The sequence below is a fragment of the Elephas maximus genome, chromosome 4, assembly GCF_024166365.1.
Source record: "Elephas maximus indicus isolate mEleMax1 chromosome 4, mEleMax1 primary haplotype, whole genome shotgun sequence".
NCBI classification, from domain to species: Eukaryota; Metazoa; Chordata; class Mammalia; order Proboscidea; family Elephantidae; genus Elephas; species Elephas maximus.
Window position 1 is genome coordinate 45661166 of NC_064822.1, and position 72089 is coordinate 45733254.

General features: G+C 42.9%; 1 protein-coding gene and 1 non-coding gene across 3 annotated transcripts; both read right to left on the reverse strand.

Annotated features, from left to right (window-relative positions):
• Positions 1–20883: 20883 nt before the first annotated feature.
• Positions 20884–51968, reverse strand: ECHDC3 (enoyl-CoA hydratase domain containing 3). 2 transcript variants are annotated; one of them, XM_049885088.1, is made up of 6 exons: positions 51614–51968; positions 50072–50107; positions 46728–46849; positions 45145–45242; positions 38837–39037; positions 20884–25749 (listed from the first exon to the last, which is right to left on the reverse strand). In XM_049885088.1, the coding sequence occupies exons 1-6, from the start codon at positions 51781–51783 to the stop codon at positions 25438–25440; spliced, it is 939 nt and encodes a 312-aa protein (XP_049741045.1). In that variant the 5' UTR covers positions 51784–51968; the 3' UTR covers positions 20884–25437. The 2 variants fall into 2 exon arrangements, with proteins under 2 accessions (XP_049741045.1, XP_049741046.1); XM_049885089.1 differs by lacking the exon at positions 50072–50107 and having other exon boundaries at positions 20885–25749.
• On the reverse strand, positions 42361–42431 carry TRNAG-UCC (transfer RNA glycine (anticodon UCC)). Its single transcript has one exon. It is a non-coding gene; the product is annotated as a tRNA-Gly (tRNA).
• Positions 51969–72089: the final 20121 nt, after the last annotated feature.

The window sequence follows — 72089 nt, forward strand, 5'->3', positions numbered from 1 at the left end:
CTTCATCCTTTCTTCTTTGTGTCTTCATTCTCTCTTCCATTCCTCATTAGGAATTCTTTCTTCTTGGCTTTGATTCTCTTCCTGGTCCTCTTACTGACTCTAAAGAGCTCTCCATGTAAAGGAGGGAGTTGGTGAACTAAGATAAAAAGCCTTCTCCTACTTACAGAGAGCTCGTTCATTCATTCATTCCACAAATAGTTGTGGAGCACCTGCTATAGGCCAACCTTGTCCTTACAACTAGGGATACAGAGATGAACAAGAAAGATAAAGTCCCTGCTCTCATGCAGCTTATATTCTGGTGTGAGAAAATAGGGAGGGAGGAAGGGGAAAGGAAGGAAGAAAAGAGAGAAAAGAAAATCAAAGTTTTAAGTGCTATGAAGAGAATTAAAATAAGATAATGAGGTGGAGTGACCAGATGACTTTAGATTGGGTGGTTAGGGAAGGGCTGTCTTAGATTAAATATCTAAGCTTTGAATGTCAAGAAATCATTAATGATAAACTAACATCAGAAGGAAGAGTACTCTGGGGAGAGGGAGTATGTGCTCAGGGAATATAAATTTATCTTAAGATCAGACCAAACAAAATATAATTAGCGGTATAATTTTGTGCCCTCTTCCCCCCTCTAATTTATGCTATTTCTTTATCTCAGTCAACATGGACTAAGGAGCCCTGGTAGCGCAGTGGTTAAGTGCTTGGCTGCTAACTGAAAGGTCAGTGGTTCAATCCCACAAGTGGCTCCAAGGGAGAGAGACATGGCAATCGGCTTCCGTAAAGATTACAGCCTTGGAAACCCTGTGGGTCAGTTCTACTCTATCCTTTAGGGTCACTAGGTGTCAGAATTGACTCAATGGCAATGAGTTTTGATTTGGTTAACAGGGGCTATTCAGAGTTAACTGTGGAGAAAAATAGCTTAGCAGCGAACAGATGTTAAGAGATGCAAACAGATGATGAGGGACATTAAGCTGATTAATGGAATAGGCCATTCTGACTGAATTTCTTTCCTAGGCAATTAGCTTGCCACCTGTCATGGATCAAATTGTGTCCTCTCAAAATACGCGTTGGAATCCTAACCTCTATACCTATGGATGTAATCCTGTTTAGAAATGGGGCTTTCTTTGTTGTGTTAATGAGGTCATATCCGTGTGGGGCGTGTCCTAAATGTAATCACTTCTGAGTTATAAAAACAGCAGATTAGGCACACAGCACATACTAAAGAAAACAGATGCCATGTGAGGATGGTTTATGAGCCAACGAACCAAGGAACGCCTAGGGGTTCCAGCAAGGAAGAAATCTACACAGCCAGGCTCTGGTTTGGACTTCTAGCCTCTAGAACTGTGACAAAATGAATCTTGATTCTTTAAAACCACCCTCTTGTGGTATTTCTGTTATAGCAGCCCTAGAAAACTAAGATACCACCTTTCCTAGGCAGGAATTCTACCTCATTCTGTTCTCAGGCTAGGAAAGAAGAAAATCAAACCAAACCAATTCAACCCAAACCCAAAACATCCCACCTTACCCCAAACAGAAATAATTTCTATTACTCACCGATTCCACCGGTAATATACTGTCAGAGTAAAACATCATTATATTCTGCACTAATTGGAGCAAAAGATCAGAGAAGCAGACAGGCTTTGGAAAGAATATTCAAAGAACTGCATCCTTCCTCCATGATTATTTAGAGCAGCCTTGCAATCAAACACTAAAAATGTATCCCCTATAACTTGTATTACCAACTCACCTTACCTCTAGCCAGTACCGAGATAGTGTAGTAAAACGAGTGAAGATGCTTGACCCCCACCCTCCCAACCCATTCAAGTGTTGGAAAAGTAGCTAATGAAGTCTTGGTGGCTCAAGGATTTAGTGTAGTATTAAAAAAAAAAAAAAAAACTCTATTTTTCATGGCTTGGAATTAATGTGTCATTTAAGCCAAATGTTTAAAATTTTACTTTTTTCATTTATAGTAGGCCAATTAAAATGTTTGTTGAGTGAATAAATGAATATGTATGAAAACGATACCACTGACCCTATAGTAGATAACATCTGTGCCTTAATTTTTTTTCATTCTAGTAACTATTGAGGTTGTTGTTGTAAGCTGCTGTTGAGTTGGCCCCTGACTCACGGGGACCCCAAGCACAACAGGATTGGACCATTGTGATCCATGGGGCTTTCACTGGCTGATTTTTCAGAAGTAGATCACCAGGCCTTTCTTTCTAGTCTGTCTTAGCCTGGAAGCTCCCCTGAAACCTGTTCAGTATCATAGCAACATGCAAGCCTCTACTGACAGACAGTGGTACACTGGTCAGGAATCATACCCAGGTCTCCTGCGTGGAAGGTGAGAATTCTACCACTGAACTACCAACGCCCTACCAAGGCTCGTCATATATCAAGTGGCTGCGTATCAGCTATACCCTGATCCAAAAGTCCAATGATCAAGGCCTCACAAGAACGACAGTGGGTGGTAGGCATGTTTGCCTTCATGAGTCCTTTGCTCCATAAAAAAAATTAAAAAGTATACTTTGGCTGCATTCTTTTGGTTTTAAAAGAAATGGACATTAACACATTTTTGTGAACCCGTAAAAGTATCATGAGCCTAAGGCTTTGGGCCTTCTATGCCTAATGGATAAGTTGGCCCTGACAAAGGCTAGACCTCTGTTTCTGGAGTCTGAATCACTACTAACTATGAAATTTAGAATAATTACTTAACATCCTGAGCTACAAAAATGAAATGAATGCAGATGTAACAATATAGAGAAACTCCTCTTTCTTAGTAAGAGACTTGTTTTATTGTTTATTTGATTCGTTTCTTGGGGTGGAATGTGCTTGAGGACTAACAAAATCATTTTCATTCTTTGCTCTGTGAGATGTGCAGGATGAGCTAAGGAGCTGGAGACAATACAGTTCATTTTCCCCCAGAGGCTGGAGGCCTGGTAAAGGAATTTGGAGAGTCAACAACAGAAATATTAAAGGGAGAATCTCATTAAGAATCTTTTCTTCTTCTGTGCCTGAGAACATCTTTAGTAATATATCCTCTCTTTAAAGCTTTCCGGGAGTTGGGTCTATTTTGGGAAAGCCTCCAGGTGCTGAGTTCTGCTCCAAGGTAGACTTGGTCTGAGAACAGGAGAGACCAGCCATGTCTGAGTCAAAGCTCTAAGCCCAGTGCCTGAAAGCTATCATTAAAGGCTGCCTTTTAATATTAACAGCCCAAGGCAAGATTGAAAGCATGTTTCTGGCCTGATTTATACAATCTACACAATATTTCAGGAGCCCTAACTGCTCCACTGCTAACTGAAGGGTTGGCAGTTGGAACCCACCCAGCAGCTCCTCGGGAGAAAGATTTGGTGATCTGCTTCTGAAAAGATTACAGCCAAGAAAACTGGGGCAGTTCTACTCTGAAATATGAAGTCACTGTTGTTGTTATTAGGTGCAGTCAAGTCGGTAGCGACTCAGCAACCCCATGTACGACAGAACCAAACACTCCCCAGTCCTGTGCCATCCTCACAATCTTTGCTATGCTTGAGCCCATTGTTGCAACCACTATGTCAGTCCATCTCATCGAGGATCTTCCTCCTTTTCAGTGACTCTCTAGTTCTCCAAGCATGATGTCTTTCTCCAGGGACTGATCCCTCCTGATAACGTGTTGAAAGTATGTGAGACAAAGTCTCGCCATCCTTGTTCCTAAGGAGCATTCTGGCTGTACTTCTTCCAAGACAGATTTGTTCGTTATTCTGGCAGTCCATGATATATTCAATATTCTTTGCCAACACCGTAATTCAAAGGTGTCAATTCTTCTCTGATTTTCCTTATTCATTGTCCAGGATATGGGTCACTGTGAGTCCAAAATCGACTTGACTCTATTTAACAAATAGAATACTTAACTAATGAACTGACTGGCCCAGAAGATTATCTACAGAAGTGGTTATCGAAGGGGAGAAAGTTTGCCCCACTCCCCCCTCTACCCGAGGGACAGTCAATGTCTGGAGACATTTTGGTAGTCACAGCTGGGGGTGGGGGTACTGCTGGCGTCTGGTGGATAGAGGCCCGGGATGCTGCTAAACATCTTAGAGAGCACAGGACAGCCTCCCACAATAAAAATTATCTCGCCCAAGATACTACGGTTGAGCAACCCTGATCTAGAGCCTTTCCTCTAAAGATTAACCCAAAGCTCAGAGAGCAGTATTTACCCCATGCTAAGTGCTACAGCTGCTAACCAAAGGGTTGGCAGTTCGAACCCACCAGGCGCTCCTTGGAAACTCTATGGGTCAGCTCTACTCTATCCTATAGGGTCGCTACGAGTTGGAATCCACTTGACGGCACTGGCTTTGGTTTTGATTTTTTTGGTTTAAGGTCGGCAGTTCGAAACCACCTGGCACTCCTGGGAAGCTCTATGGGGCAGTTCCACTCTGTCCTATAGGGTCGCTATGAGTCGGAATGGACTGGACAGCAATGGGCTTTTTTTGATGGGATGGGACCAGCCGGCTCTGTTGTTAAAATAAATAAATAAAAACAAAAGCAAACAATTGTATTTATGAGCTTCTTCCTTTCCACTGATTCACATGAGGTGAAATCTGACTTTACTATACAATCTGCTGAATAAGTTACTTTTATTCTCAGGACTGAAAAACAAATTTAATTTTCTAGTCAAAGGAACCTAGCCGCGACTCAAGCAGCCAAGATTTCTATCTGGGAACGAACAACCATCGCCCTCTGCTGGAGTATTTTATAACTGCTTTCCTAAGCATTCAAAAAGAGAAATGGAGTCAAAGCTGTGAGAGCCTGTAATCCATGGGACTGCCTTGTTTTTCCAGGTCTCGCAAGTTTTCCACCTTTGACAGGGTGCATTCTTACCACTTTTCCATGACATTTTATTAACAGAAAATATTTCAGTGTTTTTTTCTCTGACAGGTTCCGGCTTTTGCAGGTTTTAGCGTAGTAGTCCCTGGCTTACAACCGGGTTCGGTTCTGATGACTCTGTTGTAAGTTGGTTCTGACATAAGTCGAACACCTCATTTTTTAAAACATTTTCATTATTATTGCTTTTTATTATCAATGTCTTTTTTTATTGTACTTTTAGATGAAGAATTACAGAACAAACTAGCTTTTCCTTAAACAATTAGTACACGTATTGTTTTGTGACTTTGGTTGCCAACCCCACGACATGTCGACACTCTTCCTTCTCGACCTTGGCTTCCCTATTACCAGCTTTCCTGCCTCCTCCTGGCTTCTAGGCCTTGCCCCTGGGCTGGTGTGCCCCTTTAGTCTCATTTTGTTTTATGGGCCTATCTAATCCTTGGCTGCAGGGTGAACCTCAGGAGTGATTTCCTTACTGAGTTAAAAGGGTGTCTGGGGCCATATTCTCCGGGTTTCTCCAGTCTCTGTTGGGCCAGTAAGTCTGGTCTTTTTGTGTGAGTTAGGATTTTGTTCTACATTTTTCTCCAGCTCTGCCTGGGACCCTCTATTTGTGATCTCTGTCAGAGCAGTCAGAGCAATGTTCAGTGCACAGTTTCAGATAGGCAGGAGGGAGGGAGGAGCTTTGGATGTGTGGAGCTCAGTGGGTTTGGGAAAGAACAGAAAGAGGAGAGAGAATCAGAAGCAATAATAATAATAATAAAGCTGAGGTGGCCTGCTGTTGGAGTGGTGCAGACCCAGAGAATTTGTGTGCTGGTGGCTTCCTAGCCAGGCAGTGAGGCACAGCTAGTCAAGAAGGGACAGATACAGCACAGGCAGCTCAATGAGTGGGAGAAAGGAAAACAGAGAGAGATAGGAAACTAGATTTAAAAAAGGGGGGAGAGAGAAAGGCATACATGAGGCTAGATGGTTGGGAGAAAGGAAAGGAAGGAATGTAGAGAGAGACAAGAAACACAAAAAAAGATATCAGGTGGTTGAGAGGAAGGAAAGGAAGGGAGGTAGAGAGAGACAAGAAACCAAGAAAAAAAGAAAAAAGTAAAGGGAAAAAAATGCCCCAAGGAAGCCCTCCAGAAGTGGGTCCCCAGGCAAGAAGTACTGCACAGCCTATCGAGAAGGAGCAGAGATGGCACATGTTGCCAAATGTTTAGGAGAAGGGTAAGGAAGGGAGATAGAAAGAGACAAGAAACTGAGGAAAAAAAGAAGAAAGTAAGTAAAGGGGGAAAAATGTCCCAAGGGAGACCACTGGAAGCGTGTTCCCACCTGAGTGGCACTGCACAGCCTGTCTGGCAGGAGTGGAGATGGCACACAGCTCCAGGTATTCATGAGACAGGAGAAGAAGGAAAGTAGAGAAAGACAAGAAAGTGTTAAATGAAGAAAAACAAAAAGGAAAGAAGAAAAAGAGAAAAAAAATTAAGTAAAAAGAAAAAAGAAATGCCCCCAAGGACCCCACAAGTGTGGTGGCACAGACTGGGGAAGCAATTCCACAACCAAGCAGTGATTCACAGCCTGTCAATAAGAAGCAGAGATGGCACACAGAGCCAGGTGTTCGAGAGAAAGTAAGGGAAGAAGGTGAGACAGAGAGAAGAAACCAAAAGAAGCCAAAAACAACAACAACAAGAAGAAATGGCACTGAAGGAGACAGCTGGTGTGGGTAGGGTGAATTCAAGTGGCACGGAACCACTGCCCCCCACCCCCAGCTGAGTGACCACGGAGGCAGAACAGGGGAATGCATTGTGGGGGGTGGGAAATCGTGTATCACTGGTTACTTGGTGCTCTGTCTCGTGCTGGGAGCTCTGTGAAGCTGCCTTTCCACCCTTCCTGTCCACCAATCTAGGTGGCTGAGGAGTCCAAGATGGCGAATCCGTGCCACGTTAGCTAATAGGGACCTCCACTTCATCTCTCCTTGCTCTCTGTTCTCTGTCAGTTTCTTATTCCATTGGGTGCTTGGTTGATTTCTTTACATCTTCATTTGACACTTAGGGTTCCAGGAGTGACATTTGTCTCTGTTTTATTTAGTTTTTTGGGTCTTTGCTATGGAGGGATGGCATGGTACTTCTGTGTATAGTGCTATGTTCATGCTTAGAGCTGTTGTCAATATCTTTATGAAGCCGATCTTTATTCGTCTTTGGGGGTTGGAAACATTACATATAAACTTATACTTAAATATATACATACATACTTAAAAAATACACAAATTATAGAAATTTACTCCGATGATGAAGAAGAGTTGAATGATGTAATTTTGTCAGTTGCAGTAATAACTTCACTTGTGGAATGTGCTGGATAATCTGGATTATCCCTGGGAATGGGGCTGGCATTTCTAGTCAGATAATTAGTGAGAATTGTTTGTATGGTACTTTTCTTTGTTTTCTTCATATATTTCACAGTAACATCTCACTGCTTCTTGAATCTGCCTAACAACTTTAGCGAGGCGATTATCTTTTGTGTCCGTGTTTTCAAGCAACTGAAGCCCCTGATTTAGTTCAGAAAACTAAATCTATAGGGCAGTGTTTCAAACAGTAAATCATAAAATTGCAAGTGAACATCTGAGAATGATAACATCAGCAATTTACAAGCTGCAACATTGTATGTAGTACACATTACTAACCATAAAAAAAAAATCATAAGTTGTACAAAAAAAGAGATCAGTTCCTTATAACTCAAATGTATTGTAAATTGAGGACTACTTGTAATTGCAGGTTCTTCTAACTTAACGAGTGTCTGGGGACACTGACTTTTTTCTTTGAACATGTGATAGCCTAAAATGGAGTATATTGGTTTATATCACAAATTTCTTTCTTATATAATGCTCGAAAAGTTTAGATATTATTAAAAGTTCTTCTTTCTTCTCTATAAGCACAGAATTAATTCATGAAATGGTATCAAACCTTAATGATAGAAATAACAGAAGAAGATACTAGTACGCTATTTAAAAAATTTTTTTTTAATTGTGGTAAAATATATGTAACAAAACATTTGCCATTTTAACCATTTTTAAGTGTACAATTCAGTGACATTAATTACATTCACCATGTTGTGGAACCATTACCACTATCCATTTGCAACCCCGCAATGTGTCAACACTCTCCCCTTTTCCACCCCAGGTTGCCTGTTTGCATTTATCCAGTTCTCCTGCCCTTCCTGCCTTCTTGTCTTTGCTTTTGGGCTGATGTGTCCATTAGTTTCATATACATGATTGAACTATGAAGCACGTCCCTCAAGTGTGTTATTGTTAGCATTGTAAACCTGTCAAATCTTTGGCTGATGGGGGAACCTCAGGAGTGACTTCAGTACTGAGTTCAAAGGGTGTCCGGGGTTCATGATCTCAGAGTTTCTCCAGCCTCTGTCAGATCAACAAGCCTAGGCTTTTTTTTTTTTTTTTTTAATTTGGTTCCACTTTTTTTTTTTAGTGCTAATATAAATGATGCCCTGGCTCAAAGTATTTCATAAAGTTTTTTTTTTTTTTTTTCAGTTTCTAATTCTTTCTTGAGAGTGCAAAGCATTGTCATTTTTAAAGGGTGTTGACTTACGTTACCAAATTTCTCTTCCAAACAATTGTGCATTCCCACCAGGAGCACATCACTGCACCCTTTTCACTGCCTTTTGTCAGCATTGATTACCTTTGATTCAACCTCATTGGGTCCGTGTTTGTCCAACTCCTTTCCCGTAGCCTCTCCGGACACTTTTCCATAAGATCAGTCACATCAGGTGATCTATGAATTCCGGTTTATTTCTTGGAGACATCCCTTCTGAGGCCTCTGCCTTTCTTCTATCTGGACTGGTTAGTCTCCAGGCCTCTTGCACAGTTGTTACCCAGGGACATGCTTTTGCTATCACCCTTAGAATTTCCTTTGCTTGTCTCCTGAGTTGGTATATTAGCCTGGGTTTCTCCCAGAAAGCAGAGCCAGAGACAAAGGCTTACATGCAGGTAGTCTATTGCGGAAAGTGATCCCAGGAAACAGGAGAAGGAAAGTGGAGCAGAAGGCGGGAAAGGTAATACAACGATGTGTTATTGAGTTGGTTGCCACCATGAGCAAATAGGGAGCCTGGGTGGTGCAAACAGTTAGCATGCTTAGCTGCTAATTGAAAGATTGGAGGTTCAAGTCCACCCAGAGGTATCTCAGAAGAAAGGCCTGGGAATCTACTTCTGAAAAATCAGCCATTGACAACTGTATGAATCACACCATAGGGTTTTCAAGGCTGTAACCTTTCAAAAGCAGATTGCCAGGCCTGTATTCCTAGACACCTCTAGGTGGTTTCAATTTGCCAACCTTTCAGCTAGTAGTTGAGTGCTTCACCATTTGTGCCACTCAGGGACTCTCTGTTAAGATTGCAGCCAAGAAAACTCTATGGAGCAGTCCTATTCCATACATGTGTGGTTAGCATGAGTTGGAATTGACTTGTCAGCAACAGGTTTATTCGTGCCTTAGTTTCCCAATAAAAATACATAACTAATGCCTGCCTTTTCTCTGACAAGACCATGGTAAAGATCGAAGAAAACTATAAATTGGAAAAAGTTAATAACACTGGTACAATTTGACATAATTGTGATTATTATAGTCATTTTAATAGAGTTTCAGCTTCATTGTTTTTCTTAAAGGCCTAAAGTATTTTAAAATTCATGCTAAATAAAATAAATTCTCATTCAGGTTTTTGAGACCTCGCTGAAAAAAGAAACAAACAACAACAGAAAGAAAGAAAGAAAGAAAAAAAAAACAGAACAGAAATTTCACACATTGTGAAGAATGTAGCCAATGTCACTGAACAATTTGTGCAGATTGAGTAAACTTTCACTGAAAATACAAAAAAAGTATTATTAAAACAAAACAAAATCAACCCTACAAAGCACAGTTCTAGTCTGACACACATGAGGTTGCCATAAGTCAGAAGCAACTAAACGGCAACTGGTTATGGGCAACAGGGGCTCCATTCTGATGTGACTTTAGAAGGAGAGTTGTAGAATACCTGAGGGATTGCAGAAGGGAGCTCTTATTCACCTGCTCCCATTCCCTAATGGCCTAGGGTTGCGTTTTGGGCCTAATTCCCTTGTACTTCCATGGTAACCATGTATGGGCAAAGCTTCACAGACATTCCATACTCCAGTGTCAGAGGTCCAGCAAAGGCTAGGTGCTGTTAGGTTACACTTGTACAAAGCAATGGTGAGCATAAAAGGTGGCCTGAGAAGAGAGGATACATAGCAAGGGAGGTTATCTGTCACAGATGCATTCTGCCTTCTGTATTTCATGCCTTTTTTTTTTTTTCTTTGTTTATGCTTTTGTTCTGGTGGAACTATTTTCTAGTAATTTCATCGTGTTCAAAAGATGGTACAAGGGCAGAAGGTGCCGTGATGACAGCCCTTGATATGTGTGCCTCCTGAGTCACCCTACTGTCAACCAGACAGGTGGATTGCGCTCTATGACTACTGCATTGTTATCTTCCTGGATTCTCTCTTCACTGACCTGGAGATTCCTTGTGCTTCTTTGCTGTGTTGGATTCCCTGTTTTCCATACCTCATCTGGGCGCCTTTTGGGATTACTCTGTTTTGGGTGGGCATCCTTCAGTAGCTTCCTAAAAAACAGTGCATGGGAAGTAGTTGTTTATAGAACTTGCCTGCCCGAAAATGTCCTTATTTTATTCTCATACTTGATGAAAAGGCTGGGAATAATTTTACTTTCCTGAAGGCATTACTCTACGTTAATTTTAGCATTGTTGCTGGGAAGTCCAAAGCCAAAATTCTTTTTTTTTTTTTTTTGGTGCTGATGTTTTCTTTGTTCCTCTTACTCTTCTGTGCTGAATTCCTTTCGTTTGTGGATTTTTTTTTTTTTTTGTAGATTTCTTGTTTACTGAGAATTTATGTTTTTCTTCTTTATTTTGATGAGTAGGTTTATTAACTTTCTTTGTAGTTATCTTGAATTTTACCCTTATCTTCCTAGGTTTGAATGATTCTATCTTTACTTGGTATCGCCTTGCCTTCCTCTCCAATAGAGAGTTCTATACCTACACCATTTATTCTGTCTTTTATTGTTCTGATGTTGTCATTCACAGATTAACCTCTCTGGTTCCCTGTTGTAAATCTTGCGGTTTTGAATAGTCCTTAAGAGTTCTTTACTTAGGTTGGTATCTGGGTGGTGTGATCTCATATCCTAGATTCAGGCTGTCATCTGATGTTGTTTGCTCTCAAACTGAAGGGTTCCCTTTAATAATTCTTGGAAGTTTGGTTTGGTTTTTACATATTCCCTTAATTTCTGTTTTTCTGGAAATGTCCTGATTTCACCAGTATATTTGAATGAGCGTTTTGCAGGATATATTATTCTTGGTTGGCAATTTTTTACTTTCAAGGTTTTATATATGTCATTCCATTGCCTTTTTGCCTGCATGGTTTCTGCCAAGTAATCAGAGCTTAATCTTATTGCTTCCCCTCTGTATGTAACTTTTCGTTTTTCTTGAGCTGCTCTCAGGATTCTTTCTTTGTTTTTGGTTTTAGTAAGCGTGATTATGATATGCCTTGGTGATTTTCTTTTGGGGTCTATCCTATATGGGGTTCGCTGAGCTTCTTGGATGATCAGCTTTCCATCTTTTGTGATACTGGGGAAGATTTCTGTCAGTAATTCGTCGATGATTCTCTCTGTTTTCTCCCCTGTTCTGGAACTCTGATCACTCACAGGTTTTTGCTTTTGATTGTATCCTACATCATTCTTAGGGTTTCTTCATTTTTCTTTTTTCTAATTTTTCCTCAAACGAAGTGGTATTCAAGTATTTGTCTTCAAATTTTGCTTATCTTGTCTTCCATTGTTTCAAACCTGTTCCTCAGACCTTCTATGACATAATTCATTTCTGAAATCTCGTTGTTTATCTCTTGGATTTCTAATTGCTGTTTTTGTATTACTTCTAGCTGTGAATTTATTTTGACATTTTGTTCCTGTGTTATTTTCCTGAATTCTTCCATTGTGTTGTCTGTATAGTCCATGAATTTGTCTGCCTTTTCCATGAATTTGTCTATTTTTTTCCTCATTTTTGTCTGCCTTTTGCTTCAACTCTCGAATAGCTCTGAATATTAGAGATTTGAATTCCATATCAGGTAGTTCCAGTGCCTTTTCTTCTACTGGAAAGTCATCTGGTGTTTTATTTTGGATGGCTACTGGAACCACCCTGTCCTGATTTTTCATATGTTTTGATTGTCTGCTGTCTTTGGGATGTTCAGCAGTTTTTTTTCTTCATTTATTGATTGTAGATTTGGTTTGTTTCCTCTTGCTTTTTTGTTTTATTTGGTACGTCTGAGCAGATGGGCTGCGCATTCTTTGTTGTTTTCTCATCTGTGGGCGTGATACTTTTCACTTCCTTGTCCAATGGGCAGGGCCAGTACCTCAGCTATTGTGCAGCAGGGCAGGTCCAGCTGAAGGGGAGGGTCTGGGATGGGTTGTTTGCGGCACGTACTGGGGCTGACAGGGTGGGCCAGGGGTCAGTGCTGGGCAGGTTCTGGTAGGTCGTGCCTGTGTTACTTGGGGTTGCAATGTTCAGTGCATGGTGCAGGTAGGCAGAAGGGAGGGGGAAGGTTGTGATATGTGGAGCTAAGGTGGGTATGGGAAAGAAGAGACAGTGGAGAAAGAAATGGGAGCCAAAAAAAAAAAAAATGATGAGGGAGACTGCTGTTGGAGTGGAGAGATGAGAGAGAAATGAAGAAAACAAAAAGGAAAAATGAAAAAGAGAAAAATAAATAAATAAAAATTTAGAAAAGTAAAAGAAGAGCCTCCAGGGATTCCATTGGCAGCAGAGGAAGTGGCTCCCAGGCCTTGGGCACAGCCTGTCTAGAAGGGGCAGAGATGGCACACAGTGCCAGATATTCAGGAGACAGGAAAGGAAGGTAAGTAGAGAGAGAGGAGAAAGTGAGAAATGAAAAAAGGCAAAAAAAAAAAAAAAAAAAAGCCCCCAGGGATCCCACCAGTGCAGCTGTGCAGACCAGGCAAGAGGCTCCCGAGCTGTGCACTACAGCCTGACTAGAAGAGGCAGAGATGGCACAGAACACAAGGTACTCAGAAGGCAGGAAAAGAAGGAAAGTAGAGAGAGATGAGCAATTGAGAAATGAAGAAAAACAAAAGGTAAAAAGAGAAAGAAAGAAAAAGAATAAAGAAATGCCCACAGGAATTCCACTGGCAACTGGGGAAATGGCTCCCAGGCCTTGGAGGACAGCCCATCTAGAAGGGGCAGAGATGGCACACAGCACCAGGTATTTAGAAGCCAGGAAAATAAGGTATGTAGAGAGAGATGAGAAACAGAGAAACGAAGAAAAACAAAAAGGAAAAAATAAAAAGAAAATAAACAATAAGGCATCAGGGGTCCCACCAGTGTGGCAGTGAGGACCAGGGGAGCAGTTCGCCAGCCAAAGCAGCACTTCACAACCTGTCAGGAATTAGCAAAGATGGCACACAGAGCAAGGTGTTTGAGAGAAAGTGGGGGGAGGGAGGAGGAGATGAGAGGCAGGGAAGAAACCAAAAGAAGCTGAAAAAAGCAACACCAGCAAAAAAGAAATGGCACTGAAGGAGCCAGCTAGTGTGGGCGGGGCAAATCTGTGAGGCATGGAGCTGGCACCTCCCATGCCATGGTTGCTCAGCCAATTGGGAAGAGGCAGAGGCCAAGCAGGGGGAAGAAAGGTGGGGGGTGGGAAAGCATGTATCACTGGTTACTGGGTGCTCTGTCTCCTGCTGGGAGCTTCATGAAGCTGCCTTTCTGTACTCCCTGTCTGCTGATCTCCAACAGGATTCCAAGATGGTGAATCCGTGCTGCATTAGCTGATAGGGAACCTCCACTCATATCTCTCCTTGCTCTCTGTTCTCTGTCAGTTTCTCATTTCATTCAGTGCTTCATGAGTTCTTTATCTGTTCATTTGACACTTAAGGTTCCATGATTGATGTTGGCCTCCGTTTTACTTAGTTTTTTGGACCTTTGCTGTGGAGGGACGGTGAGGTGCTTCTGTCTATAGCACCATGTTGGCTCCATCTCCAAAATTCTGATTCTTGATCTTTTGAAGTGAAGTCTTTTTTTGTCTCTCTCACCAAAAGCTTGGAGTATCTTTTCTTTGTTCCTGTGTTCTCAAGTCTCATAATGATGTGACCTTGATATGGGTTAATTATTACACATGGTGCTGGGCCTTTCAGTCTGGAAACTTCTGTCTTTCAGTTTTGGGTAATTTTCTTGAATTATTTCATTAATGATTTCTTCCCATCTCTTATCTCTGTTCTTTTTTTCTGGAATTCACATTATTCAGTGAGTAGTTCTCTTGATATGGTTCTTTAAAATGCTTTTTCTTCCTTTTCTCCTCTCTCTATGTTTCTTCTTTGTTTTCCAGGAGAGGTTCCTCAACTTGAATCTAATTCTTCTATTGAGTTTATGCTCTAAAGCTCTTTTTTTTTTTGTTCTTGTATGTTTCTTTCATATATGTCATTTATATATACAAACACATATATATTTGTATATGTGTATACACACACAAATGTGTGCGTGTGTTTATATCTCAGTGTGTTCTTGTTTCATGGATGCAATTTCTTGTTTTATATCTCTGAGACTACTACAATGATAATTGTTTAAAAAAATGTTTTCTTCTCCCTGTGTAGTTTCTGTTTCTTCCTAATTGCTTTGCTTGCTTTGATATCTATCTTCTATATTAGAGATCCTCAAATGGCTGGTAATCTTTGGTAAACTGGTCATAGTTAAGACTGGAAAGCGCTGAGTCACTGAGTTGAACATTTTGACTTTGAACTTCACAATAGGGTGACTTGTTTGGACCATTTGTGAGGAACCCCTGTTGACAGTATCTTTATGTCTTTCCTCATAAACTATTCATATTTCTCAGAGAGTACCCTCCAAATTTGCTCTCCATAAAATAAAAAATATTTTTATTGTACTTTGAGTGGGGTTTTGGGAGGGAGTAAAATTAGATGTCTGTTTCTAATCTACTTTACCTGGACTCCTTTCCTCTTCAAGGCTGACTCCAACTACCTCCTGGGTTTCTCCCTCCACCCGCACCATGTTAATCACCCAGCTACCATATCTCTGTATCTCTGAAGTTGAGAAAGCTGATCTTTAAGGGTTCTGGTTAAAGAGATAGGTGATATGAAAAAATAACAAGCATGGGCAAGTAATGAAACACCAAATAATTCTTGGTGTTTCATTCCCATGAAATAATTTTCCCAGAAGAACATGGGAGGGTTTTAGTCTATAAATACTCTTACATTATGAGAAATTTTGCACATTTTCTATTGTTTAATAGAATGACCTCAAATTCTGTAAGATTAAAGGGCTCATTTTAGAAAATAGTTTTTAATGCTCCTTTATTATACTGAAATGAAATTCAAAGATAATTATAACTTATGGTCACATATACTTTTCAAAAAATCAATATAATGCCTGCACTGGATGCCATGGTGCACCACCCAGATCCTCCTTTGAGACCAAGGCACCTGCTTCTCCAGATGCCCGAAATATTGACTGCTGGTGGCTCACAGGCAGTCCCTGGGTGTTGCAAACGTTTAATGTACTTGCTGCTAACCAAGAGGTTGGTGGTTAGAGTTCATCCAGAGGCACATCAGAAGAAAGGCCTGGTGATCTACTTCTGAAAAATCAACCATTGAAAACCTTATGGAGTAAAAAAGGACAGAAAGGAGGAAAGCCCTATGGAGCATTGTTCTACTCTGACACACAGGGTGTTGCTGTGAGTAGGAATTGACTCAACCACAACTGGTAGTGGCTTACAACTGAGTCCCTATCTGAGAACTGCTTTCAGCTTAAAGGCACTGCCTTGTGCAAGGTTATATATCCCCTTCCCCAACATTCACATTCAATCAGGTGCCCAAAGGCCTTGTCTGGGACAATCCTGCTTTCCTCACTCTCTTACAGGTGTTGGTCCTAAGAACATTCCTCAATAAAGCTTTGACACACAAGTCTCCAACTCTACAGCCCATTCACCAGGGAACCTGTTGTTGTTAACTGCCTTTGAGTCAGCCCCTGACTTATGGTGACCCTATGCACAATGAAACGAAGTGCTACCTGGTTCTGTGCCATCCCCATGATCGGTTGTGGATGGGATAGTTGTGATTCATTGGATTTTTATTGGCCTAAGACAATGCTCTAAGTGTGCTATAAAGGACAAATAAAGTACTGTAGAACACTGTATAATGTATGATATAATATACAATAAAATAATATGTATCAATATATACTGTATTTTTATGCAAATAATGCATGTGTTCTACATTTGTTTGCCAACTGAGCCTTCCCCCCATCCCCAGGAGGTATTTTTGCTTATACCTTGTAGGGGAGAGCTGGGTTCTAGGATGCATGTGTTATTCGCATAAAAATATGGTAAATGATTTCACGTGGCTACGTAGGAAGACAAAGTAGTCAGATGCTTGTACCTGTTTGTAGAATCACTGTGAATGTGACTGCTACAAATGCAGACTAATTAGATGTGCTGTGTGATTCAAATGCCATAAGCACATTGTTTTGGGGGACTTGATTTCCCAAAATGGTGAATAACTCTGTGATAATCTAAACAAAACAAACCAAAAAAAGAATGAACTTCTTTTAATTACATAGTAGCCGAATTCCTGGGAACACTCAGTGTACGGTATAGCTGTGTAAATGTATGTTGTGTTTATTGGTAAAACTGAGTTACTTTCTAGGCTTAGATCATTATAAGCAGGTATTTCACCTATACAAATGTGCAGTGGGAATTTAGAAAGTCCTGTGGAATAGGGGACACTTCTCTGATTTTTAAAACTGTCTCAAGCTTTATGAGAGGTCTAACATCCCTGGCCCCTGACCACTAAGTGCCAGTAGTGCCTCCCATTCTGTTTCACCATGAAAAATGCTCCAACAAACTCCCAAACTTGCCTCTAGGGTTAGTATTCTCCCAGTGTGAACTCCTGTTGTAATATCTGCTAGAAAATGAGGATGCCTATCTCTCTGTGCCCTGACTGGGGTAGGTAAAGCTATAATTGGATGCCATTGATGTGAAACACCTTTGGTATAAAAGAAAGAAGCAATGTCCTGAAGGGAGAGAAGCAGTGACTATATTAGGTCCATGGCTATTGACTATGGACAAATCTTTTTTTTTTTTTTAAAACCATTCTTAATACAGTGTGGGTAGGGGTGTGTCCCATATTTCTGCACAAAACTTCAAAATAGTTCAACAATTAAGATAGGCCTCTACTGAATGCTTTGATCAAAGATTCTACAGAAGAACCCTGATCAAAAGGGGGGAAATGCCAAACAGAATTTCAAATTCTCAAGGAATTCAGTCCTCTCTGGATCCATGGGGGCTGAATGAACCCCCAAAACTATTACCCTGAAATAATCTTTAAACTTTAAACCAAAAATATCCCCTGAAATCTTAAAACCAAACAATATTCCTAGACATAACTAGGAATGGTTTTGGTTTACTGGGTTTGAAGGCTTAGGACCATAGTCTCAGGGGACAACTGGGTCAACTGGCATAATATTGTTCATAAAGATACTATTCTATATCCTAGTTTGGTGAGTAGCATCTGGGGTCTTAAAAGCTTGCAAGCAGCATCTAAGATACAATCATTCGTCTGTATTGGTCTGGAGCAAAAGAGAAAGAAGAAAACCAAAGACTCAGAGAAGAAACTAGTCTACAGGACAAACAACTCACAAGAACCATGGCCTCATCTATCCTTAGACGAGAACTAGATAGTGTCCGGCTACCACTAACAACCATTGTGACCAGGGACACAATAGATGGGCCCGGACAGAAAGGGAGAAAAATGTACAACAAATCTGAGATTCTTAAAAAAGGCCAAACTTACTAAGCCAGTAGAGTCTAGAGGATCCCCCAAGACTATTGCCCTGAGATATCCTTTAAACTTGGAACTTAACGCACTCCTAGAGGTTACCTTTCAGCCAAATAATAGATTGGTTCATAAAATAAACAATATCACCAATGAGTACTGTGCTCCTTTAAATAATCATCTATATGAGACCAAATGGTCAATATTTACTCTAAAGCAAAGATAAGAAGGTAAGGCGGAGGGGCGGGGTGGAAGCTAGGTTAATGGAAACAGAACAACCAGAATGGAAATAATGAGAATGCTGATACATTGTGAAAGATGTAGCCAATGTCACTAGGAATTATTAAATAGGAACTTAATTTGCTATGGAACTTTCATGAAAAATACAATTAGAAAAACAAAACAATAGTTCAGCTTAACTAGTATAGAATGTCTGCCTTGAGCATCATTCTCTTTTAAGAACTATCTGTATGGGATCAAACTGACAACAACATCTTGAAAGATTAGACAGGAAACTTAGGGGACAGTGAGTCTATGTTAATGGTGAGGGACGATTGGGAAAAGAAGGGTGAGAATGATTGTACAACTTGAAGAATGTAATCAATGTCACCAGATTGTACATGTAGAAATTGTTGAATTGGTGTATGTTCTGCTATGTATATTCTCAACAACAAAAGAAATAAAATAAAAACAAAAAAGACAAAAATAAATAAATAAAGATGACCTCACATAGGTCTGAGAAACCAGTGTGGATAATATCTGATCATTACTTAAAGTTTTCTTGAATAGAAAATATTTTATGTTGAAAAAAAAAAAAAAGAAACAAGATCTTTGCTGAAAACTCTTATTTCTTAAGAGTACGGACTCTTACTAAATGGGCACCTCCTGTCTGGAGGCAAGATGAGAAGGCAGAAAGGGAGCTGGTTGAATGGACACAAGAAATCTGGGGTAGAAAGGAGGAGTGTGCTATCACATTATAGAGAGAGCAACTAGGGTCACAGAACAACGTGTGTATAAATTTTTGTATGAGAAACTAACTAGAGCTGTAAACTTTCACTTAAAGTACTACAAAAAAGAGAGAGAGAGAGCAAGAATATGGACTCTTTAACTCATTGACTTACAAAACAAACCTTATTTGGGTCTCTGGTAGGGGAAGACCCTGCAGCCCCTTGGCCAGAATTGCTCCCAAAACAATGATGTCATTTTAAAGCTTCATGGTCCAAACAGGCATCCCTTTGGGGAACTGTTATCAGGGAGAGATTTGCTTACTCTTGAGCTATACTTTAGGAACCGTTAAGCCTCAGTACCCTCTCATAAAAATAAAACAGATAAAAATTTCATCTGGGATTCATTTCAAAATAGTACAGGGGACAGGGAGGAGGGGGTTGTGGTGTAGATAAAACAAGATCAGCCATGAATTAATAATTATGGCAGTTGGGTAATGAGGATATGGTGGTTTATTATGGTTTCTCACTGGGTACTTTTACATATGTTTGAAATTGTTCATCACAAAAAGAGTTTCTAAAGCTGTGCCATTCTAGATTAGATTCATGTATCTGGTGGCAGGAAGGAGGAGGAGGAGGGCATACTAAAGTGACAGAAACTTCAGAAACCTCCTCCAAATGCCTTCATATACCATTTTTGTTTTAAGATGGTGCATTTGAAGGGGAGAAATAAAACAGCCCCATTAAGGAAATGGAACACCCTCGGCCAATACCTACCAGCTTCAGACTTTTCCAAGTCAGACTTGTCATCGATTGTAAGAACCTGGCTTCCCTAAGTCAGTCAGTCCTGGTGATTATTTCACCAACAAGTTCCCTGTAATTTATTTGAAAAAGAAAAAGAGAGAATCAAACCTGAAATACATCTTTAGAAGAATGGGGAGGCATGATGCCATAGATGAGAGACTCATTAAAGCTAGGCCATTTGTCTACACTTTCCGAGACTGCCCTGGGGCGCCTGTCAGGGCAGGCGTATTTAAGTGGGATTATCCGAGCTTTTTGCTGCTGCAGAGATGGATGGCTTCTAAGTGGATCCTCTTCTCCTCACAGCGACCAGGCATGATACTGAGTAAAATAATGGTCAGAAAGAACTTCACCAGGCCCCTAATGAGAAGCTGTTGACAGAAAAATTGCTCCAACATTCATCAAAAAGCCAATAAATGTCAAGGAGGGGACTAGAGATGTGGCAGCTCATAAATTCCTTTTCCTGGGGCCTCGAGAGGGGAGTTTTGGGTAAAACACACCTGCTCTGCCTTTTTCCTAATGTTGCTAAATAAACTTGTAGGGAGCCTAGATCCCCACCACCTGGCTCCTTGTTGCTGTGACGCTAGAAGGTATGCCACCAACATTTCAAACACCAGCATGGTCACCCATGATGGACAGGTTTCAGCTGACCTTCCAGACTAAGACAGACTAGGTAGAAAGGCCTGGTGATCTACTTATGAAAATGGATCTTATAGATTATAGAATATTCAGTATAGAATATTGCCTGATACAATGCTGGAAGATGAGCCCATTAGGTTGGAAGGTACTCAAAATACACAGTGGCTGTAACAATGGGCATTGGCTGTACCAATGATTGTGAAGATGGCACAGGACCAGGCAACCTTTTGTTCTGTTGTACATGGGGTTGCCATGAGTCGGAGCTGACTCAACGACAGCTAACAACAAGAAGCCCAGAATGCTTATTGGGTGGCTTACCATGAGAGTTTTGTAGGGATGTCAAGTGGGACGCTGTTCCAGCTTCTAGACAAAGAATCCTGGTTTTGGTATCAATACTGGCTTGGTGTGTATGTTTTTAATCATTTATACCTTGCCCGTGAGATGTCACAATTTTGAAGCTAACATATGAGATTCCCTCCAGCTTAGAGAGGCAAAACTTTATGTGGGTGATCCCATTGGCTCACCAGTGAACAATAAAATTGATTTCCCCCTTGATTCCTATAATAATTATTGTCAATAGTATCCATTTCGCAATCAATCCTATGGCTTCATTCTAACATGTCTTCAATTTCTAAATCTTGTTTTCACTTTTTTGTTAAAGAAGAAAGTTTATTGAGTGCCTAATATGTATCAGCTTCTTGACTTAGTTTGGGTTCCCCCAAAAGCAGACACTGAATCAAGCGCTTGTGTGAAGGTTGTTTATTTGGAATATGATCCCAGGAAGCATGAAAAGTTGATGTCATTAAAAAAAAAAAAAAGAGTGACTGAACTGTTCTAGATTTAAAAAGACTAAAGGATTTTAAAAAGAGACTTAACCAAATGTAATGTATGAGCCTTGATTGGTTGATGGGACTGTTCTACTCTGTCATATAGGGTAACTATGAGTTGGAATTGACTTGATGGCACAAAACAACAACAATAAAATCACCACGTAGGGGTTCCTGAGTGATGCAAATGGTTAATGCATTTGGCTGCTAACCAAAAGGTTGGAGGTTGGTTCAAGTTCACTCAGAAGCACCTCAGAAGAAAGGCCTAGAGAACTACTTCTGGAAAATCAGCCACTGAAAACCCTATGGAGCACAGTTCTACGCTGACACACATGGGGTTGCAACGAGTCGGCATTGACTCCAGGACAACTGGAAAAATCACCATGTAATCCCAAAGTCATCAGCATAAAATCAGTCACGGGGCTGGTGTTCTGTCATTCACTTCTTTTGTTTATATCCTCCAGGGGTCACGCAGGACGTGAAGAAATGAACAACCACCTCACTTACTTTATAGCTCCTGAACCTGCTGGGAGATAGCCTGCTGGGCTGAGCTCAGTCACCTCAGATCTCTGAAAAGTAAATGGCACACAGGGAAAGATGAATATACTAGGCCTTCCAAAAGCAATCATCATGTGTAAAATTTTCACTCAATACCCTGGTGGAAGGAAACAGAGATACAAATAAACCAAAAATTTATATTTGCCTTGGGGATGAATTCTATGACATCTGAGAGAGGGTAGCAGATTTTCCTTCTAGATTACTTTCTGCACAGGCTACCATTAAAATTTATAGCTAGTCCCTGAGTGCATATTGGCTCATAGGCTGGGAAGCCAGCCTAGAGGCCTGAGAACTTCATGGTTTCAGGGTATAGTACATGCTGAAACAGAAATTGGAAAGTTAACTTTTAATTTTCATTTGCCAAATGTGTGAAGTTTATTTTGTTTCTCAAAAAGCTCAAAGAATTTCAATCACCTTCTCCCCTGCACTGTGTGATCTGGCAACTATTAGGGAGTGACTTCCACAGGAGGCCACCCGGAGGGGACGTACAGTGTATGCCCCACTGACCGCATTCTCTCCCAGCCAACCCTGACAGCCAGTTCTTCACAACCCAGTTCAGAAACTTCAGTCAGACATTTGTTCTCTTGGTGGTAAAAGCTCCATTAGTGTTCTGCCAATAATCAAACCTGATGCCCCTTGTACACTAGCAAAACTCTGTAGCGAGAAATGCTTAGTTCCGTTCTTTGTTTTGGACAGCTGCCATGGAGTAGAAAAGTCATTTCTTCAGGCTTGCTGATCCCAGGCTAGCCTCACAGCAGTGCAGGGCCTTCCTATGAGGCAGCGTGGCCAATGGAAAGAAGTTCTATGCCTTCATTTTCAGGGAGTCAGGGTTTGAAATCCTCATTCTACATAGTCTTAGTAGTTTGACCTTGGGCAATATGTAGAACGTGAGTCTCAACTACTCATCTGTAAAATGGAGATAATAACAGTACCTATGCCACTGGGGGCTCTTAGGAGGATTAAATGAGAATGTACACAGGGTGCCTGGCCCATACTAAGTGTCCTGTAAATGGTAGCTCTAATTATTTTCCTATTCATGAGTAGCACTCTAAGTAACGAGTTCCTCCTTTTCAAGAATATACTCTTCTCTACCTTTCCAAACTCTGGGAGAGAAAAAAAAAATTCCAACCTCGATACCAAAAAAAAAAAAAAAGCCAAGCCCAGTGCCATTGAGTCAATTCCAACTCATAGTGACCCTATAGGACAGAGTAGAACTGCCCCATAGAGTTTCCAAGGAGCGCCTGGCAGATTCGAACTGCCATCCCTTTGGTTAGCAGCCATAGCACTTAACCACTACGCCACCAGGGTTTCCCCAACCTCAATAGAAACCTGTAAAAACACTACGAGACATTCATACTATGAGTCACTTGCCCTAGAATCTGAATGAAGAATACAGGTTAGGTCTATATGGTTGGTTCTCTTTATCTTCAGGGTGGACACTAATCACATCCATGGGCACATTCTTCTTTTTGTTGAAAAAAATTTCCTTAAAAAAAAGTAGCCTTATGGTCTGACTGAGACTAGAAGGACCCCGGTGGTCATGGCCCCCAGACCTTCTGTTGGCCCACGACAGGAACCATTCCCGAAGCCAACTCGTCAGACGTGGATTGGACTGGACAATGGGTTGGAGAGGGATGCTGGTGAGGCATGAGCTACTTGGATCAGGTGGACACTTGGGACTATGTTGGCATCTCCTGCCTGGAGGGGAGATGGGAGGGTAGAGGGGCTTAGAAGTTGGCAAAATGGACACGAAAAGAGAGAGTGGAGGGAGGGCGTTGGCTGTCTCATGGGGGGGAGAGTAATTGGGAGTATGTAGCAAGGTGTATGTAAGTTTTTGTGTGAGAGACTGACTTGATTTGTAAACTTTCACTTAAAGCATGATAAAAATTATTAAAAAAAAATGTAGCCTTATAGGCAAGCTTGAGGACAAGATATTTAGATTCTTGGGCCATATTAGAGCAGAAGCCGAAGAGTAAAATCTTTAGGTCCTAATCCAAATCTGTATTATGCAGGTGACACAACCTTGCTTGCTGAAAGTGAAAAGGACTTGAAGCACTTCCTGATGAAGATCAAAGACTAGAGCCTTCAACATAAAGAACATAAAGAATATACCACAACGTAATGAAAACAAAAATCCTCACAACTGGACTAATACATCATGATAAATGGAGAAAAGACTTAAGTTGTCGAAGATTTCATTTTACTTGGATCGGCAATCAACATCTATGAAAGCAGCAGTCAGGAAATCAAACGATGCATTGCGCTGCATTGGGCAAATCTGCCGCAAAAGGCTTCTTTAAAGTGTTCAAAAGCAAAGATGTCACCTTAAAGAATAAGGTGTGTCTGATCCAAGCTATGGTATTTTCAACTGCCTTACATACGTGTGAAAGCTGAACAATGAACAAGGAAGACTGAAGAAGAATTGATGCCTTTGAATTATGGTGCTGGTGAAGAATATTGTCTTGGAAGAAGTACAGCCAGAATGCTCCTTAGAAGCAAGGATGGTGACACTTTGTCTCACATCCTTTGGACATGTTATCGGGAGGGATCAGTCCCTGGAGAAGGATATCATACTTGGTAAAGTAGGGAGTCAGCGAAAAAGAAGACCCTCGGTGAGATGTAACAAGGGGCTCAAGCGTAACAACGATTGTGAGGATGGCGCAGGACCAGGCTGTGTTTTGTTCTGTTGTACATAGGGTCGCTGTGAGTTGGAACCGACTCCATGGCACCTAACAACAAAGACAATCCAAACACACACTCAGCTGGGGAACTCGAATGCCTGATGCTTGTTTGGATTCTTTACCTGAAATCAAATAGAGTTCAGAAATGTGTCCAGAGAACGTGATTACTATTTTTGTGTGTGTGTGGTAAAAATATATATAACTCAACATTTGATAATGCAACACCTTTTATATGTATAATTCAGTAACATTGATTACATTAATCATGTTGTGTAATCATCACCCATATCCATTGCCAAATTTCTCAACACCATTAACAGATGCTTCCTAAACAGTGGCTCCTCTTTTCCCCCTCTCGCCTGCCACTGGTAACCACTAATAAACTCTGATCTCCATACATTAGCTTATATTAGATATTTCATACAGTATTTGTCCTTTGTGACTGACTTATCAGAGAAGGTGATTCTTAATGGGTAGGAGTATATGTTCTGCTTCCCTTTCCACCTCTCTCCAGTTTTTATCTTAGGGTTTAGCCCAGGGTCTTGGTTTTATAGGATCTTGGAGGACGAGAACATTCATTACAGAAACATAAGGCACCTACCATATGCCCATCAGTGTGGGCACACAAAGAAAGAGCTAATCAAGTTTTTTTTTTCTTTTCTCAAACTGCTTGAAGTCTGGTTGGGAAGATAAAATTACCAGTCTCTATAAATATTTAATCTATTTAAATCACACAAAATTATTCCAAAGCCATAGGCATGATTATTTCTCAACAGAAGCAAAAAGATTTTCAGTGTGGAGAATATCTTGTGAAGATTTGAAATGTTTCACCTCTCTTGAGCAACTAGAATTAACTCTAGAGGACATTTCAGGTTGGCGTCCTTCTTCAACCCCTCAGTTTAGCACCACCTTCTCTTATATAAGGGCATTTCCTCACTTAGGGTCCTGGGAAGGAGGAGTAGATCAAACAAAAGGCTTTCTACAATAGCTGGCCCAGCAGAGGTGCTTACTAACCTTCTACTTCAGTTGGTGCTTCATTTTCCTCTCTATTCCGTTACTCTCCACTCCATTTACCCTCTTTACTTACCTATGGAATCATGGCTATTAATACAGACCACAGGTGGTGCAACCAATATTAATGTTATAAAAATAGAGTGTCTTCTATTGCAATCAAGAGGCAGCTGTGGTGGTTGGAGAATCAGAGGGTGAGGGGTGTGGGTGGGCCTCCGAATGCTGCCCACTGGGCCCACTCCCCCTTGATTCCTCTGTTAATATCAGCTCAATGTGACCAGATGGGTTTTCTCTTCTGGATGAAAGCCTTGATTCCTTCCTGCCCATCCTGTAGGGCCAGGTTGTCCACCATGGTCTGGGAGGTGAGGCAGTAGGCTGTTCTAAGGTCCTGGGACAGCTGCTTGTAGAAGGTGGCTTTGCCTAAAGACACCACAGGGCGGCTCAAGGAGGCAATCTTCTTTGCTATTCTCATGGTCTCTTCCTCCAGCTGCTCTTCCGGCACTACCTTGCTGAGTAACCCATGGGACAAGGCCTCCTGAGCAGAAATGGGCTCCCCAGTAAAAAGCATTTCTAAGGCAACCTAAGGGAGAAAACAGGTGAGATTATTGAGACACTCTCCTTGTAACTCCCTGCCACCTAATTCCACCCTCTCCATTTCATTCTGCCGAGGCGTCTGTATCTTGACTTACCCACAACCTCAGCCCAATTATCTGCTTCCTCAAATAACATGTCATCCATCACCCCTCACATCTTCTATACCCTAACTCCTGCCAGCGACAGGATCAGATCTTTCCAAAAGCAAAGAAAATACAAGTGGCCCAGGAGAGGAAGGGACTCTTCATGTTCTCCTTTCTCCTTCCACAGATCTGATCACCTGGCTCCTGCCAAAGCAGGAGATTCTATCTGCCTCTATCAAGGGCCAAGCACAGAGCACGGGCCATATCAGATGGGATGAAACCATAAACCCTGCAGCAGTGAAACCCATTATCTCCCTCCTCCAGCACCCCGACAAACCAGTGCAGTAGCTACTTTCCAGAATGAGAAAAATTTTCACAGGTGCCATCACTTCAGCCTGATTTGAAAGAGCCGCCTCCAGAGAAGGAGGGGGATTTAATGAAAATACCTTCCAGGGACCACAAATAAAGCCGAGCATGATTTTACCTTACTAATAAATAAGATATGGCAAGGAGAAGATGCCTCTTTCCTCCCACAAGCCCTCTCTCCCCTCCCTGAGATTTTCAAGGCCCCCGGAAAGAGGCAGCACATTTTCCTCACTCTGCATGGTTTCCTCTGTTTCATAAGCCTGCCACGTATTGTGTACTAGCCTCTATTCTGTAATCACACAAAACCCAACTTCTCTAAACTCAAGCTTATGATTAAAAGAGCAGTTTCTAGATGCACAATGAACAGACAGGGCCCAGAGGTACCTTTCCTCTCCCTCTAGCCCTGGCTTACACTCTTGCAACTCTGCTGCCATCCTTACTGTTCCTTGAACATGCCAAGCCTGCTGTCATTCAGCGTCTTTGTACTTGCCGTTCCCTCTGTCTTGAACGCTCTTTCCCCCAGGTATCCTTATGGTTTCCGCCCTCATCTCCTTCAGGTCTCTGGTCATATGTCAACTTAAAATAAGGTCCTTTATGATCATTTGGTTAAAATTGTAAAACAAACTCCAGCACTATCCCCCGTTCTACTATATTTTTATCCTCTGTACTTTTCAGCATTTTACGTACTATGTATTTTATACATGTATTAGTTTATTGTATACCCTCTACTAGCATGTCTATTCCACTAGTGTAAAAATGGCGTGGCAGAAGAGAGGGTGGGAGAAGATGCTGATAGGACTATATGATTCAGTTGTGAGTGTAGATTGTTAACAGGGCTAATTGTGACTGTAAAAACTGTAATTATAAAAGCAGTAACTGTGAAAGAGTGGACTTTGGGGGTGCGGTGGGGTGGGGAACTGTTGAACTGGAATACAATGGCCGAACCTAAGGTCTCTTAAAGGTTTTGCTATACTGATAACCTCGTGAGGCTCAGAGCAAAGGAATAATTTTCTCTCAGTTAAATCGTATCAGACACCAGAAAGGGTGAAACCAAGATGACTTTTGGAGAACCTGACCAGATAAGATGGATACCTGGAGCAGACCTGAATGGCTAGTACCTGAGTAACCTTACCCTGAGGACTCTTTTACCCTACTGAAGAGCTAATTGTTAATGACTATTTTGGACTGGTAAAATGATTGGGAAGGGGAAGTTAATCTTCAAGTATGAAAGGGCCAATGGCTAGAAGAGCCAAGGGCCTAAGGTACAGTGAATTACTTAATATGGCCCTTGTAGCCATAGTCCCACACAGTGATTAGGTGGGACTATGCAAATAAAGTATATGAAAATTGTTGTGGTTAAGATTATTTGTCAGCTTGGCTGGGCTATGATTTTCAGTGGTTTGGCAGTTATGTAATGATGTAATTTGGCAATTATGTAATGATGTCATCCTCCATTTTGTGATCTGATGTAATTATCCTCCATTTTGTGATGTGTTATAAATCCCAGCCTCTATGCCTGTGCTTACGGTCCCATTTGAGAGTGAGTTATATTATGTTAATGAAGCAGGGTTAGGACGGGATGTATCTTGAGTCAATGCCTTACTAACTAGAGGGTGCAACTCAAGTCACCACCTATACCCTAGTCATCACCCTTGTCACCCTTATTCAAGTCATGCTTTTACTTGAGTCAGATCTTTTCTAAGAGATAAAAGGAGAGAGAAGCGAGTGGGGGCAGGTATTACCACCAAGAAGAAGAGCTAGGAGTGGAGTACATCCTTTGGACCCAGGATCCCTGTTCTGAGAACCTCCTAGGCTCAGGAGACAGATATCTGTAATACTGGAGACAGCACAAGATGGCGAGAAGCAGCAGAAAGCACAGCAGAGAACTGGCAGCAGCAGAACCGGAAGACTGGTGCGAGATGGCGCAGTGGACTTCCCGCCCCACAGGGTGAGATGGCTACAGTGGGTATGCCAACCCATGGAGCGAGAGAGCTAAGCACCTTTGGACAAGAGGCTTCCCAGCAGAGTGGGGTGCCTCTGGGCACTTGTCAGTGGAGCTAGGCTTGCTGACCCATGGAGTGAGAGAGCTGAGCACTTTCAGGCTGAGGCTTGCTGGTGGAGTGGGGTGCCTGGCAGAGCTAAAGAGATTTGTAACACTTGCCTGAGCAGGGCAGAGGCCAGGCTGAGGTGCTGAGGGGCCGTGGGCCAGAGAGAGAGGCCTGCCTGCAGGCACAGCTAAGAAGAGACTGTCTTGATCTAAGAACTGTATCCTGAGTCATTTCTAATCCTGAGTTATAACCTGCTATTTCCCTAATAAGTCCCATAACTGTGAGCATTGTCTGTGAGTTCTGTGCGGCCATTGCAACAAACTATTGAACCCAGCAGAGAAGTAGAGAGTGCCATGGGAGGGATGGCTGGTGTCAGAATTGCTAAAAAGGCTGAAGAGAGGAGATTCCTCATAGGAATCAGCCTTGGGCTGTTGATGCTGATGGTGATTCTCTCTCCCATTCTTGAAGCTACAAGAGATCAGATGCCTCCACTACAGCATTTTTACAACTAGGCAGGGATTTTTTGTTTTGTTTTGTTTTTTACTGTTCTGCTCATGTCTGTATCTCCAGCACCAAAAGAGTGCCTTGCACATAGGAGGCAACCTCATAAGCATTGATGACTTATGAATTAGTGAATGATGGCAAATAGAGTATAGCAGAAGGGACACTATGGTTCTTCTGAGGCTAAGTAAAAAAAGGTAATACATCTTGTACCTGGCTTTTTCTCTTGGGATGCTCAGTGTTAGAACTCAGCTCCCATGCTGTGAGGAAGCCCAAGCTGTATTGAGAGGCTAAGGTAAGTGTTCCATCTGACAGGCCCAGCTCCAGTTCCAGCTGAGAGCCAGCAAGAACAGGCAGACATGTGAGTAAATACACCTTCAGATGATTCCAGGTCCCAGCTGTCACTTCCATAGTCTTCAGGTCTTCCTAGCTGAGGCCACAGACACAGTAGAACAGAGATAAGCCTTCCTCACTCAGCCCTGTCCACAATGCAGATTCATGAGCTAAAGAAATGATTGTTGTTGTTTTGAGTCACTAACTTGAGAATGGTTTGTTATATGGCAATAGATAACTGGGATAGTTTGAGATACAAATTTGGGAGTGTCTTAGGCTGGGTTCTCTAGAGAATCAAAACCAGTGAAGTGTATATATATATATAGAGAGAGAGAGAGAGAAAGACAGACAGAGACAGAGAGAGAGACAGAGACAGGCAGTCAGATTTATCTCAAGAAAATGTCTCATGCAATTGTAGAGGTTGGAAAGTCCCAAGGCCAGGCATCAGGATGGAGGCTTCTCCTGACTTTCTTAGCTGTAGGGCCTGATGAACCCAAGATAAGCTGGTCAGATGGGAGCCTGCTGGTTCACATGCTGAGAAGGCCACTGAATCAGCAGGCAATACATCAGGTCACTGGCTCAAGTCCCAAGAACTGGAGGTTAGATAATGCTGAGCCAGATGCAGGATCCAGAGCAAGCAAAAGCCACTGAGCTTTGCCAGAATGTCCATATTTATTGGTTGCAAGCCACACCCCTGAGGAAACTCCCCTTACAACTGATTGGCTGATCACATCAGATCATATCATGGAGTTGATTTCAAAGTATCACAAAATGGAGGATAACTACATCATTACATAACAGCCAAACCACTGAGAATCACTGCCCAGCCAAGATGTCACAACCTTAACCATCACAGGGAGCCACTGGCATTTAAATTAGGGTTTTTCAAGGTCAGTATTATTGACATTTTGAACCAAATAATTCTTTGTTGAAGGAGTTTGGCCTGTGCATCGTAGGATGTTTACCATCATCCCTGGCCTCTATGCACTAGATGTCAAAATTATCCCCCTTCCCCACTTGTGACAAAAAATGTCTCCAGACATTGCCAAGTGTTCCCTGGGGAGAGGAGGGGTGTGGTGATATCATTTTAGAATCACTGATTTAGATGGCTTGTAAAGCCATGAGATTAGATTGGACCATCTAGGGATTCAGCTCTGTCTTAGTCATCTAGTGCTGCTATAATAGAAATACCACAAGTGGAGGACTTAAAGAGAAATTTATTTTCTCACAGCCTAGTAGGTTAGAAGTCCAAATTCAGGGTGTCAGCTCCAGGGGAAGGTTTTGTCTCTCTTTTGGCTCTGGAAGAAGGCCCTTCTCTCAATCTTCCCTTGGACTAGGAGCTTCTCTGCATAGGAACCCTGGGTCCAAATGACACACTCTGCTCCCGGTGCTTCTTTCTTGGTGGTATGAGGTCCCCATTCTCTGCTGCTTTTCTTTCCTTTCATCTCTTGTAAGATAAAAGGTGGTGCAGGCCACACTTCAGAGAAACTCCCTTTACATTGGATCATGGATGTGACCTTAGTAAGGGTATTACAATCCCACCCTAATCCTCTTTAACATAAAATTACAATTGCAAAATGGAGGACAACCACACAATACTGGGAATCATGGCCTAACCAACTCGTCACAGATGTTTGAGGGACATAATTCAATCCATGACAAGCTTAGATAGAGAAGAAGAGGCCAAAAGCTGGGTTATAGAACTCTCTTGCCATCGTGGGCATAAATGGAATCAACGCTGGACTGGCTGTCATGGACAAGGTGATGCTCGACCTCATTTCCTCCTCTATAAAGTTAAGGGATTGGACTACATCTCGAATTCCTCCTGTTTTGGAAATTATAGTTTTATGTTGGACGGAGACAGAAAATGATACCTTTGGGTCACTTCAGATCAAACCATTTTTCAGTTGATCAATGTGATGGTCAAGATTGTGTGTCAGCTTGGCTGGGCCATGATTCTCAGTGTTTGTATGTGATCACCCCCATGCTGGGATCTGCTGTAAGTAGCCAATTAGTTGAAAGGGATTTTCTTTGGGTGTGTAGCCTGCATCTGAATATAAGTGGACATTCTGGCTTTTGCCCTTGCTGGGTCCTGCAGCTGCCTCTGTTCGTCTGAACTCCAGTTCTTGGGACTTGAGCTAGGAGCTGACCTACCAGTCTTGGGATTCATTGATCTTCACAGCCTATGAGCAAGAGTCCTGTGGTCTGACTTGCTGATCTTGGGTTCGCGAGACCCTGCAGCTACATGAATCAGGAGAAGCCTTGTGGTCTTGACTGCCAATCTTGGGATTCCTTGACCTTTATCGCCTATTAGGAAGAGCCCACTTTCCAACCTGTTGATCTTGGGATTCCTCGACCTTCACAGCCTGTGAGTAAGAGCTCTGCTTTCTGACCTGCTGATCTTGTGTTTGCCAGCCCCTGCGGCTACATGAATCAAGGGAAGCTTCTCTCCTGATCCACGGACTTGGGACATTCTAGCATCTACAATCGTATAAGCTGTTTCCTTGATATGAATCTCTCTCTATGTATATTTATACACTTTACTGGTTTTGCTTCTCAGCAGAACCCAGCCTAAAACAATCAGGAATAGCATTAGCACTCCAAAGAATTTTCTGAAGTCTCAGGTTGAACATGGAATTAAAAACCAGGTCCTGGTTATTAAGAGCTCATAGATAAGACCCTGCCAAAGACACCCAGTGAGTAACAGTGAGGGGACCAGGACAACTGTCTGCTCCATTCTTGCCCCAAGAATCATGTGTCAGCTGGGAATTCAGACCAGAAGCCAAGGTGAGAAAAGAGTCACCACGCCATCAAGCTGCTTCTTTTCCTCCATTAATAAAGATGGCTCTCAGGGAATTTGTGCAGAACATATAACAGGAAGTGGCCAATGCTGAAAATTTGATGCAACATAAAACAAAAAACACCAAAGTCAAGTTTATCAATCACTTTATAACTTGGATTGATCAAGACCTCAAATGACTTTAGGCACTTGTTCATACTAATGCAGTAGGGACTTGTAGTTTGTGTACAGTCCTCCTTATCAGATAGGTTCCTTCTTCAGCTTCTGCTTTTACTTTGATGCCCCTCTCTCTCATCTTGAGCTTCTTTGTCTCTGTTCTCCTTTTCACAGGCTCCCTTCCACATTTATAAAGTACCTGTCTGACTCAGATATTGTAGCTGTACAGGATTCCAAATGCCCCAAGAAGACTTCAGTGAAAGCTGTTTGGACTTCAGGTTTCCACATGCTGAAGCTCAGGACAAGGCCTGAGACTGGGCCTAGCTAGTCCCAGGCCTGCTAAGTGTTGGTTCTCTGAAGGACCCCTGAGCAAGTCAGTTCATATCTCTCACTTCCTCAATTGAGACACGTGGGTACAACTGACTGTCTCCCTGGGATGCCATGAAGAACAGCTAACTGATGACTGACTGCAGGGCACACTGCCACATCAAGTGCAATGGAAGTGTTAGAAAAAATTGGTCCACATGAGCAAGACATAAGCCAAAGGAAATAATAGTGATGGTTTTGCTTGCAGGAGAGAAGCTCAAGGGTCCTGGTACAACTCTGTGTTTAGGATGGTGATCAGCTTCCATGAGGAGGGATTCATATCAGAGCATAATATTATCTTATTTATTTGTTCATTCATTCATTCATTTAACAACTATTTATGGAGAACCTACTATGTGTCAAGTGTAAGAATATCATGAATTTATGTAAACCGCCCCATAGAGTTTCCAAGGAGCGCCTGACGAATTCAAACTGCTGACCCTCTGGTTAGCAGCCATAGCACTTAACCACTATGCCACCAGGGTTTCCTTGAATTTAGGTAGTAACGTCTTAATTCTGAAACAACTTCAAGAAAAAAAAATTTTTTTAATCTTATAAATGTCTAAACTGAATTATTCTGGGAGAGTGTGGACTTCTAAGTAAAGGAGATGTATCAATAGGGAAGACCCCCTATCTGTTAGCGAGCTCATAGGCAGGAGGAACAATGAAGTGACCTCTTATATTCCCTTCTAAATGGATTTCTAATGTGATTTCAGGGTCTCTAAAAGTAAACAAAGAGGAAATGACCTTAGAAAAGATAACTCCCCCCTTTAGTTAAATAGTCAGTCAGAACAAAGACAAACTGCCAGACATGTAGACAGAGACATACAGAGATTGACAGACAGTCAAAATAAGAAAGACAGAGAGTCAGACAACAGTTAGCTTAAGGGCCCCTACTAAATACTGGGGTCTATGCTAGGAATAGTCAGAAATAAAACGGTGGACCAGCCTTGCCTTTCCTATGACCTACCATCTAGTGGTTATCCAAACCAAAAAACCAAATTCGTTGCTGTGGAGTCGATTCTGACTCATAGCGACCCTATAGGACAGGGTAGAACTATCCCAATAAGGTTTCCATGGAGCAGCTGGTAGATTTGAACTGCCAACCTTTTGGTTAACAGCCTTAACTTTTAATCAGTGCACCACCAGGGCTCCTAGTAGTTATCAGGGGTACTAAATTCTGAAATCAGTTTACATAGAAATGTTTTAAAAGATAAAAGATACTCATCTTTCTGGAATACTCTAAATGAAGTTGTGCCTACAGGAAGGTGAAGGGACCACATCATCTGGCCAAGTCCCTTCTACTCTTGGATTCATTATCACTTATATTTGGTGCAAGCTTTTTTCATTATCATTGTCTTAGTTATCTAATGCTGCTAAAACAGAAATACCACAAGTGGGTGGTTTTAACAAACAAAATTTTATTTTCTCACAGTTTAGGAAGCTAGAAGTCTGAATGCAAGGTGCCAGCTCTAGTGGAAGGCTTTCTCTCTCTGTAAGCTCTGGGGGAAGGTCCATGTCTCTCTGAGCTTCTGCTCCTGGGCTTGGCATGTCTCTTCCCTCATCTCTATTTCTCTCATGCTTGTTTAATCTCTTTTATATCTCACACACTGTACATTAATCTACATTAGACCTGTTTCATTAACATAACAAGGACAACCCATTCCCAAATGGGATTATAACCACAGGCATAGAGGTTAGGATTTATAACATATAATTTTGGGGAACATAATTCAATCCATAACAACCACTTACACAAGTTTCACTTAACAGTAAAAAAATCTCAATTGTTAGGTAGTAAGAGGTTTTATTACGTCCCCATACCCACCCTCTTCCACTTCATATACAGTGACAGAATGTACTGGGAAGAGGCGTAATGAGGAATACAGATAATGGAGAGGGATAATGACACACACCGAGTCTCTGGGCAAAGACATTCCTCTTTGGGCTTCCCAAACTGACTTTGGTGGCCCTGCTTGGTGATGGGCCTGGCAGGGCCTCTCTGTGTAGAGTCAGGTACACAGGCTCTGCTTCTGCAGCGTCTTCTCACATGCATGCAGGACTACAAAGACATACTGACCCCCAGGATGTGTCCCAGGAGAGCAATGTCAGTTTTTTACAAACAAGTCAAGAGAAGAGCTAAAGAGCCCAGAAAGGCTGTGAGGGAGTTGGCCGAGTGACCTCCTTACCGTGAACCAATGGATGCAGCTGAAGAGATGTGAATGGGAGAGAAAAGGGCCCTGTTGCTCTTTAGTAATGAAGGCAGTGCTGAACTTGGTCAGCCCAGAGAACTGTGGTGTGCCAGCCTCCTCTGCCAATTTGGAGATAAAACTTGGAAGTCTCCTCAAGTACCATGGCTACTTCTACCACCCTGGCACTTCTCCCTTCAGTCAGGAAGATCAAGAAGGTTTTAATGGGACTAATGTTGCTCAGGAAAGGAAGTCTTGACTGGAATAAGATGAAGAGCCAGCAGGCCTGGACTGAGTTCCCGGCCCTGTCTTTGGCTTCCTAAGTCATTCCGGCCAGGTTTATCCCCTCTCCGGCCTCAGTTTCCCTATCTGCCTAGTAGGGAAATACTATTTAGACATATATTGATTTACAGAAATTTTACCCAGACAGATCGGATAATACATTCCCTAAGAAAAAACACCTATTTATTGTATAGCTAATCAGCACAGTCTTTACTTAGTATTTAAGCTTCTATGCAGTATATCCTACATGGAAATATTTTAAAAGATGAAAGAAAAAAATACACCCTCTCACCCTTTTCCCTAAACCTACTCATGTTGCCTTTTAGGGTGGCATGTCTTTGGTCACCCTAAGATGTTGATGATTAATTGTTCCTTGAGTTAAGGGTGGAGCCCTGGTGGCACAGTGGCTAAGAGTTTGGCTGCTAACCAAAAGGTTGGCAGTTTGAATCCACCAGCTGCTCCTTGGAAACCCTATGGGGCAGTTCTACTCTGTTCTATAGGGAATCAACTATGGCCAAGGGATTTTGGTTTTGTGTTGGGGTATTTGCATTAAAAGTAACAAATATCACTTGAGGCCAAGGCTTAACCCCCAGGCAGTGTGACTTAGTGGAAAGGCCTGGGGTTTGGAGTCAGATGGACCAGAGTTCTATCCCAGATCTGCCCCTTACTAACTACAAGACTCTCTGTGAAAATTTTAACCCTTCTGAGTCTGTTTCCTCATCTGAAAAATAAGTACATTTATCCTTCTGCAGTGTTGTGAAGATTAGAGATAATTATATAAAGCCTACAGTGCTTGGTATTAAGTAGACACCTAATAACATCTAGTGGCTATTATTAGCAGGCCTGTTCCGACAGTCAAAGTCTCATGGGCATACAAAGCACTGGGGAGCCTTTGAAAATGCAGATGCAGACCCGCAGGTGTGGGATGAGCAGAGACCCGTGTTTCTCACAGGCTCTCCGGGGAGGCCAGTGCCCCTGGTCTGCACACCACACTCTGTGTAGCAAGCACTCCTCCCAGCGTGGGAATTCTACTCTGTTCTAATTAGACTACCAGGAAATCAGAGCCGACAGATACACAAAGTTAAAACGGGTAAATGGGTGGATGCAAGAGTTTCTACCGCTGAGAGATGGCTGGTTTGGGAGGAAGAGATTCTGATTTTTCATATGCTCTCCCGTTTGAGGCACTGAACCAGGCCAGCTCTGACTGGGGCAGGGTGCAGCTGCACCAGGCAGGTCGTTTGGGAAGTGCAGTGAAGATGCATTATTTAACTCACGCCAAAGGAGAGAAACATTTTACAAATGTGGAAAATTATTCATGCCCAGGCTCAGTCTGTCATAAACCCAGAGGCTCTACTCCACCTTTCGAGCTTCTGGTGCAGAAATAGCAGCTGAGCAGTTTCCCTGGAGACCAGCAGAGGGCACTGGTGACCCACACATGTTATCTTACCAGTTGCTGTCAAGTAGATTTTGACTTGCAGTGACATGGGTTTCACCATATCTTTGAAGTGGTGAGAAATAGGTGAAATTGTGCACTACAGATTAGTAAGTAAGCACAAGTAAGCCCTGCATACATTGCTTCTTGGGTAATCTGTCCCTGTGTGTTAGGGTAGAACTGTGCTTCATGGGGTTTTCAGTGGCTAAGTTTTTGGAAGTAGATCACCGTGCCTTTCTTCCAAGGTACCTCTGGGTGGCCTTGAACCACCAACCTCTGAGCAGCTGGGTATGTTAACCATTCGTGCCACTGTGAAAAGGGCAGGAACTCCCTTTCAGGTAACATTTGGAAAAGTACTCTATGGATGTGCACGGGGACACGCCCCACATGCCCGTAACTCGATGAACCTGTGTGTGAATGTGTCTGTCAAAGTGCAGTCCAGCAAGGATGACAGACCAACAGGTATTTTTTGGTAGAGTTGGGATTTTGGTGAATTCCTATTTTTCCTCCTAAAACGCGCCATGTCAGATCTGCAGATCCAGGAATCCAGCAACAGCCTTACAATCCGGCAGACTTATCCTCCGACTAAATCCCTGTTATCAGCACTGTGATTTTGCTTCATTAGCGTTAACCCCAAACCATTCACCTGATTTACGCCTCCAAGTAGCACAGCGTTAATGAGCCCAACGTGTAAAAACATCTACTGATAGAACTCTGAAACACTCTCAGACATTTTGAAAAAGAAAACTCTGAAGTCTGGAAAACAAGACTGCTACAACTGTCTCCGAGGCTTTCTGGGGGTCAGAACATCAGGAACACAGTCCAGGAACCCGAGTAGAACAATATGGGGGATTTTCTGCCCATCTCCAGAGCAGGCCTGGCCCTGGCCAAAACTCTCCTTGGAGTTCTTACAACGTCCCTCCCCATTAGTCTGTCATACTGGACAATTACGCCCCCTAGTTCTGAGAATCGGGCTTCCTTGAAACTTAAGGCCTGTTTTTGTAACTTTTTTTTCCCTCTTTTTGCTCAAAAGTAATCTAAAATTTGACAAATACGATACAGTGTTTAAATTTCTAGGACACTTGCAGTATGATGTCTTGATTTCAGAGCTGTTTCGTTGGTTTGTTTGTAAAGAATGGATTGTTATCCCAACCTAGCGCTGATTTCAAGGCTTCAGAGGCTGGAACCCTTCCGGCATGTCAGGTGCTGATGGAGACAAACAGCTGTCGGGCAGGCAAACCAGCACAGCCGCCTTCAACTGTGCAACGCTCTCATGATTTGATTTGCACGATTATAAGTTAGTTTACTGGTAAGTCCTGACAACAGTTTTGTAATGCATTTCAATTTAATGCCCTGGTAGGGACTTAAGAAATATTTACTGAATGAACATATTCACATTTAGCAATCAGAAGCAGCCTCTTAGTGTGAAGACATTTTAGCAAGCTGTTATATATTTTGGCAGGTCACCCTTTGCAGTTCGGAGCCCACTTTCAGCCAGTCTTTATAAGTGTGCATGCTTGCAGGTGTTTGTCTTCAGAATTTCCTCCCAAACACACATTGCTATAAAAATTAATAGGGAGGCAATATAAAAGAAAGGAGGACTTCCCTAAACTTCTTGGTCCCGCTGTTTGATTTCCCTCGGGCCTCATTTCTTCTGCGCCTTAGGCGTACGAGCAACTGCTAATTTTTGTCGTCAATGCTAAAAGTGATAATATATCCTAGAAAGCAATTTAGGTTCCCTACTTGCTGTGGTGTATGACTTTGCTCTTTTTTTACAGACTTTCAATTGTGAATGAAGATGCACTTTTTCTAGAACAAGGACACTGCTGGTTTAGATGTTCAGTAAATAGTATTTTATGATGTCATAGGAAGAAATAAAGCTTCATGAAGAAAACGGATTTCACTGTGGGTAGCTCCAACAAAACAGCTTTTATAACATGGCTCCTTCTTGGGCAGATTCAGCATACCAATCACAGGACTGCTCTCGCTCCTGAAATGCGACCTCAGTCAACCAGACACCATCAGTAAATCAGCTACTTTAAGTCCTTTCTGGAGCAAGTCAGATTATCAACAGACAGACAACAAGTCAGTGACACTACTGTCCTAGCCTCTTCATTCTGGCATTATTTCAGCATGCTATTATATCTCATGGGCAACCATTCAGGGCAACAAAACTGAGTCTCAATTACATTTCAAATGAGATTAGAAAAATATGCACCTTTACAAAAATGACAAAGCAAAAAATAAAAAGCCTAGCTAGTCATATTGAGGGGAATGCAAGATTGAAATGTGGTGACTTCAAAAGTTGATATCTACTGTAAGAAGCTATGCAGGAACAGGGAGTTTTGTTTCCTCCCTAACCAAAGATATGAGAAAGAATATTTGGTACATCTAGCCAGATATGCTTTGGGCAGAACGTCCTGATATAAGTGGCATTTTGACAAGCCAATTCTGAAACTAACCATCACAAGAGCTAGAATATTAAAACTAGAGAAGGGGCCAAAGAAGTTAAATTACCTTTCTAGGCACTGTTCTTCCCAAGGCAACCCCTGGGGTGGAACAGAAGAGCCCAATGTTCACACCAGGAGTGGCAAAAGAGGACTTGTCGCTCGCCACAGCAATGTCACAGCTGGCAACCAGCTGACAACCAGCAGCTGTGGCCAAGCCATTCACCATGGCAATGACAGGAACCGGGTGATTCTGAATCTGCATCATGACCTGAAGGAAGAAACACACCATTTCACTTCCATCCAAGAGTGAGATACAATGTTAATACCTACTATTGTACACCACTTTACTATTTCAGGGCACCTTTCCTATGCATTATTTCACCAGATTCTATGAAAAAAGCGAAAAGGAAGGCACGAAAATAACTGTTGTTAGCTGCCACCGAGTTGATTCTAACTCTTAGTGACCCCGTGTGTGTGAGAGCAGACCTGTGCTACATAGGGTTTTCCATACGGAGTCGACTCCACAGCAATGGGTTTAATGTGTGACCTTTCAGAAGCAGATTGCCAGGCCTGTCTTCCGAGGCACCTCTGGGTGGGTTTGAACTGCCAACCTTTTGGCTAGTAGTCGATCACTTAACGGTTTGTACCACCCAGGGACACCACAAAAATAACTAACTTATTAACTACATACTACAAACCAGACTGTAAAATTTGGTCTTCATGAGAACCCCATGAGGAAGGAACACTATTTTACTACAAGGACACCAAGGTTCAGAAAAGGCAAGTGCTTTACCTAAAGTCACCTACTCCAAGTGGTGGACCTAGAATTTGAACCTGTATGTGTCTGCCTCCTCAATCCCATGCTTCTTCCACTATAGCACAGCGCCTTTGTGAGAGTATGATTTACTCTGACTGTGGCTTGAGCAGCCTCAGTGAAGAAAAGTGCTGATTTTGTATCTCTGGGGAACAAACAAAAATCTTTTCACGAATAGTTCTGCTTTAACCACGCCTGCGTGCAGATCTCAGGAGCCCTGGTAGTGCTGTGATTAAGTGCTTGGCTATTAACTTGAAAGGCTGGTGGTTCAAACACACCAGCTGCTCAGCGCTGGGAAAGACTTGACAGTCTGCTTCCGTAAAGATTTACAGCCTTGGAAACCTTATGGGCAGTTCTACTCTGTCCTATAGAGGCGGAAGCCACTCAGTGGCAATGGATTTGGTTTTTGGTGGGTAGCTCTTGTGTTACAAGTCAGAAACTGGTATTTGGTCCTTCCTTGAAAAATTAAGGTAGAAAAGGGGCTTGAAGGCAATTTCCTTAGTAATTACTTCTCAAATTACCACTATGAATACTCAATTAAAAATTTGGGGCGGGAGGGAGGGACACCCTGCTGTCATTGGCACAGATAAGAGACAAAAACTTGCTCATGTGTGATCCCTCCTCAATAAATCTCCAGAACTTTTAACTTGCTTTTGGAGCTTACAAAATAACTTAGTTTATTTCTCCACTTTTTCACGATACTCTAAACAGATTGTGTTGCTCGGGTAACTTCATTTTGTAATTGTTGCTCTTTGAACTTTCAGAGGGAGGGGAGAGGATAGCAAGGAAATCTGGGCTTGTTTCCCCAAGGTAGCAATCCAAAGGAAAACAACCTTCATTGATTTGAAGATTTTGCCTAAGAAACGTATCTTTTATATTCATAAAAGTTTAATATTCGTTAGCTTTATTATAAAACTTCAATTATATATTTAAGGATATGATATATTGTATAGCAGTGGTTCTTGACTCTTCTGGGAGGTCACGTTTTGAGAATTGGATAAATGTTAAGACCTCTTCCTGGAAGAATGCATATACCCCTGTAAACAAAAAGTTTCATGAATTTAGAGGGGCCATGCACTCTTGGGAGCCTTGGTGGCACAGTGGTTTAGTACTCAGCTGCTAACTGAAAGGTTGGCAGTTCAAACCCACCAGCTGCTCCGTGGGAGAAAGATGTGGCAGTCTGCTTCTGTAAAAAGATTACAGCCTTGGAAACCCTCTAGGGCAGTTCTACTCTGTCCTACAAGGTTGCTATGAGTGGGAATTGACTTCAGGGCAATGGGATGCACTCCAGGGTAAAGGTGGGAAGGGACTGAAGATAGAGCTCATTCTCAGTATACCAGAATAACAAGGGGAAGAATGCACAAGAACTTCTAAAGTTTTGCCACAAAGAGAAAAGATTTTGTTTTAGCCCTGAGTGTTGCCCTTTTACCTAATGAACTGAAATTACTTATAAAAAGCCAATAGACTGATTAGTTGAAAAGTCTATGTCTCCTCTGTTCACCATCTATGAAGGGCTAGGATTTCATAAAACTGGATAGAAAAGTACTTAGGCAATACAGTATATAGCAAGAGCATTAAAAATATTTATACCATTGATTTAGGAATTCTACTTCTAAGAAATAACATGAAAAAGAATTGTATGGACAAAGATGCTCACCACATTATTATTTTATAATAGTAAATAAGATTATATTTATAATAGTAAAAAACTATAAATAATGTAAATATATAAAAATAAGTAGTGCAAACTACACTGGTATTTGGAATTCCGTATTCTTAAATAAAATTCTTGGAAAATAAAATTTTCCAACAGAAATATCAGCATGGTGGTTTAGAGTTTAGTGCAGCAGGCTGGAGCCAGGCTGGTTGGGTACACCATGCAGTCTGCCCCTTACTCGCTGACTAACCCTAAGCAAGCCCCTTAACCTCTAAGTTTTCACATTTGTAAAATAGGCCAGAGAGTCAGCCCCCAACTCATGATGATCCCATCTACAATGGAACAAAATGTTTCCCAGCCCTGTGCCATCTCCATGATCTCTTGCAGATTGGACAGTCATTATCCATTGCATTTTCATTGGCTGATTTTTGGAAGTTGATTGCCAGGGCTTTCTTTTTAGTCTGTCTTAGTCTAGAAGCTCTGCTGAAACCTGTTCAGCATCATAATGTGCTAGCAAACCTCTAAAATGAGGCACTTGGCATAATAAAATGGCTGACACGAGGCTGAATCAAAACTCCATTTTGTTGCAAGTTGCAGCTTCTGCATTCCTGAGAATGTAAAGTTGGCTTCTTCCCATTCATAGGCCTAGGGCCTTGGGCCTCTGGCTGGGTGTGACCAGAAGACCCTGGCCCCCTAGGGATTATCTTGCTTAAGGGTCCTGGCTCTAGCAACTCTTAATAAGGGTGGAGGTCAGGAATTCAGTTTAGCAGCTCTTTAGCAAGTAAGGGTGGGAGCAGGAATGTGATCATAGGAGAATGAGTTTGCTCAAGATATTCCAGGAAAAACATAGTTGAAAATGGAGTTGCTGAGGAGTACCTGCCTTGTGACCATGTGACCATCAGGTATTCCCCTTCCTCATCTTTGCTATAAAAGCACACCTCTCCCTCCATGCTTCGAAGGACTTGGTAGATTCCTCCCTGCCCTGTGTTTCCCCAGTTTGCAAGTCATATTACCTCAGTAAATCTCTTTGTTTTTATTTTAACAGAATGAGTGTTTTTACTCTTTGACCATAGCAACATACAAGCTACCGCTGACAGATGGGTGGTGGCTGTGCATGAGGTGCACTGGCCAGGAATCAAACCTGGGTCTCTTGCATGGAAAGCAAGAATTCTACCACTGAGCCACCAGTCCCTCACAAAATGGGTAACATGGATATAATAATAGTACCAATCTTATAAAATCCTGAGAATTAAATAAATTAATATGCCTAAAGCTATAATCATATTATGCGATAAGCGTAGCATAATCATATATAGTATGATTATCCAAACAAAAGGGACACTTGGAGAAAAAGATTTTAAAAATATCAAAAAATTATAGTCCTCTCTGGGTGTGATGCCTATGGTGGGGTATCAATAACTTATTTTTCTTCCTTATGTTTTCCTAGATTTTCAATTTTTTTATAATAAGTACTTATTATATAATGAAAACCAAACAAAAAAACCCCCAGGGCCATGGAGTCGATTCCGACTCATAGTGACCCTGTAGGACAGAGTAGAACCGCCCCATAGAGTTTCCAAGGAGCGCCTGGTGGATTCAAACTGCCGACCCTTTGGTTAGCAGCCGTAGCGCTTAACCACTACGCCACCAGGGTTTCCTATATAATGAAAGCTGTTTTAAATAAAGTTAGAGAGCAATTAAAAAAAAGACGAAGGGAACCTAGAAAATAAACAAGTGAGGACAATCAATCCCTTGATAGTCAAGAACTGATTATACTTCCTGTTTTATCTCTTTGAATCAAGTGCTTTTTTGGTCCCACCTGCTCCAAAATGTCACATAAATTTAACTCTGTCCTCCTCTCATTCACCGGCATTACTGATGGGGTCCAAGTTATTTCCAAATGTCCCAGTATCATTTCATTGGTAGGGTGTGAGAAGAGAAGTATCTCCTCTTGGGCTGGGATTTCCATCTCCAAACTTTAACAGAAGAGAGACAATCCACCAGCTGCTCTGTGGGAGAAAGATGTGGCAGTCTGCTTCTGTAAAGTTTACAGCCTTGGAAACCCTCTAGGGCAGTTCTACTCTGTACTACAGGGTTGCTATGAGGGTCTTTGGCGTCAGCTATTAACTCAGTTCCACAGGAGGCTACTTTTGCTCTCCCACAACAAAGTTTTTCTTCTTATTTTCATTCTTCTCATTCTTCGTTTGCCCCATTCCTGACTTTGTAAATAATGAACTATCACGCAGCATTTGTGATCTGTACCAAACATGCTATAGTTTTTAGATGCTTAACTAATTCAGGTACCTCTATATTTCTTTCCGAAATCAAATTTTCTCATGCCTGAACGGAACAATAAAATACCTAGCTCATTGTGTTCCAATCTGTCTGTTGATTACACTTGGAAACTGAGATCTTGCACAAGTTCATGGTGCTCATATTGATCCAAGACAATTTGATTGTCTTAGAAATAGTATTGAAGAAATCAGTACACTTTCAGTCCCATTTTACTACATTAGGGCTACGTCCTATTTATGCACTCTTTCTTAGTGAGCCAGGGGCATTCATGGGTTGGAAGCATCCAGGAAATCTGGCCTTATATCCTCTGAAGAAACCCTGGCTCCTCTGTGGCCCTTTGCTAACCCGTTTAGATGTCAGTTAATGAAGACACCACAACAGGGTGATAAATGCAGACCCTTTAGGGAGAATAGAAGGGTTCTGTGATTATTTTTTATTTCAGCCAAATATACTAAGTATTAGTAGAAAAATAACTTTTAAAGCAACAAGCCTTGGCAAACACAAGAGCAAAATGTTACATAAACATCATTTATGCAGGAAACAAAAGATCAGTCTTAGCTGTAGCTTGCCATGAAGGCTCAAGTAAATCACTTTTCCTGCCTGTCCCTCTATGAAATGAGAAAAATATAACCTGATTTCCTTATGAGTTTCTGGAAGAACAAGGGAACAATGGTCAAGAATACATCTTAATCATGTCCGCATTCATCTCTCTGGAACTCACGTCTGTCTTGCCTCCTTAATAGGTACTCATTAAATATTTGTTGAGTGATAAATGACGGAACGAGTCAATGAATGAATGAAAAATTAGGTTAAGTAATCTTAGGGTCAGGTAACTAATTTTTTTTAATGTATATGTCTTGTTGTCCAATTAGATTTCCAGTTGAAGTTTGGCAGGAAACATTTCTTATATTTCCTTTAATACCTTGCTGTTATTATGCATATAGTAGGTGTTCAATATGTACTCATCATATGAACCATGTGTTACTTAAAGTTGGATTCTATATTCAATTTTTGATAATTCAGGGGTTGATTTAATAAATTTATAAATATCAACACTTTTTGTTCCTCTTCCTCTATGCCTGTTGGCAATCTCCTTTCTTAACATGGTTAAAAGACAGAAAGAAAGAGAAAGTAAAAATGAAGAGCTTAACTTTCCTGCTTGGAGGTGGTGATTATAAAGATTCAAAGAAGGGTTAGGAAATTCTTTTAAAAATCAAGTTGTTTTAGTTTAAAATTCTAAAAAAATTTAAAATAATCACATATCCTGTATTTCTAAAGATGTACATTCCCACCGTTTACCTCTTACCTAAAACATCTACACCACGACAAGCTATAGATAGCCCCATAATGCTGGAGATGGAAACTGTCAGAACCATGGTATATTTTATTTTCTTTGGAACAAAACCAATTGTAAATTATGGTCACCTCTTAAAGTCTAAGCCAAATAATTGGTTGGATGCAGGATTTATCAATGACCATAGAATTTTCAGTAGCTCTGTAGAGGTTAGGCCTCGTAGATAAAATCTCATCTGTAAACTAGAAGCCTAATTCAATATTTACTGTAATTATCATTTTGGGGTTTGCAATGTTGACGGTCACCCTGGCTTACCTCAGAACAGGTTTGAAACACTTCAACATGATAATCATGGCCTTGCTCATCAGTCAGTTCCTTTAAATCATGCCCAGAAGAAAACACAGGCCCCTCAGCTGCAAATGTTTCCAAAAGAGAGAAGAAAAGAAAAAGTTGCAAATAGCCAGAGTTGGGAAGTTCACTGACTTGTTTACTAAATAACTTAAGCAAACAATCAATTGTATTTATGCTGTGGGCACGTACAGAAAGTTAATGACCCAAATTTTGCTGATTCCAGCTAGCTTGAAAAGTTACAGCCCAGTCTTTTGTGATGAAAATGCCAGTAGAAGCACCTGTACACTAAAATGTCTATGGTAGAAACCTATGAAAACATGTAATTACAAAATGAAAAGGCTCAGTACCCGAGGTGAATTTACTTCTTCCTTCTGGTCCCACACTCTTGCTTTTGGACTCTGCCTGGCTTGAGTGTATGGGCCATATAGGTCCATCAAAATCCATGTCTTTGGCAACTTCCATGTCATTTAGTCTATAGACAATGGCCATCCATAGAGGTTGGAAGCTGGAACGTTAGATCATGAAGAGACCTTAGGAGCCACCTGGCTCAATCTTCAATATTTTACACATGAGGGATCTGAGATGTGGCTGCTGTTGTTGTTGTCATTAACAACAACAACAACAAAGTGTAATTCCACTGAAAATTTGAGAACACTTTCTCATGTTTTTCTTTTGTACGAGTGAGGGAACTATGTAACTAAGAAGTTAGCTGCCCTCAACAAAAACAATATTAAAAAAAAAAAAGTTAGCTGCCTTCGCTCCACCAAGGTCACACTATAACACGGCTCTTGACCTCTACTAGTTATAATGATTTTTACTTTCTCCATATAAAACACTTGAAAAGTTATATTCAACCAATGATAAGAAGGTAGCATTCTGAGCATCTTCCTCCAGAAACACTGATCCTTAGTTAAAAAAAAAAAAAATCACAGAGCATCATCATCTGTTATAGTTTCTCTGAGTGCTTTAAAATGCTGCCATTACTATTATTTATACCACCATCATCATCATCCGAAAAGGTAATTCAGTAAAAATTCTTAGCAGAAAAAGAACAAGGACAGAAATGGGGTAAAATAGGGCAAGCTTTCTAGCACCATTAAATAAGTCACTACAGATAGTCGTTGAAAAGCTTGGGAAGATCAGAAAAGACAAACTAACCAAATGCCCTGGCAGCCAGGTCCCAGCTAAGTCGGTGGTCTACCCAAAGGGTTAGTGATTAAACCTATCTCCTAAGGGTCCATGAAGGTACCCAGGAAATAATTTCTCTGATTTTGCTAGAATGACCAGCATAACCAAGAGTGGCAATGTTTAGCATTTGCCCAAAAGGAAAAGGTACATGTTTTCATTGAATAGTAATCATTCCTGCAGTCAATAGTGCTAGCACCAAGGCCCCAACTACACAAGAGTTCTCCATAATTAATGTTCTTGTAAAGGAGCTTCAAAAACTATTCTCCAGTTAAGTGAGGGAATGCCCCAGTTAACCACAGGCTTGTGAGAAATCTTTTCTGGGCACTGCAGAACACTGAGGATAGATATCAAATGAATACCTGAAATTACAATGACTCTGAGATCTTTGCTTTCAGCGTTATGGAGAATGTCACTTTGGAGAGCTTTCAGCATTGCAAGTGACAACGCATTCCTCTTCTTTGGATTGCTCAGAACAATGTTCCTGTGAAGAACATTTTATAATTACCGGGTTGTGCACCCATCAAAACAAGTTGGGACCCCTGCAATTCCATTCCAATTGGGGAGCTATTTTTAAAACAGAAGGAAAGAGAACTGCTGGGGCTTGGTGCCATTTTCTTGGGTCTGTCAACTCTCTGGAGTTACAGCTAAGTCAAAACAAGGGAAAGACTACCTGAGATGCAGGCTGGTTTTTCTCCCTCTTTCCTTGATTTGTTTCTCTTTTTCTACCAGGTTTGCTGTCAAAAAACGTTACTGCCACCTCCACAGAAAGGGCAAATCACAGCAGTTCCAAAATCACTACCACCCGTACTGAGAGGGTGCAGGTTATGTATGACAGCAGCAGGGGACAAGGTGTCTGACAGACAGTGGCTACCTTCAACTTATTTCTTCCTGCTGTTCTTTAGAACAAGGTTAGGAAAGAAGCTAAGAAGGAAAATACACCCCCAAGCCCCTCCCACCCACCCTGAGGAATAGGTAGCCAAAGTACATCTGCCAGTGTGTATATACGACAGCAGTTTCTCTCGCTCTTTTTTTATAGTGGCATCCGGTAATTCTGTAAAATAATTCATGCTGTCTGAGAATGGGATGATATGCGAAAAACAAAAGGACAAAACCAGACAGCAAGGGGGCTCTTCTGAACATAATATCTAACAAAAAGCTGGCATTCAAAAGGCCCGTTTGCTATTTTAAGGTATCCCATATGCTGATTAAAATAACCTGTATTGTCATCCTACTGCCTGTACACAGAAATGTCTTATTTTTGCTGTTATAAGAAATAGGCAATGAGCCAAACACCAGATTATTGTTGTATATTTTATATCTGTTTCCCACCAGTCTCCACCTACATGTTTGCTGCTCCTCTCGTTCTTTTTTGAATCTGATATTCCTACTGCTATGTAGTCAACTTGGGTCCTCCATAAATAGCACTCTGTGTCATTGCTTTCTGGAAAACAACTTTGATGACTGAATTTATTTCAATGCTGTGAGAATAACCATTATCTTTGGAATACCATTTCAATTTTGCTGCAATCTTCAGGTGGCTGTGATATTCACTGTTTTGTTCCTCAGAAACATATTCTCTCCTAAGTAGAAAAATTACTTGCAGCTGATACACTGATAGACTTTGAAACCTCTGTTTCGGGGGGTGGTGAGAGAAACTGCTTATAAATCTTCCAATAAAATAATGAGTGTGCTTGCTGTAGCAAACATGAAAAGCTGCCATCGCATCCGTGACATATGCTTAAATTAAATTCTAAGGCCTCAGGCAAAACTGTATAAAAACATGCCAGCCCCCCCAAAAGGCCCTTACTGCATTGCAGTATCTGTTCCTGTGTGTCCCGCGAATCCTTTGGCTCCAGCATTACACATACTGTCAGAGTGTTCTCAATATGCTGAGATCGCTTTTCAACCCAGTGTAACCAGACTTCTGTTCCTACTACCCCACTAGCCCTGTTTGCACCAATAATCTCCTAACTGCCAACTCCAAATCCAACGGCCATTTTTTTTTTTCTAGACTGCTCAGCTGCAGATGACACTGTTGCTCACTCTCTCCTGGGAATTTATTCCTCCAAGACTTTACACCGCATTCTCCTGTTTTTTTGTACCTCTCTGGACATTCCTTCTTGATTTCTTTCAGGGGCTCCTAGACTTCTGCTAACTCTTTAAATGCCAATGATCCTCAGAGGTCCATCCTTTGCCCTCTTCTTGCTCCATATACTCTTCCCTGGCAACTTTGCCAATGCCCTTGGCATCAACTACTACCTCTATGCTGACAACTCCCAATCTTTAGCGCTAATTCAAATCTCTCTTCTGAGCAGCTCCACATGTTCAGATGCCTACTGATTTTTCCCTGACTCCAAAATATGCCTTTTCCCCCTTCCCTTATTTCAGTGTTGCCACTCAGTTGTCCAAGACAAAAACTAAAAGTCACCTTAGACTTCTCTCTCTTCCTTATTCAGCTGGCACCAAACTTACACATCCTAAAACCTCACCATTCTCCCAATGGCTATCTTGATTCAGAACATGTGATGTCTTACACCTAGAACGTTACTGACACACCAATCGTAAGAGGAACTGTCTTTAAGAATGAGGTCACCACTGGGGCATGTGATAAAAGTGTAATCTTTCCATTTACAAGTGTGCTTCATTTATGAGGCAAGAGGTGGTACCTGTAGATGCTCTGATCATCATCGTAAACCACTACGAAGTCCATCAAGTGAGGGACTGTCATATTCAGATTCAGAAGAGACACTCAACAAATATTTGTTGATTAATGGCAAGAAATAGCATCATGTACATAATTGTCATGGACTTACATCTCATCTAGTTTTTTCTTTTCTTTTTTACCATCTCTTTTAAACCTAACCAGTGCCTAGACTGATGGCACAGCAAATGGAAAATAACTTGGTGGCAGACAGACTTTCTCTGACTCCTGCTGTCCTCATCTCTTGGCTGTGTGGCCTTAAACAGGCTGTCACCTCTCTGAACTTGTATAAGTGGGGATAATATTATCTAGCTTGCAGGCTGTTGTAAGGATTAGGTACAATGAATGTATAGTGCCTAGCATACTACCCAATTCATAGCTGGCTCTCACTAAATGACAGTATTATTGTTGAGAGTAACAGCTTTGAAAAGGAACACCTGAAGAGATTGAGTTGCTGAAGCTCACTACCTTATACCTAATAAAACCAATAGCCAGTTGCTGATTCTCACTCATGGCGACCCTATGTGTGTCAGAGTACAACCGTGCTCCACAGGGTTTTCAATGGCTAATCTTCAGAAGTAGATCACCAGGCATTTCTTTTGAAGCATCTATGGTGGACTTGAATCTCCAGCCTTTGGGTTACCAGCCAAGTGCCTTAACCATTTCTACCACCCAGGGACTCCAGTGCCAACATGTTGTTGGCATTGCTGCCATTGAGTCAATTCTGATTCACGGCGACCCCATGTATGCAGAGTAGAGCTGCTCCACAGGGTTTTTAAGGCTGTGGCCTTTCAGAAGTAGATCGCTAGGCCTTACTTCTGAAGCACTTGCTGGATGGATTCGAACCAGCAACACTTTGGCTAGCAGTCAGTGCTTAGCCATTTGCGCCACTCAAGGACTCCTATAGTATCTAACATAGTACTACTTTAAACTTTGGTTTGGAGATATCCTCTCTTAAACGATTTCTAAGGAGCCCCGGTGGCACAGTGGTTAAATGCTTACCTGCTAAGTGAAAGGTTGGCAGTTGGGATCCACCAGCTGCTCAGTGGGGGAAAGATGTGACAGTCTGCTTCTGTAAAAGTTATAACCTTGGAAACCCCATGCGGCAATTCTACTCTGTCCTATAGGGTCACTATGAGTTGGAATGGACTGGACAGCAAAGGGTTTTTGGTAAACAGTTTCTAGCATTAAAAGAGATTTTTCTAATCATCTCCCTTTCGGAGTCATGTTTAACTCTGGAGAACTCAGCCAAGCCTTCTTTTATCATCTGGTTGTCATGCCAGAATCCAGGCTTCTGACAAGATGTAACCAGATGTGTGTAGAAGCAGAATCACCCTTAAAAATGGGCAAGAAGGGCCCCTATATGTTACATGGCCCGCTCTGGCCCTCTTCCAGTGGAGCAGGGAGTCCACTGGGGTCATGGCATGTGCCCACTTGGAAAGCACCATCCCTTTCCAAACCCTGCTTCAGTTTTCTGGGGCCGTGGATTCCCTGGCTCTGCCACGGGCACGCCTAGGCCCAAGAGGTGGCGAAGAGTAGTTGTTTGTGGTGGGTGAGAGGGTGACAGTACATGGGCACACTGGTTGGGGTGTCTACAGACATGTGTGCAAAGGCCTTGCGCAGCAGGAGGGAGGATGGGGGGTGGTGATGAGGAGAGGGTGGGAAGAAAAGGAAAAAGTTGCAGATCAGGAGCTGGCTCTCTGCCCTTTTTCAGGGCAACTCCTGGAATCTGAGGATTATAAATTCAAGCATGGTCTGCCAGGTCTTATCAAGGTATACTTGTCAGGGTAGGAAAATAAAACATATTTTGTTTAACAGCTTGATTTTGTAACTTCTAAATACTTGGACATGCTACTAGTTCTCCCTTTTGTACCTTTGCCCTCACCAGGGAAATGTTAGTGTCAGGCCTGGATGGAACTAGGAGTCCTCCAACATTTATTACTTCATCGTCCAGTTTCCAGTTTGCACACAGGATTTTAGATTTGTTGAGCAAGCAGAGAGCTTAGTAGGCTGTGTCCTTGATCCTGTTTATTGACTTTTCCCCACCCGGAGCACTTGTGGGTGAGGACAGCCAAAGGAGCAGCTCTGCTAACCCTAAGCTCACCTTGAAGTCAGGTCAAAAGATTTTCTTTCTCAAAGGCCGCAGCAGCTGTGGGGCGGTCCTGTAGAGCTGCCCCCACTGCGCCTGAAAACCCAATACTCGGCTTGGTTGTCCTAGGGTTTTAGGGGAAGTGCCTGGGCCGTCCAAGGGAATCCCACTTAAAATCCTCCGGTTTCTAACTTGCAGGATTCCAAACGCTACCTCGCGCAAAGGTCACCAGTACATTCGGTATTCGGGGATTCCTTCAGAGATTAAACGTCAGACTTCCCGGGCGGCCAGACTCGGTAGAGACGGAAAAACTGGGGTCAAGGCTGGCAGAGGGCACCAGCCCCTCTGGACTCAGCCTGCGCTGCCATCTCTTCCCGGGCCCTGCAGTCGCCCCCTCCCCAGTTAGGAAGAGCGGGTGGGAGGAGCGGACGCGAGGCGCGGCCCCGCGGGCTGACCTGATACCGTCCCGCTGCCGCGCACTGGTGGGCCGCGCCTCGGGTTCCGGCTGCCCGGCCCCGGCTGGTACCCGGCTGCAGAAGCCGGCGGCGGGCGGAGCCCACGGGCCGCGCAGGAGCCAGCCAGGCCCCTTCGCCCCGCAGACCCGCAAGCTCGCGACCGTGGCCATGACAGCCGGAGACGGGCTCCGCTGGGGATGGGACGCTGCCGGTTCTCGACACCAACGGGCTGCAACTCGGCACCCCGAGGCGCCGCAGACTCTGGGCGCTCCACGGGGCGCAGGCGGGACGGACCGTGCGCAGAACCGGAACAAAACCCCTAGGCCCAAGCCTTGAAGGAAAGGCTCTCCCGCGCCAGAACCCTCCTAAGTCCCTGGGTCTGCCCCGCCCCTCTCCTGGCCCCGCCCCCAGGACCGGCCTCGCCCCTCCCCCTTCTGGCCCCGCCCCCAGGACCGGCCTTGTTACTCTCCTGGCCCGCCCTTAGGCCCGGCTTCTCCCCTGTCCCGGCCCCGCCCCTCGGACCGACCTCCCCGCCCCCCCAGCTGGCCCCGCCCCCGGGCCGCCACGCCCAGAGGAGTTGGGGTGGGGCCTGGGGAGAAGTATGCTGACGCTGAACCTAAGGGCTAGATCCCCTGTTTGTTTGGTTTAGCGAGTCCTGCTAGAGTTTTAGGGAGGCGAGGAGTGGGTTGGGTTGTTGCTTTTTGCACCAACACCAAGAATGTAGTGGTTTGCCTAGATTAGAAACATAAATGTCACAGGTGGTGAGTGGCGTGAGCTGTGAATGCCACCTTATAACACATTGCTTCACCCCACCCACGAGAAACCACCCAGGGCTTGCAGGCCGTCACAGATCTCAGCGTGAGGTGTATCCAACCCAGACGTTGACATTTGAGTACTTTTTTCTCTCTTATCTGGAACTCTGGGAGGTCCACATTTCTATCTTTGGGTTTTCAAATGCACCCGGGAGGGAAAGGGAGGCCCTTATCAGGACCGAGCTGACTGGAAGGGCAAGCACACCCTGCGACTGAAAGCTGAAGTATGATAAGAATATCTTCATTGTTCTTTGTTAGTTAACTACTTCCTAGTATTCGTTCCCAAGTCTGGAGGATTGTGGTGTATATGGAATAAATGGTCTCCACCCTCTGTATGTTATAGCCCCAAGGGGAGATACCATACCTAGAACCCTTCACATCTATCATGAGAAATTCTATAAGAGTAACAATTATACAAAAACCACCCGTTGCCGTCCAGTCGATTCCCACTCAGCGACTCTATACAAAGAGTATACTCAAATGGGGCCACTGAGATTGATCGCACAGTGGCTTAATATAGTCACACACTGGATTCCTTTGAGTGGGGCTCCCTTTTAGTTCCCAGCTTCGTACTTGAACAAAAACACTACTATGAGAGGACAACATTTTTAAATCTCAAGTGAGATGGACTTGCCCACCTCCCCACTGTCACCACCACACACTCTATTTCCTTGGTCCTTACTCCATTCAGGCAGCTAGAATAGTCCTTATTCAGTGCCTCCAAGGAAGATAGGATCCAGTAACATTCAAAGGGAGGCAATTCCTGGCTTTTCAGTTTTAAAAGCCCAGCCTTTGTTGGCCGGGGCGGGGGGGGGGCATGGAAAAAAACACATAGTAGATTTGGGGGAACTACAGATGAATAAGAACAAGTCTTCCAGCCTGGAGTAAGATTCTGCAGGCTTGGAGACACACATGGGGTTGCCATGAGTCAGAGCCAACTAGATCTCAAATGGTACTGGTAGGTTTGGGGGCAGGGGTAGAGCAAGGAGGACTTCTAGGAAAATCAAGAAGAGACTAACTGGTGTGAGGACTTGGAAAAGGAAGTCCCAGTGCCTGGGCCAAGCCTCCCGGGAAGGAAGTAGACATGATGGAAGCCCCAGCTAGGGCAGAGGTAGTCTTACTCCTTTCCCTAGTAGAACCCCTGAGAAGTCATGAGACCCCAGAGAAGAAATGGTGGCAGAGAAGGCCCCACAGAGTTTCCTCTGGCCCACTGTGATGCTGTAGCAACAGAGCGGCTCAGAAATAGCAGAGAGAGAGGTTTGGACCCAAGAAAGCCCTGAGATAAGGGACAATGGGTGACTCAGCAAGTGTGGATTAACAAGTGAGGACAAGGTAGGAATGAGGACATCTTGGTGGGTGGCAGCAGAGGTAGATGTCACCTGTACCCTTCAGGTGGAGCCTGGGTTGCATAGTGGTTAAGTGCTATGGCTGCTAACCAAAAAGTTTGGCAGTCTGAATCCACCAGCCACTCCTTGGAAACCTTTTGGGGCCATTCTGCTCTGTACTATAGCGGGGTTGGTATGAGTTGGAATCGGCTTGATGGCAATGGGTTTGGTTTTTTGGTTTTTGTACCCTTCAGGTAGTGGAATATGTTGAGGTGACAAAAACGGCAACAACAAAAACAAGTCTCGGTGGCTCAAAGAGCAAAGATCCATTCCTCACTCACACTGCTGTGGCGGATCAGCTGAGGGCTCTCTTGACACGTCGTTGCTGTCCTTCCCCTGGGAACCAGGCTGGTGAAGCAGCCTCTCTCTGGAGAGTTGCCAGTTTCTGTGGGAGGGAAAAACTGGGGGGAAGCATGCACTGGCTCTTAAAACTTTCTTCTGGAAATCTCTTCCTCTCATTTTTCATTTGCTAAAGCAAATCACATGGCCATACTGAACTTCAGGTATGTGAGGAAGTACAACTACCATGTGTTTAGGAAGTAGGAAGCCAGAATCTTTGTGAACAACTATAGTGACTACCACAAGTCCCCCACCCCCAAAGAGTAGTTTGCTAGTGTTTGTAAAAATGGTGCGGGGGTGGCATCTGACCTCCTCCAACCCCACAAGGGGAAGGAGAACCAAGATCAACAGCCCAAGGCTGACTCCCATGAGGCTGAGGTCAGACACGCCTTCTCTCTCTGTGGTCTCTACCAATTCTGACACCAACTATCCCTTGCATAGCACTCTCTACTTCTCTGCTGGGTTCAATAATTAATTCATTGCAATGGCCACACAGAATTCACAGACAATACTCACAATTATGAGGCTTATTAGGGAAGTAACAGTTACAATTCAGGCTGAAGAACACTTAGGATACAGTTCTTCCATCAGGATAGCCTCTCCCCAGCTGTGCTCGCAGGCACACCTCTCCCTGGCCTTCAGTCTCTGCCCAAAGGCACTCAGCTTTCTCTCTCTGTGGGCTGGGAAGCCACTGGGCCATCTCCTGCTGCTGGGTCTCTCCTTCCTTGGTGGTGGTGGGCTCCTGCTCCCTGCTCTGGAATTAGCTCTCTTTTAAAACAAAACTGACCAGTCCCCTTGGTAGGCCACAGTTACCCCATCACATGATCACCTGGGTGGGAATTACAAGACCATGGCTAGAAAGGCCACACACAAAAGGAACTAATCATACCACAGTCTCGTAAGCTAGTTTAGGCTTAATTCAGGGACTAGGGACAGAATTCTAAATTAGGTTTCTATCAACAGACAGAATGGGGTCTTAAAATAGAAATGCACTTCATCAAAAAATAAATAAACAAACAAGCTGAATTTCTGGAACACCCGAGTGTGTATACTGGGATTTGAACCTGTCATCTCAGTTGTGCCAGGTGCTATAGATGATGTAGAGCATAATACCTTATGCAACAGGTCATGAGGGTCAAAAAGCCTGAGCAAAAATGACCATCGTGGGACAAAGCCCATCGATGAGGACATTTCTCACTTTCTTACTAAGATTAGTGATATTATTCAGTTTAGCTTAGTGAAACTTGTTGTTGGGAACCATCGAGTCAATTCCAACTCGGAGTGACCCCATCTGGCAAAATAGAACTGCCCCAATAGGGTTCTCTTGGCTGTAATCTTTATGGGAGCAGATCGCCAAGTCTTTCTCCTGAGGAGCTGCTGGGTGGGTTTGAACCACTAGCCTTTCAGTTAGCAGCCAAGCACTTAAGGGCTGCACCACCAGGGCTCCTTTTGGTATCACTCCAAAAGTATCTAAGGCTCTGCTAATTGTTTTTCATTTTTTTTCCCTGTATTTTTCAGATTCAATAACTTAGCTGTTTCATTAGTGGATGGGAGGTTTGGATGGGAGGTGATGAAGAGTCTCTCCCACCCCAGCACAAAAGTTGGAGAGAATTGGCATATAGAGTTTTGAGAAAAGGAAGGAAATAGGAGGGTACTCAGAGCCTAAGGGGAATCCTGAAATTGAGACAAGGTCACAAAGGAAAATCGGAGGTTTCAGAGACAGCTCCCGCCTACTTTAAAATTTTATTTAATAATAATAAAAGTTGCTCTTCATGGAGCCCCCATTATGTGCCAGGACTCAGCATTTATGTGTGCCGTGCCTGTTAATGCTCAGATTAACTTGCAAGGCAGGTATTAGCATCCAATTACCCAAATCAGAGAGGGTCTGCCAGCCAGGTTCGCACTAAGTGCAGTAGTTAAGGAGTTGGTACTGAGCACCAGGGTCACATGAAGGACGGTGGAGTGGGTGGAGGTTCCTGTCCTCATCTAAATTCCTATGCTTGCTCTCCCATTCCTTTCATGTCTGTTCCTCCCTGAAATTTCTTTCAGAGCCTGTAGCCCTAGGCCGAGAATGGCTAACACGCAAAGAGAAAGTATACATGGACGGCCTTTGCGTTATCCAGGCAAGAGTCAACATAAACTTGCTTAAACATGAGTCCATCCTTCAGCAGTGCAAGATTCTTTTCATTTAGACTGTTTCTCCAGGTCTCCCCTGCCTCTCATTAATTTTTGTAGGGGCTGCTTGTCTTTCTTCTCTCTTGTTCAGGGCCCTTCTAATCTATTTTTCCACGCCAGCCTTCTCCCTGACACAATTTGATTTCCAGGTTGGCTGGCAGGCTTCTCTCTGGCTTTGATTTATGTTCCCCTTCTCCGAGCCACATGTCTTTGCTGTACGGATGTGTCTTTGCTACCTTTTCATGTTTCCTTTCAAGACCCACAGATGCTTGGCAGAACGGCGCAGGGATAATGCAGAAAAAAAAGACAGTTCCAGGGAGTCTGGTGTCTCAGGCTTGATGTAGGAATGAAGGAAGATTTAGAACTCCTCAGGGTGCAGAGAAAGAAAAGTGAAGGGCAGATTTTCAGCTTCTTATGGAGTGTTTTTTGAACTTCTTTTGTATTGATTTCAGGCCCCTCTAAGACAGGTGTGTAATCCCATGGTTCAGAGGTGCGCTATCCCATGGTTCAGAGGTGCGCTGTGAAAGGTGGAGGAGCTTAGTGTCAATGGAGAGCCCTCTGGCATCTGGCTGATTCTCCAGTCCTAGTGTTCCACCCTCACTGTTCTCCCTCCCTCCAAACTCCCACCCTCCCCCCCCCAAAAACCAAAAAGTCATAGGAGGGTCAAGCACCCATCAACTCAGAAACGTTTCAGACTTTCATTGTTTCCTGCTGCTGCAGATGGTTTTCAATGCATTCACCAATCATTATCCAAAGGCCTTTTGCAAACCTAACTTCCTCACAAGGACCCTACAGGGTCAAGGGGCAGCCCCAGCAAGGAAAGACCCTCACTGTGCATCCTGGCAGATAATCCAAAGAACTGATACATAGCCCTTCCCAGATTCATACGTTCAGGGAAACTTACCGACATGGGCAAGCAGCTGCTCTCCAGTGGTGGCCAGCTGGAGTATTTTGCGCAACCACCTAGCAAGGGACCCAAGCTTATATACCATTCCAGCTGGGACCAAGGCTCATCGTTTTTCTCCCATGTCCTTAGGTAGTCAGTGTTCCCAGGGACTTCACGTCCAGGCCCAGATGTTTTCCTTCCTGTTGCTAAGGCATTCTTGCCTTAGCTGCTGTCACAGTCATGCCACTCCCAGCCTTGTACCTTAGCCTTAGTCCATCCCGAATTCATCCCCAGCATGCTTCGGGGAACAGCAAAGCTGATTCCATTAGGGAGGGGATGCATATAGCTGAATAGCATTATCATACATCTTCCATTCCCCAAGTGAAATTTAGCTTAGTCAGAGTTTAAGAATCACCGCTGGGCTTCTGGCCTCATTTCTCACTCCTTCCTGGCTATCTCTAGCTGTGTATTATCCTTGTTCCATAAAGTCAAGATATCCCAATTCAAACTCATCCTCTTCCCTCACTCAATTGCTCCTTTTCTTTTCATTCAGTCAGTGACCCCACCTTCATTACAGTCACATGGGCTCAAAACTTTTACGTCTCCTTGAATGCCTTCTTGATCTTCACTTTTCCCCTAGACCAGGGGCTCTCCACCCCGGTTTGTGAGGTTTGTTTCTTCAAACTACATACTGATTGTCCTTGTCTGTCATGCCTCACTCCAACACCTTATTAAGACAATTGCAATAGCCTGCTAATTTGGCCTCTCTTCCTCTGGTCTCTCCTCTCCAAATCCATACCGCGGCACTTCATCCCCATTGACAACTGCCTAGTCCAGCACCACTGGCTCTCACCAGGCAACTGCAGAAGCCTCATAACTGGTGCCCCACAACTAAATGTAGCTGTAGCCAGAGCGATGTTTATAAATTGTAGATGGGAGCAAGTGGCTGTAGCACATAAAACCCCGGTGTCATAGGTTGAATTACATCCCCCCAAAAATGTGTGTATCAATTTGGCTGGGCCATGATTCCCAGTATTATGTGATTTTTCTATATGTTGTAAATCCTGCCTCTATGATGTTAGTGAGGGAGGACAGGTGGCAGTTGTATTAGTGAGGCAGAACTCAATCTACAAGATTGGATTGTGTCTTGAGGCAATCTCTTGAGATATAAAAGAAAGAGGCAAGCAGAGAAACAGGGGGACTTCATACCACCAAGAAAGCTGTGCCGGGAGCAGAGCGTGTCCTTTGGACCTGGGGTCCCTGTGTGGGGAAGCACCTAGTCTGGGGGAAGGCTGACAGAGAGAGAAAGCCTTGCCTGGAACTGACACCCTGAATTAGGACTTTTAGCCTACTTTACTGTGAGGAAATAAAATTCTCTTTGTTAAAGCCATCCATTTATGGTATTTCTGTTATAGCAGCACTAGATGACTAAGACACCAGGCTTGTTGTCATGACTTATAAGGCCAGCATACACGAGTACCTGTCTCCTTCTGTGCCACCCCCTGCCACACTCCCCCTTGCTCCTACTCTCATTACACAAACCTTTTTCCAGTCTTTCAGCTTAGAAAATTCCTTCCTTCCTCAGAGCCTTTCCATGAGCATGGAAGGTTCTTCTCCCAAATCTCCACCTGGTCATCCCAAATATATGTCCTTCAGGTTTCCAGTCCTAACGTCATTTTCTCAGAGAGGACTTCTCTGACCTCCAATCTCAATTAAGTCCCCAGCCACTCATTATTCACTTATGGGACTCTGTTCTTAATCTTCATCTGTCTTATCATAATTTTTTTATTGTGTTTTAAGTGAAAGTTTACAAATCAAGTCAGTCTCTCATACAAAAATTTGTATACACCTGGCTGTATACTCCTAGTTGCTCTTTCCCTAATGAGACAGCACACTCCTTCTCTCCACCCTGTGATCCCCATGTCCATTCAGCTAGCTTCTGTCCCCCTCTGCCTTCTCACCTCCCCTCCAGACAGGAGCTGCCCACATAGTCTTATGTGTCCAGCCAAGAAGCAATTAGGCTAGACAAAGAAATAAAAAGCATCCAGATTGGCAAGGAGGAAGTAAAATTATCTCTATTTGCAGACGGCATGATCTTATACACAGAAAACCCTAAGGAATCCTCAAGAAAACTACTGAAACTAATAGAAGAGTTCAGCAGAGTATAAGGTTACAAGATAAACATACAAAAAATCAGTTGGATTCCTCTACATCAACAAAAAGAACGTTGAAGAGGAAATCACCAAATCAATACCATTCACAGTAGCCCCCAAGAAGATAAAATACATAGGAATAAATCTTACCAGAGATGTGAAAGACCTATACAAAGAAAACTACAAGGTACTACCGCAAGAAACCAAAAGGGGCCTACATAACTGGAAAAACATACCTTGCTCATGGATAGGAAGACTTAACACTGTAAAAATGTCTATTCTACCAAAAGCCATGCATATATACAATGCACTTCTGATCCAAATTCCAACAACATTTTTTAATGTGATGCAGAAACAAATCACCAACTTCATATGGAAGGGAAATAGTAGATAAGTAAAGCATTACTGAAAAAAAAGAACAAAGTGGGAGGCTTCACTCTACCTGATTTTGAAGCTATTATACAGCCAAGGTAGTCAAACCAGCCTGGTACTGGTACAACAGACACATAGACCAATGGAACAGAATTGAGAATTTAGATACAAACCCATCCACATATAAGCAGCTGATATTTGACAAAGGCCCAGTATCAGTTAATTGGGGAAAACTTAGTCTTTTTCACAAATGGTGCTGGCATAACTGGATATCCATCTGCAAAAAAATGAAACAGGACCCATACCTCACACCATGCACAAAAACTAACTCCGAATGGATCAAAGACCTAAACATAAAGTCTAAAACGATAAAGATCATGGAAGAAAAAATAGGGACAACTTTAAGAGCCCTAATAAAAGGCATAAACTGAGCTCAAAACGTTACTAAAAATGCCAAAGAGAAACCAGATAACTGGGAGCTCCTAAAAATCAAACACCTATGCTCATCTAAAAGCTTCACCAAAAGAGTAAAAAGACCACCTACGGACTGGAAAAAAATTTTCAGCTACGACATCTCTGACCAGCGCCTGAGCTCTAGAATCTATGATTCTGACAAAACTCAACCACAAAAATACAAACAACCCAATTAAAAAATGGGCAAAGGATATGAACAGGCACTTCACTAAAGAAGACATTCAAGCGGCTAACAGATACATGAGAAAATGCTCTCGATCATTAGCCATTAGAGAAATGTGAATTAAAACTACAATGAGATTCCATCTCACTCCAACGAGGCTGGCATTAATCCAAAAAACACAAAATAATAAATGTTGGAGAGGCTGGCTGTGGAGAGATTGGAACACTTATACACTGCTGGTGGAAATGTCAAATGGTACAACCACTTTGGAAATCGATTTGGTGCTTCCTTAAAAAGCTAGAAATAGAACCACCATACGACCTACCAATCCCACTCCTCAGAATATAACCTAGAGAAATAAGAGCCTTTACACGAACAGATATATGCACACCCATGTTTATTGCAGCACTGTTTACAATAGCAAAAAGATGGAAGCAATCAAGGTGCCCATCAATGGATGAATGGATAAATAAATTATGGTATATTCGCACAATGGAATACTATGCATTGACAAAAAGAACAGTGATAAACCTGTGAAATATTTCATGACATGGAGGAACCTGGAAGGCATTATGATGAGTGAAATTGGTCAATTGTAAAAGGACAAATATTCTATGAGACCACTATTATAAGATCTTGAGAAATAGTTTAAACTGAGAAGAACGCGTTCTTTTGTGGTTATGAGAGGGGCAAGGGAGGGAGGGTGGAAGAGGGGTATTTACTAATTAGATAGTAGATAAGAACTACTTTAGGTGAAGGGAAGGACAACACTCAATATCGGGGAGGTCAGCACAACTGGATTAAACCAAAAGCAAAGAAGTTTCCTGAATAAACTGAATGCTTTGAAGGTCAGCGAAGCAGGGGCAGGGGTTTGGGGACCATGGTTTCAGGGGACACCTAAGCCAATTGGCAAAATAAACTCTATTAAGAAAACATTCTGCATCCCACTTTGAAGAGTGGCGTCTGGAGTCTTAAGCGCTAGCAAGCAGCCATCTAAGATGCATCAATGAGTCTCAACCCACCTGGATCAAAGGAGAATGAAGAACAAGGACACACATAATTATGAGCCCAGGAGACAGAAAGGGCTGCATGAAACAGACACTACATCATCCTGAGACCAGAGGAACTAGATGGTGCTCGGCCATAACTGATGACTGCCCTAATAGGGAGCATGACGGAGAACCCCTGAGGGAGCAAGAGAACAGTGGGATGCAGACCCCAAATTCTCATAAAAAGACCAGACTTAATGGTCTGACTGAGACTAGAAGGACCCGGGGGTCATGGTCCCCAAACCTTCTGTTGGCCCAGGACAGGAACCATTCCCAAAGCCAACTCGTCAGACATGGATTGGACTGGACAATGGGTTGGAGAGAGATGCTGATGAGGAGTGAGCTACTTGTATCAGGTGGACACTTGAGGCTATGTTGGCATCTCCTGTCTGGAGGGGAGATGAGAGGGTGGAGGGGGTTAGAAGTTGGCAAAATGGTCATGAAAAGAGAGACTGGAAGGAGGCAGCTGGTTGTCTCATTGGGGTGAGAGAAATTGGGAGTATGCCCCACTTCCACTGCCATCGAGTCGATTCCAACTCATAGCGACCCTATAGGACAGAGTAGAACTGCCCCATAGAGTTTCCAAGGAGCACCTGGTGGACTTGAACTACCGACCTTTTAGTAGCCAGCCATAGCACTTAACCACTATGCCACCAGGGTTTCCTGGGAGTATGTAGTAAGGTGTATACAAGTTTTTATGTGAGAGACTGACTTGATTTATAAACTTTCACTTAAAGCACAATAAAAAATATTTTTAAAAAAGAGAGAGCCAATTCCAGAGCAAAGGGAAGATCTCACCACTGCCAGTGAAGAACAGCTAGGAGCAGAGCATGTCTTTTGGGCCTGAGATCCCTGTGCTGAGAAGCTCCTGGAGCCAGGAGATAGAGAGAGAGGGAGCTGTAACACTGAAGACGGCAAGAAGTGGTGTCAGAGAAATGGTAGTAAGGAGATGGTGCAACTGGGTTCCTGGCCCATGGAGCGAGAAAGCTAAGCGCCTTTGAGCTGGTAGAGTAGGGTACCTCTGAGTACTTGGTGGAGCTAGGTTTGCTGACCCACCGAGCAAGAGCTGACTACCTTTAGCCGAGGCTTTCTGGTGGTATGGAGTGCCTTTGGGCACTTATTGGCAAAGCTAAAAGAGCTTTGTAACACTTGCCCAAGCAGGGCAGAGGTGAAGGGCCAGAGAGGTGTGCCTGCAGGCGCAGCTGAAAAGAGGCTGTCCTGACGGAAGAACTGTATCCTGAGTGTTCCTGAACCTGAATTGTAACCTGTTATTTCCCTAATAAACCCCGTAATTGTTGATATTGTCTGTGAGTTCTATGTGGCCATTGCAATGAGTTATGGAACTCAGCAGAGAAGTTAAGAGTGCCATGGGAGGAATGGTTGGTGTTAGAATTGGTAAAGATGATGGAGAGAGGAGGCATGTCTGACCTCTGCCTCACAGGAATCAGCCTTGGGCTGTTGATTTTGATTCTCCTTCTTCCTCGTGAAGTTAGAGGACATTAGACACTGCCCCCACGCCATTTTTATAGTCACATATTTATTTGTATGTATATTTATTTATAATTTCTCTCCTGACTCTGCTATAAGCTCTGTGAGGGCAGGGACTGTGTGTGTTTTTCTCACCACTGTGTACCCAACGCCTGGTACCTAGTACAGGTAGGCACACTAATATCCGTTGAATGAGAGTGTTAAATAGATAAAAGGATAAATGGACATCACTTCTCTGCTCAAAAACCTCTGGATCCCAGTACATCACCCAGAGAATACAGCCCTACTTTTCAAACCTTAATTCAGATTATTCCACTTCATAATTCCACGCTCCAGTAATACAAACCAATCAGTTGCTGTGGGGTTGATGCTAACTCATGGTCACCCCATGTGTGTCAGAGTAGAACTGTGCCCCATAGGGTTTTCAGTGGCTGATTTTTCAAAAGTAGATCACCAGGCTTTTCTTCTAATTTGCCCCCGGGTGGGCTTGAACTTCCATCCTTTCAGTTAGCAGCTGAGCACACCAGTCACACAAAACTCCTTGCTATTTCTAATATAGGTGCTTCACTTTTCCACCTTGATGACTTTCTTCTACTGCTACTTAAAATATTTCATGAGTGAATGAATGAACAACTGGACCGAAATCACACCATCTTCAAAGTCTAGTTCAAATGTCATATCCTCCATGAAGCCTTCTGGAATTAATTTTGTCCTCTGACTTTTCACAGCAGTTTCTCTGTAGCAATTAAAGGCATTTGTCACTTTCTACATCCTCACTGGAGTTTTTTTCTTGCAAGTCTGATCTTCCCTACTAAACTACAAGTTTCTTAAGGGAAAATCCATGTCCTATCACCTTTTTATCTTGCACTGTGATATGTATGATATAGTAGGTGTTCAACATAAGACAAAAAATTATAGATTTGAAATGATTATGATTTTTCGAAGAATTTAAGTGGTAGTTCCATACAGAGACACACGGGGGTGCCCTAGCCAAGCAAAACTGCATGCGCTGCACTAGCTGAACTAGCTTCTAAACCAGCATTTTAAAGATTATTGGGACCCCTTTTGAGTGCTGTCTCACAGGTCATTACATTTCTGTCCTGTGGATAACAGGACAGAAATGTAAAGGATGATAAAGTGGGCAAAGTAAGAGAGTTAGTAAATCAAAGCCAGAAGGCATCTAGATGTTCAGGGAGAGAATAGGCAATAGAAAACCCCTGCTTTCTCTGAATCAGGGGGTCCTGTGATTACAGCCTATGGACATGACATTGATGTCACAGCCAGTCTCCAAACAAAGAAGGGCTGGGGGCTAGCTGCCTGTCCAGCATTTTCCCCTTTCAGGGAAAATTGATATTTAGATGAGAAACATAAGTTGAGTCAAGAAATCTCATCTTGAGAGCAATGGGTTTTCAGTCCCCTATCCGATCCTCTGATTTTTGTTCCATGTGGTATTATGTGGTGTTTAGAAGACCTATCTCAGTTGTAATAAAAAAGCGCCACTATTCTCTTCTTTCTTAATGGGTATATTGTTGACAAATCTCTTTTATGGGTTTACTTGGATCTGGATTTTTTTTCCATTTTTGAATGTATTCCTTTCCATTATTAATGTTGGGACATTATATGGAAAATGAGCTATGAGTGTGCTAAGCTCTATTGCCTGGACTAAATTCATTTTTTTTTTTTTTTTTTTTACTATTGGCTTAAATGTACAAAACATTAATTGTGATTAGTCCAGGGATGTCTGTGCAATAGCCAAGTCTATTGCTCCCTGGGGCACGTTTGGGTGCCCAGCTTTACCTGTGTGCAAACCATTGTTTTCCTGAAACCTTTTTACTAGCCCAAGCTAGCATAAGACCTTTACATTTTAAATTTACATGCTTATTTATTTGGTTAAATAATATATGGGATGGAATTCAAAAGGCATGTAGTGTAGTGGGCAACAGCATTTAGACAAGAAAAGTCTAAGATGAAATTTCAAGCGGTTTACAAGGCTGATGATACTGCTTCCTTTTCCTTCCTCCACCCCTCCTCCCACCTCCCGCTACCTATTCAAATGGTTTGTGCTAGTGGGTTTGTTTGTATCTCTGTGTGTGTGTGTATAACCCAATGTGTTTATAAATTAAAGAAAGGGCTCAGTTTCATGTCTGGGTCAATCTGGTGTAACCATAATAACAGAAGTGTCTTCTCCTTCATTCCCATACATGGAAATTGCAGGAATCTCAGGGAAGGCTTTGAACTTCTACAACCCATGGGATTGATGAGGAGGGGCTGAACAAACTATATTTTGAGAGGTAGAGAGGTCCCAGTTCATATCTGAGTTACACATATTTTATAAATGTATGTATTTTATAACATATTATATTTTTTTTGTTTTTATTATAATATTGGAATATAGGGTGACATTTTGCAACCTGCTTTTTTTCCGTAATAAATTACAAACACTTCCATGTTATTAAATGACTTTCATAGCATGCTATTTTATCATATTAGAAAAAAAATACATTGCCATTAAGTCAATTCTAACAGTGATTTTGTCATACAGCTTTATCAAATTTTATTTAACCAATCCCCCTTCATGGACCTTTAATTTCTAATGTTATAAATAATAACACAATGGACAAACTTCTGCATAAATCCCTCTGTACTTCTCTGATAGTTCTATAGGGTAAATCCCTAGAAGTAGAGTTGCTGGACCAAAGGATATGAAAATATTTGACGGCTTCTGGTAGTCCTTACCAAGTTGTTCTCCAGAAACATTGCTCCTCTGCTCCCAGGCACTTGTAAAAGAAAGGGTGTGGTCTTGGATCAGACTTAGAAATCACCTATTGAATTGGTTGAATCTGCTCCAGAAAGATTAAAATACCTACTGGATCCTCTGCATATATGTGTACATATAGCCTTGTAGAGTGAACAGTTTTTCACGTGTTAACAACACCTCCTTTGCATTCACAGGAACAACTAAGGGAAATGTGGCAGAGATGGAGATTGGCAGAGGGGAACTGAAAGACAAACTAGAGGGAGTTAAAATGAAAGAGGGATGTGGGGGGTAGTGACCTCTGAAGCCAAAGGCAACAGGGAAGTCTCAGAACCACAACATCTTTACTATCGTTGTTAGTTACCATCTAGTCAATTTTGGCTCATGGTGACCTCTTGTGTTACAGAGCAAATTGCTTCATAGGATTTTCTTGGCTGTAATCTTAATGGAAGCAGATCACCAGGCCATTTCTTCTGCGTTACCACCGTTTGGGTTAGCAGTGGAATGCAAACCATTTGTACGACCTAGGGACCTTACTACAACTTTACTGTATTGTCTATCCATTCCGGATAGTCCACAAGTTGATCAACAAACACTCCAGTGAAAGATCCAAACATTATGAATTTGAGTTTAGTTTATCACTGATTTAAGAAATAGCATTTGACAAATTGCCTATTCCGGTAATTAGGCTATCTCAGTAATTTATGCACTTTGTAGCATAAGAGATGTGGCCTTCTTGCCCAAGGGACTGAAACAACATAGCATCATCTTGCCCTTTCCCAGCTCATGATAGAGGCGTCTCTTTCCCTTGGTGTGCACTGGCTTTCACATGTGAAGAAATAAGCATTGACCTCTTTCAGTGAGAAATCCCCCTTGTTTTTTTTTTTTTTTTCCCTGTCAGACTATTGCACACATTCATCTTTTGCATTCTGTCTGTCTTCTCCCTGCCACCCTCTATGACTCCTCCACTCCCACCACCACTGTTACTCCATTATCAATGGCTTCTGCCATTCTCAGCATGGTGTAAGTAGAAATAAACTGGGCTTGGAATCAGGACATCCAGGCTCTAGTATTCTAAGCTCCAGTTTACTCACCTAACAAATGAGAGAGCTAAGCTAGTTAGGATGTTTTCAAACTGTGTTAGGAGTTACCGCTGAGGTTCTAAAGAGGGACCATAGGACTTTGAAGCTGCTGAGAAGGTGGTACTAAGAGGCCGAAGTAGACAGGCCTCTGGTGCTCCCAACCTTTGGGTCAACTCACACAGTTCCACTTTTCCCCTTTTTATATATTGGATTCTACTCAAAATTTGGAGTCCTTGGGTGATGCAAATGGTTCACACTCGGCTGCTAACTGAAAAGTTTGAGGTTCAAGTCTACAGAGAGGTGCTTGGCAAGAAAGTCCTGGTGATTTACTTCCAAAATGTCAGCCATTGAAAACCCTAAGGAGCATGATTCTGGTTGAACACACATGAGGTCACCATGAGTCAGGATCGATTTGATGACAACTGTTTTTTTTTTTTTAATCCAAAATTTGATTGAAGGGGTTTCGAGTCAGCCTGAAGAAAGTGAAGGGCTTAGTTTTCTTCCTAGCAGAGATTCCAAGGAATTTTGAACAAAGAGAGAGAAAGGATTTTTATGAATTACAGAAACTTATTACGCCCAGCCTGCTCCATCTTTCTGTCAGAGCGTATCCTTCAAGGATAAACCCTCCCTTTAAGCACCTTCACACAGCAGACACTGAAGCTTGGTATTTTAACGTGTCTCTCCCACTTTCCAGTGATAAATATTCACGGCCACTTCTGACTTGGCATTTTAGGGCATTCATCCTCCGTGGGAGGCCCTGATTATTCATGCATTCCCACAACACATGCTGTAGTATGATTAGTGCCTGATTCTGCAGGGAGGAAACTGGGACAGAAAGGATGAGCAAGCACCTGACCTCGAATGGCACACATTGTCTATGAGAGGGAGTGAATCAAGACCAGAGCTTCCTAAAAACAGTTCCCTTCCTGCTGAAGGCTCACCAGCTGTAGAGAGACTTATTTCTCTTTTCTGATCTCTTGGTGGCACCCAGAGTGCTTCTCTCTTTATTTTTCTCCTTTGAAGCTAGCCTGTCATAGTTTGGCTGCAGTGTCCAAGGAGGCAGCCCCTGTGCTTGGAAAGGCGGGGCCTGGGAGTCAAAAGACATACCTTCTCAGTGTCAGTGGGTAGGCAGGTGAGGACACCTTTCCTGTGTGGCTGGATGAAATGAGGAGACATTCCTTGAGGTTTGGCTCTTGCTGCCCTACCCCCACTCACCAAGTCTACTGGCCTGGGGACATTCATATGCTGTGGCAAGGGGACATCGCAAAATAACCCAGAGAGAACAAAGCAGTCAATTGAGTTTCAAAATAACATTAAAACTCAAAGCAGAGTTCATGACTTAAAAGCCTAGGCCCATCTCATTTGCAAGAGTTGAGGTTTTTTGAAACGGGAAGGATTTTAGAGTTCCAAAAGCCTGGCTTTGAATGCTAAGAAGCAAAGCCCAAAGAACTCAATAAATAGTCTACCTTAAGCCAGAAGCCCAGCCATCTGAATCCACCAGGTGCTCCTTGGAAACCCTATGGGGCAGTTCTACTCTGTCCTGTAGGGTCACTATGAGTCGGATGTGGCTTTATACCTTAAGCCACAGCTTCCCAACCCTTTTCATTTTGTGGCACACATAGAAAATGAAAATACTGTATTTGTAGAGTACACTGGAATCCTTGCATGGTGCAAACAATTAAGCACTTGGCTGTTAACCAAAAGGTTGGATGTTGGAGTCTACCCAGAGATGCCTTGGAAGAAAGGCCTGGCAATCTATTCAAAAAAATCAGCCATTGAAAACCCTGTGGAAGCCCAAGAGACAGAAAGGACCACATAAACCAGGGACTACATCAGCCTGAGACCAGAAGAACTAGATGGTGCCTGGTTACAACCCATGACTGCCCTGACAGGGAACACAACAGAGAATCCCTGATGGAGCAGGAGAGCAGTGGGATGCAGACCTCAAATTCTTATAAAATGACCAGACTTAATGGTCTGAGACTAAAAGGACCCTGGAGGTCATGGTCCCCAGATCTTCTGTTAGCCCAAGATAGGAACCATTCCCAAACTAACTCTTCAGACAGGGATTGGACTGGACTATAAGATAGAAAATGATATTGGTGAGGAGTGAACTTCTTGGCTCAAGTAGACACAGGAGACTATTTGGGCATCTCCTGTCTGGCGGGGAGATGAGAAGGCAGAGGGGGTCAGGAGCTGGCCGAATGGGCACGGGGAATACAGGGTGTAGAGGAGGAGTGTGCTATCTCATTAGGGGGAGAGCAACTAGGAGTACATAGCAAGGTGCATATAAATTTTTGTATGGGAGATTGACTTCATTCGTAACTGTCACTTAAAGCACAATTAAAAAAAAATTAAAAAGAAAAACCTATGGAGCATAATTCTACTCTGCCACACATGGGGTCACCATGAGTCAGAATCGATGGCAACTGGTTTGGTTTGTAGAGCATGCTGGGCAACACCACCGGCCACCAACTGGGGTGACTGACTGCCTTAGGCCTCACTTAGCTACCTAGGGGCTGAAGGGATCAAAATGTTATCCCACCCGTTTCTGCTGCTGCCCAACATCATGAGGCTTGGCCTATAAACAGCGGAGTTGGCAAGAATCACAATGATGCTAGAGCTACATTTCTCATAAAAATGAGATAAAAATAATTCCTAGGCAGCAGAGACTAGACTATATGAATACTCTGAAAAGAATTTTTCCTCTGGAGGAGTCTTGAGGGGACTGAAGATAAATTTTAAAAAGTTCAAGATAGGTTTGGGAGAATCTGAGACAAAAAGGACTAAAGTCTTGCTTTTCCAGAGAAGCCCAACAAGGCAGCAGGCCTTGGAGAGAAGTCACCTCTACGAAAGCAAGTGACGTCTCTGCAGAGGCCTGGAGGACAGAAGATAGCTTGCCCTCTAGCTACGCTGAGCTCCCTCCCCTTACACACCTCCCTGCCAAAGGAATTCCCCTCTGTGAGAGAAGCAGGGGAAGGAAAACTCTGTTTTGAAACTCAAATGACTGGTGTTACAGATTAAGTTGCATCCCCCATGTTGAAGTCTTAACCCCTGGTACCTGTGAACATGATCTGGTTTGAAAGTGTTGTTATCAGTTAGCATGGGGTCATACTGACATAGTGTGGGTCCTAATCCAATCTGAGCCAAGAACTCAAAAAAAACACTACCATGTTGAATGGATTCCAACTCATAGTGACCCTATAGGACAGAGTAGAACAGCCCCATAGGTTTTTCAAGTCTGTAATCTTTACAGAAGCAGGCTGCCACATCTTTCCCCCGTCGAGTGGCTGGTGGGTTTGAACCGCCGACCTTTCAGTTAGCAGCCGAGCACTTTAACCACTGTACCACCAGGGCACCTTCCAATCTGAGTAAATTCAAAAAAACCCGTTGCTGTTGAGTTCATTCTGACTCATAGTGACCCTATAGGACAGAGTAGACCTGCCCCATAGGGTTTCCAAGGAGCGGCTGGTGGATTCAACTGCTGACTTAACCACTGTTCTACCAGGGCTCCACAATCTGAGTAGTGTCCTTATAAAAGACAAGAAGAGACACAGAGAGACAGACAGAGGGAAAAGAGCCTTGTGAAGACGCATCTACAAACTTAGGAATGCCTGGGGCTACCAGAAGCTGGGAGACAAGGAAAGATCTTATCCTAGACTTTGGATGGAGTGTGGCCTAGCCCACAGGTTGATTTGGACTTCTAGTCTCCAGAACCGTGAGACAATAAATTCCTGTTTTTATCAGCCACCCAGTTTGTGGTATTTTGTTATGGCAGTGCTAGGAAACTAAGACAACTGGGAAGTCACCCATTTACTTGGCTTCCCTGGGAGTGAGTAGATGAATTCCCGCTATCAAGACAGAAATCGTGTGTTATGAAAAATACAGAAAGCACACCTCTGCACACTGGAGACTGTGACCGTAAAATTCATACCACACCATAAGGAAACATAAGCACGGCTGGATTTGCCCATGAGCACGCAGTCCTTACAAGTTGGCAACAGCTCAGCCATTGTGGCTACTACTGACAAGGAGTTCCTTACTGCCTTTTCTTCGCATGGCCTTATCCAGGCTTTGCTCCCCAGGCTAACCCCCTTGGTAGAGGTAACTGATAAAAGGGGCCCAATGCAAATCATAATCTGATCACCCACCAGTACAGAACCGCTTCCCATTTTACACAATTCAAGGCTTGTAGATGTATTTGTGATTGATCCTAATCTTGATATCAAGCTTTAGGTTTTTTGAATTTTTATCAGAGCGTAGCAAGTTTATTATTTTTTTTTTAATTGCACTTGAATGCACTGCTTTCCGTCCTCGCATTCCTTCTGAGACACATTATCCTTTTCATTATTGCAACTGGTACACCCCAAACATCAACAGCAGGTGAGATTGCATTTATATTCTTACTTTCAACCACAGTATGGCTGCACTTTCATCCTGCGTTACTCCAAGAGAAGTCCCTGGGTGGCACAAATGATCAAGCACTCGACTATTAACTGCAAGGTTGGTGGTTTGAACCCACCCAGAGGTGCTTCAGGAGAAGGGCCTGGCGATCTGCTTCCAAAAGGCACAGCCTTGAAAACCCTATGAACCTCAGTTCTACTCTATAACACACGGGGTCACCATGAGTGGCAACTGACTTGAGGGCAATTTTTCTTTCTTTCTTTTTTTTTTTTTTTACCATAAGACGCTCTTTCCCAGAGCTTCTGGGTCTTTCCAAGGGATACCAACATGTTCCACAAACCTGTCCTGGCTATTCCGCATGCTGCCACTGGGCTTTGCTCCAGAGCTCCAAGGTATGCATCACTCACTGAGGGCCTCTTCTGCCACCGCTGGCCCTTCCTCCCCCTCCCTGCTGGAGTACCTCCCAGGGTTTCTGGAGCAAGGAATTCCCAAGGGTTTAAACCAAGTGTGGGCACAGACTCTTCCCTTGCACCCTCACACACAGTGATAGCTCAGGTTAGGTAGTAACTTTGGACAAGACTTTATTGAATGAATGGAAGTCCTGGGCAATGGACAGAGTACAACTCAAATAACATCAGAACTGTGACTGGTACAGAGTAGGCATTGGATAAATATTTGCTGAATAAACGAACTATGCTCATAGCCCACAGGCCTACGTGGCATGCTTCCTTGCCTGTCAGGGTTCTATGAGGTAGGGGCGCTTGCTCTTGAGCCAATCCCAACTTTGCAGTCCAGGCCCAAATTTAACCAACAAAAGAGAGGAAGCTGTTTCTCCCTTTCCCTAGTTAAAGAGCCTGCCTCTCTGGTCCTTATTTCCCACGTGGGAGATAGGCCTCTTCTAGGATGGTTGACAACGGGAATGTCCACCCTGTAGTCATG

Excerpts from the sequence above, each read along its gene's own strand:
- ECHDC3 (XM_049885088.1), bottom strand. The coding sequence starts at position 51,783 with ATGGCCACGGTCGCGAGCTTGCGGGTCTGCGGGGCGAAGGGGCCTGGC. Across the intron at positions 45,243-46,727 it reads CAGAGTCATTGTAATTTCAG|CTGAGGGGCCTGTGTTTTCT; the intron begins GTATTCATTTGA and ends AAACATTTGCAG. Across the intron at positions 25,750-38,836 it reads GAAGAACAGTGCCTAGAAAG|GTTGCCTTAGAAATGCTTTT; the intron begins GTAATTTAACTT and ends TTTCTCCCTTAG.